Consider the following 72,089-nt stretch of genomic DNA (forward strand, 5'->3'; position numbering starts at 1 on the left):
ATTTGATTTCTGTGTATCACATGTGAGTCACGTAAGGAACACATGCACACTAATAAGTATGCTTACAATTTTAAGTGCAATTTGATGCATAACATCCTGCTAAATGAAAGGATAAATAGAGCTGAAGCAAAACAAACAGATCTTATGCTTAATTTGATAATAAAGGTTTTATCTGGAGCTGGCAGGAACTGGATCTTCAGCTAGCTTATGTTTTCCAGTTTCCAAGAATCCTTTCAGTAGGAAGCAGCACCTTTTTAAAGGCCAGGGGCAATTAATGCTCCTGAATTCTTGCAGGGAAGCTGTTTATGGAGGCAGTGGGAGAGAGCGCAGCAGGGAGCAGCGCTGGAACCCAAGTGTTTATGTGGGAATTTCATAGGGAAGGGTGTGAACCTGTGATAGCCGTTTGCACCCAGAAGCTGTTGGACTCATCCCCTCACGCCCAGCTGACCTCCAGACCAGGGCTACGCTGCACACCGAGCAGGAGACACCTCACCAGTGTTGGCTCCTGGGGAGGGACACTCCTCTGCAACCTGGCGCCGTCTTACGACAACCAGGCTTTCTACGACTACCCATAAAAAGCCCAGCCAGCCTGCCTGTAACCTGTAAATTTAATTTCAGAAACCAGGCACGCTAAGCTTCCTGTTCTACGCGTGTGTCCGACTGTGTGTGTATGCATACATATCTTGTTTGAATTTGAAAAATACTCCTACATTGCCTGTGCCCGTTTCTGGACACCCGTGCTACTCTATATTCCCACGTACTCGGCGCGGGGCCAGGCGGCGGCGGCCCCCCTCCCTTCGCCAGGCCTTCCCGGCGGTGTCCCGGGTGGGCTCCGTCCCCCGCAGCCCCCGGAGGCCGGGAGAGCTGGGGAGCCACGCCGGGATCTCCCTCTGCACCCCTCAGACAGCGGCACCCCTCAGCTCCCGGCCCTGCGGCGGCTCTGAGGGGAACCGCCCGGGAACCGGCGGCCGGAGGGGCCGGGGCGGCGGCGCCCCACAGCGGGAGCGGCGGGCGCAGCCAGCTCTCTCCGCCCCCGGCGGCCGGGGCGCTCCCTCCCTCCCTCCCCGTCCCGTCGGCGGCGGGGAAGGGCATGGAGTTGGCGGGAGTCTATAAAAAGCCGCCGTGAGACGAGGCCACCGTCCCGCCAGAGCCGCCGGGAGAGGCCGGGGCGCGGCAGCGACACCGACACCATGATCAAACCCAACTACTACCCCTGGGGCTACGACAGCGACAACGGTGAGTGGGGCCGCGGGGCTCCCCGGCGGGCAGCGGCTCGGGGAGCAAAACCCGGGGAGAAGGGGAGGCCCCACATCCCGAGTGTGGGTAAGGAGCAGGAAAGTGGGCTCCCGGCGGGCCGGGGTCTCTGCAGTCACTCGCAGGTGTGAAAGAGGCTTCAGGCTTCGCCTTGATGCAGGAGGAGCAGTGCAGCCACGGTCCCTCCTGCCCAGAGATTGGGAACCTGCGTGGCCTGTTCCTGTGCTCTCCTTGGCTGCAGGAAGAACAGCACGGCCTTGGCTGAGCTTTTTCCACATGAAGTTTGTGATGAAACCATGCCGATAATTAAATCCATGTTTCAAATTCCTATCTTCTTCAGATATCTGTGGCTTTTTCTCTCTCCAGGTGGGTACATGGTGCCATAGTTGAATAATTTGGGTATATCCCATCATATTTCTATCCATTGCTGGACTTGGAGTACACTCCTCTAGTTTCCTCCCTTGGCGTATTGTCAGTCCCCTAATAAGTAAAGTTCTGAGGTTGCTATGAGAGTTTAGGTTCAGTTGAGTGACCTGCATTATCCAGTATTCCAGCTAGAATAATCTAATTGCTTTCTGTACAGTGAAACTCTTGACAGGGCATGACTAGCAACCAGGCAATTAGTAACCTACTCATTAAAGCCTTTAACTGATGTTCTCTAGCTAAGCAAAGCCAAGCTTGTGTTTATTGTAACACAGGTGTAATTCATACCTAGCTGGAAAAGGTTTTCACAATATTTCTCTATTTTTTTTCTAGGACCAGATCAGTGGCACAAAAACTACCCAATTGCCAAAGGACACCATCAGTCACCTATTGAAATCAATAACAAAGAAGTGCATTACGACAGCTCCCTACTACCATGGTTTGCTAGCTATGATCCTGGTGCAGCTAAGACTATCCTCAATAATGGGAAAACCTGCAGAGTTGTATTTGATGATTCTTTCGATAGATCAGGTTAGTTTTGTTTTCATCTCAAGCTGTCATTATGTATCAGTGACTATTTCTCAAGTTGCTTGGAAGACAGCGTGTGCTCTGAATGCTGATGGCTGTCAGAAGGTCTCTGTGTACTGCCTGTGTGTGACGTACATGTTTCTGTGACTCCAGTGCCCTGCACAACCGGTGGGAAAGGCCTGGGACTACTTCTAAAGTCCATAGGTAAAATCCTAGGGAATGGAGAGAGCTGCAAAAACCTTGGTGCAGCATGACTTATGGTGTAAGGTAAATTTCGTCGCTTGTGTTCCAGGAGCAAGGAGTCCAGGCTTTATCTATGAGGACTGAACTCCATTCAAGCTATTTGAGATGCTGAGCAGAACATCTTTAACTGTGTATGTGGCTGAAGTTACAGTATTTGAAAACTGTACCCATGTAATTTCTGATAAATGAAGTAATGAACCAGATGTTGCCACAAAGTCACGGTATTTAATAAGTTAAAACTCTGTTTGGCATTCATGAGATTTTGTCGTAATGAGGATTATAGGGCTGAGATATTCCAGTGTTCCAGCTTTAATGTCCAAAATCTTTTATCCACTCATAGCTATGACTACATACAATGTGCTGCATATATAGTGCATAGCTTTTAAGAGTCAGTGGGTTATATATTTTGAAGAGATATGTCTGTTCTGTTTAACAGGTGCTAGAAATACTTAGTTTATGTTGGCAGAACCACTGACATTTCATTTTAATACTGTTGGCTATATTTCAAAGGAAAAAACATTACTGAAAGGAGTATGAAATTGCATTAGTACTGTGATGAAAAGGAAAAATCAAATGCACACCTGACTCTTTATTCTTGTATCAAGGTCAACAGAATTGTGTTATTATTTATAGTACACGGGTTGGTAAGAAAAGGAAAAAGAAATGTCAATTTCAGTAAAATATTGGAAAGTCTGTCTTCCACAGTGTACAGACTTATTTCTTAACTGCTTTAAAAGTTCCATTTCCTATTACAGTATAGTTAGGATTGACAGCTATAATTACTAGGAGGAATTTTACTAATAGGTTGGTTGATCTTAAATACCTATAGGCATGGATTTAATTTAATGGATATTTAATGAATTATTTGGGTTTCATGAAAACTGAGGATCAAAATGTGTGTAAACTGGACTAGTTAATACACTGTCAAAACTCACAAATGAATATGCAGTTGAGAGTTTGATTACTTCTCTAGTAAAGTGGGATTCTTAATATTAGTTGAATAAATATATTATTAATGTCAGATAAGACGATACATCAGTAAGGAGATGTAGCTGTGGCATATGAGAAGACCTCCATGACCATTACTTACCATTTTTTACCATCTCTTGTATTTGTTGGAACAGCATAGATATATCAATGGTTGCAGCTTCTGCATAAATGTCAAAGTAATTATTGTTATAATTACTCAGAATTTGCACAGGCACAGCAATCTACAGCATGGATGCAACGCTGGCCACAAAGAGCAGAAAGTTTTGGAAAGTTCTGAATTATTGCTGAGATGAACTGCTCAGTAACTGTTTTGTTTTGATCTCAGAAATAAAAAGTGACTCACTGGAAAAAAAGTAGGTGTATTTCTCAACACTTTGAAGGCAAGAAACATTCAGTGTTTATTGTTATGTCTCCTTTGTTATACTATTGCCTGCAGAGTCTGTGGGTAGTGTTCCTTCTCTAATATAATGCTAATTGCAGGACGAATTCCAGTGTGCATACTCCTACTGACTTGAGCGTGTTTTAAGTATTGTGGGATATATACAGTGATTTATTTTTTTGTGTAAAGGAACCACCAGCTGCATAATACATATATATGTAATAGCAATCATACAGGAAAGTAGATTTTATTCCTTTGGAAAAAATTATTTCTTTCCTCCTTTCGTTCCGTCTTTCCTCCTTTCGTTCCTTCTTTCTTTCCTCCATCTGAACTATTTCTGAGTTAACCAGAAAACTAAGGGCTTCCTGTATTTTCCTGACTCTCTCAGTTAGAGTGGTCATACGCATATCTGTAGCTCTATGTAGATTTTCATTAGTGGTAGATGAAATAGATTGGTGAATAAATTGCAAACGTGAGTGATAAAACAAATTACTTCGGTTGTCTCCAAGTTTTACTTCCATTGTGTCTTCTCTGCCAGAAATACTTTGAATATTCACCACTGAGACAGTTTCTTAAATGATTAAAGAGAAGCTTTCCGGGGAAAGTGCTATCCAATGTAATTCCCATATTATGTTGATAAAAGCCTTACTACTCTTATCTTTGGAATTAGTCTAGTGGAAGTAATTGGAGAATTTATCTCTAGCTGTTTGTAAGTCTGGTTGACTTTAAGAATCTGCTACGCAATTGAAAGGTTTGATGACAGATATTTGCTTTCGGAGCTGTGTCATGCCTTTGCTGCCTGTTGTACAAGTTAATGGATTGTTGTGGGCTCAGTTGCCTGTCTTATCCTACCTAGGTGGAAGAAGGACCTTAGGCACTGTAAAATCATTGCAGGTGGAGGCCGGAGTATCAAAATCCAGGAAAGAACTGGAGCTGAATTCGAAACCACTTGGGTGTCTGTACCCAGTAAAGCCCCTACCAGAACCCCAGTACTTGGGTGCTTTGGCAGCCGACTACTGCTATGTTTTCTGGCCTGAATGGCAACTCAGATACTCTTAGATCCAGCAGTGACTCTGGTTTTGTTTTGAATTAGGGCTGCAACCTTATTTCTACTAGCAGAGTCCATTTGCTTTTAAAATTCCAAAAATACTCATGCCAGAGAAGTGCCCTGAGAGCACCTAACTGGTGGGACCATTGTCATGATGCTGTGTGAGATATATAGCTTGTAGCTTCCTCACAACTGATGACTCTTTGGCTTTCTTTGTAGCACCTTGGTTAGATGGTTAGATCAAGGTGTTCAATTGTTTAATAAACAGTAAAGGTCTGTTTAATAAACAGATAAGTCTTGTAATGGAACCCAGACAGAGCAACTGGGGAGAGATACACTAAAGCTATGTCAAATGGATGCCTTCTTTCATCTTCTCACTTTGTCTGTTGTTTTTGTTGGCACTTTTAATGGAAGTTCACCAGCCAAACAGATTCCTAGTTCTCCTTTTACTGACCTTCTGATGGATGACATTCAAGGGCTTGGAGTACCTCAGTACAAGCACATTTTCTTACAAGATTACCGTAATACTGTTTGCAGAATCTTTCATTTTCTTATCAAAGGAATGTGTGCCTTTGGAAATAGATGATGCAATAAAACTCTAAAGAGGCAGTTACTGTAAGTAGTGAGAGCTTGTTGCTTGTCGGTCTCTTCTAGCATGGCTAGTGCTTGTAGACAGCATTTCCTAGGGTACCACTTTGTGGGAAATCTCTTATCTTCGCAAATGAGATTTTGATTATCAGCTTCTGCTGAATAAACATTTATTTTGTGACTGATTGTAAAACAATGAGGACAAAACCCAGTAACTTTAATTAAAACTGCGGGAAGCCTGTCCATAGACACTCAAGTTTTGGCTTACTTCTGCAAAAAGTTGCTTAACATTTTGTGTACTGAACTTATGCTGCAACAAGCCACTAGCCATTGCAGGAATAGCACAGCTAAATCCCAGTGCTTATGTAGCTGCGGTGCATACCACTCGATGGCTATACCGTGAAAGGCAGCAAAGTTAAATCCTTCCTTCAGTGTTTAACGCATCTGACATTTGTAGTCTCTTCATGAAGGTACTGAGCGTTAATATGAGCACTGCAGAGCTTGGGTGCAGGGAATTTAGGAGCTGAGTTTCCGTTAATTTTGAACTTCCATTGTTAGAGGTAAAAATGCTTGAAGAGTCGAGGGCCTGCGTGAGGCCTCAGTTACACAGTGGCCTGTCAGTTTTCTGCCCCTGGAGATGGGGATTGCAGCCCAACCATAGGTGGCAAACAAAGATGATTTGGGAGCTCGCTGGTGAACAGGCTGTGATCAAGAGGCACAAAACTGGAAAAGGTGTGTTGCAGTGCAGGTGAGGGTAGGTGGCATGGTGACAGAATTCTGTCAGCCTCTTTCCCAGTCTGTCCCTCTAAGGGTAGGAAGTTCAAATACAAACAAAAGTAATTCTTCTGCATACCTGTTCAGTGCATGCTTAAAGAAAATTCGAGTGAGAATTGGAATTTCAGTTCCAAAAGCTTTTAGGAAACACATTTTATCCCTGCAGTTAGCCAGACTGTTTCAGTACAGAAATCTTTTGAGCAGAGTCTTTTTTATAACATGTAAAAAGTGGCCCTGACATTAAAAAGCTGTATATTTTTATACTGCACTGTTAGATTCTGTTATAAAGCAGCATAACAAAGGTAATGTGTCAAACAGGGAAGGCATTTGTGTAGGCGTAACTTTGACAATTTTACTTTAGTGAGGATAGATGACGACATTAGCGCAGATTAACCACCAGACCCCTGCCTAAGCTGCTCAGCAACTGGATGTACTTATTTCAAAACCTTCTTGCCACATTTCTGTTCTTAAGGACACCCTGCTAACTAACGTAGAGTGAGTGGATCGGCCATCTGCACTCAAACTGCATCACACCTTCATTTTGTGGTATAAACACACAGAGTGAGATACTGAGCTTTTTCTCACGTTAGTTACATCCTTTTGTGCAACACTTGCCCTCTCTGGGGCAAACATCTGCCTTAGTGATTACACTGAGAGTGGAAAAAAAACCCCATACTTTCATTAGCCAGCTCTGTCTCATGCTGCTCAGTTTATGACAGATCAAATAAAAGGTGAGCTTTTCCTGGAACTGACATCCATGCGTGTCCATGTAGGACTGCTCTGTGATAGGCTGTTCTTCCGTGCGGATGGGGGCTCACGCAGAATTTGAGCACATGCTTCAGACTGACATGACATTTTTATGTCTGGTATCAGGCACTGGTGGAGGGTGATGTGCAAACCTATATAAAAAGAATCAGTCACTGAGCAACGGGATGAGACTTTGCAATGATAAGGCATCAGAAAAGAGTGAATACTTTTCTCCTTTGTCTTCCTGGGCTGGTTTGTATATTCCTGCAGCTGGACCATGTTACTTTAATGGCAGCTTGTTTGAGGGAGTAACAATTAGGTAAGTCTGCTGTGGCCACCCTGTTACTTCCTGTAGAGCAGAAACGGGAATAAAAATGCCACGTTTCCAATATTCAGAAGTTCAGCCATCCAGCTAGCCATGTGAAAAGGATTACGCAGTATTTCAGAGGACTAACAGAAAAGCTTGCTGCCCATATATCAGGGAGTGAGCCTGCAGGCACCTTTTTTGAAGTTCTTGCTTCTCATTTCATGCAGTGTCATAGGCAGAAGCTCAGAGTGAGTCACGGGCCAGTGTTTTGTGGTAGGAAAACAGCTATCACATCCTTAAAACTGTGAGCCTCAGATATTTAAGGTGAACGTTTCCTGTATAATAATTGTTAGAATAATTCCCTGTTACATGTAAATGTGTAAGTATATAAAAATAAAGCTCTATTTTAACACCACTGAAAAACAATTTAAAGTTGTTTCTTTTATAAACTTTTACCTCATATTCTTTTTTCTAACTGTTATATGGGTGTGTATTTATTTGCGTTAGCATTTTCTGAAAACAGAAACCCAAGAGGATAAAGATACCTTTAGGATTTATGTTCCAAGCCATATGTTTGAAAAAAATAAATATTTCTTTTACTAACTTTGAGCTATGCAGACATAGTTCAGGAATTTTATGTTTTAGATATTGGAGAACTTTGTTCTTCTAAGTGTTTTGTTTTCTTTACCTTTTTTTAAAGCATAGGGAAATTTCATTTACTTACATTGTCATTTCATGTATTTCTGTGCTTTTTACTACACACTTGCAATTAGAAGAAAGAAAACACCTTTTTGTCCTTCAGGAGATGTTGTTTTACAGGCATCTTAGTCTTTGAATCGTTCTGTATGCTTAAAGTGTGCTAAGTAAAAGCTACTGTCTATTTATAGACGAGTGAAGCAGGAATGTGTTGGCACAAGGTGATGCAGAGCTTCACCTAACGCCCAGTCGAAAATGTCTGCTGATGGCCCATCAGTGGAAATAATGACACGTTTTTACCCTAAACTGGATTATTTGGTCTTACAGATCTATTTTAATGGAGAATTGATGGCCTTGTCAGCTACTACTGTTACTGTGTCTGCATCGGCCACAGTACTGAAAGTCTGGGGGAGCAAGTAAAGGGAGTTTGTTGAGAATAACAGCTTGCTTTAATATTCAGCAAAGAATACTCCTAGTGCTTTATTTCTTGAGATGATCATGGATTTAATTTCTTTTCAGATTTAAGGATATTTTTCTCTAGCATATAAAGACCTGTTCTTGAAAACTGCTGAATGGTTTGCAGGAATGCTATAACTTATATCTCCAAATAAAGTGAGTGAGAATTGAATATTAATTAGTATTAGTATTTGGTGAACGTGGAGAAGTTCTTCCCCTTTTATTGTGAGATCCTTTCACATACATCACCTTCATTTGGTATACAATGTAAAAATGTGAAGATTATTTAGTATTGTTCATCACAGGCTGAACTTTTCTTTATGAAAACAGCTTACATTATCAGTGGTTGCTTTTCTGGCTCATTTGCTGTTTTCTTTCTCCTATTCCACAGCCGGAGGGAGCTGCCATTATAGCAGAAGCAACATCGTAATTTCATAGCTTTTAAACAAATAAGTCATAGCCTGCAGTAAGAGACGCAATTTGTAGTGTTTTGTGGGAATTTGTTTATCATCTAGCACGTTAGTAGTTGATCTTAATCATGGCTATTCTTGTGTGCTTTGATATAGGTAATATTAGATGAAATTCAGGCGGAGATTAAGACATCTAAATTTAGGTGTCTTATGTGGGCTTTTAAAAGTAGGTGGGTTATGTCTCTAAACTCCCATTCCAGTCAACAGAGATGGAGTCACACTTAATCAATGGAGTCCAGAGACGAATTCAGGTCACCATCTGTCGAGTAGCTACCTTGAGGCAAGCAGAATTACTCTAGAGGCTTGACCGTTCTGATTAGGGGCTTACTTCAGTTACCCAAACATAGGCATCTCATGCCATTTTTGATAACCTAATGTAAAAGTACAGTTCTTCTACAGATTTTGTACCACATCTTCCAGTCCCGTCCAGGTGTCTTTGGAATATCCCAGGAAGTACTAGATGCACATTATGCAGCTGAATTAAAACAATGATCTCTGACTATAATGGAAGCCTAGACACCAATAACTTTCCTCTGCCTGTAAGTGCATACAGCTGGAGATGGTTGCCTGAAGTGCTGCTAAAATCAGTGCAGGTTTCCAAGAGGTACTCAGTACTCTCAGAACGGAGACCATCTCTACAGTAAATATGTATGTAAAAATTTTAAATACATATAAATGTCTTTTAAAATAATTGGAAGATACTTGAGTCTAATGCTGCTGCAGATTATCAATTGCAGTGCTGAGAGGTGGGCCACTTCCAGGAGTCTACAGGCTGCGTCAGCTTCACTTTCACTGGGGTTCCTCTGATGACCATGGCTCTGAGCATGTTGTGAATGGAGTGAGATATGCAGGAGAGGTAAGACTCACCACTTTTTACTTTAAAATAGGGTGTAAAATAATATTTGTCATTATCATTCAGGTTGGACAAAATTTGACATTTGTCTGTGTTTCAAGGAGTTATTTCTATTTATCTGTGGCATTTTATTCTTATGCTCATCAATTTTTATAAATGTGAATCAGGTTGTAGTAATTCTCACTGTGTAAGAAAAGAAAAATACTATGTGAAACAGAAGTTTCCATGTTCTCAGATCAGCATGGCTTGAAACATAGGACAGCAGGGCAAATTACTGAGAAGCAACACAAGCTTACTAAAGCAGTATTCTGAAAGTATAGTATTATAGCAGAAGTACAACATTGTTGTGACAGAAAGGGGGAAGAATGTGTTACCTGGATTTTCTACCACTTTAGGATTGTAAGGGAAGATTAGAACTGTAGGCTAATAATATTCAGATCTTACATTCATATGGAATTTGTGCTAGAATTCCTGTAATTTGAAAGCCAAAAGGAAATAAATCGCTTATCAGTAGATGACTTCTGAACTGCGTGTTCTACTTGCTTACATAAGCATCTTTTCTGTGTTCTTCAGCTTTAAGATGAGATTTCTGATCTATTTTGCAATTTCTCTGTTAAGACGTTTATAGTTTCTTTTGAAGCAAATAGTAGTCTAAATGGTAATATATAGCTGGTATAAATGAATTGCTGTCTCTCTCTCTTTTTTTTTTTTTTTGGAAGGCTTAATCCTCATTCTTTGTTGCCCTGAACACTCTCATGTACATGAAGAACTCTAAATTCAGCCTCTGCTGCTCTAGTATTCAATAACGGGTTTTTCACATGGTTTTCTTTGTTTCCAGCTACATTTGTTACACTGGAATCCCAAATACAGTAATTACCTTGATGCTGTGAGAAGAACTGATGGAATAGCTGTTTTGGCCATATTTTTGCAAGTAAGTAGGAGCATGCAACCCTTATTTGTATGCGTACTATAGAGTTTTCTGTTCTTGCAGGGTTAAAAAACCAAAACCCTCTGAATATATTTTCTAGGTGTCGCACAACAGTGAAGGGCTTGTCTTTCAATAATGCATGCTTTTCAAGTTACAGAGCATGAGTCATGTTATTTCAAATGGTACCCAATACTACACACGCTTGTCCCAGCAGCTACTGTGTCACTATGTGGCTGGTGGAAGCTGTAAATCCAGATGTATTTGCCCCTGCTTTGGGGACATGATGTCAGCAGTGGCCCTCTGACCAACAGCAGTCAACTGTCTTCTGTGCTAATCAGGGACTGATTTCAAGGACAGATATTGACCCTAGGCTTTTAATGAACTTTTGTCCCAGGCAAAGCTAACTCACAGACAACACGTGTAACTCATCATTTTTTAAAATCCTTTTTGGGGCATGCAGTCTTAGTCTTAAATATTGGCCTCTGCTCTCTCTTGTTTAATTAATATTCATTAGAGATAGAAAGATGGACATCTGTGTTGAGACCAACAACTGCAAACAGTAGATCTGACCATGAAATATGGTTCTTAAACTAGAATGAAACTTTTTCTGAATTCTGTACTTGAGTCTGAAGAGTTGTTTGTCTTTGTTAGGCTAAAATTCAATGTCAACAGGAATAGCTGTATTGTGAAATTACCTGTGATGCTGAGTTTCTGTACTGATATAATTTCCTCATATGGATCATAATATCTGTTGGGCTACAGACAGAGAGTACAGACAGAAGACATAACTTACTAAGCTGGTAGGGGTGACAGGTTGGGTTAATGCATTGTAATTTTATAGTTGATATATGCTTAGATGCACATATTTAAAAAATAGGACAAAGAAGAAAACTGATCGAGCAGAACTCTTTGGTTAGCTCATGCTTCCTTTACAGGTTGGGAAAACTCCCAAACCGGAGATGAAGAGAATTCTTGAAGAAATAAATGCTATCAAAACGAAGGTAACAATGTTGGGCTTTTCATTATAGGAAGATGGCTGCAAATTCTCAGGACAAAACAAAAAGTCAAAAGGCATGACTTTCTAGTTTTCAAATTCTGCTCTGCAACATTGCCAGAATATAATTGTGGGGAAAAAACCCAACCATGGGTAGCTTTTCCTTAATAAGAAATTCCTTTCTTTCATTTACATGAGCTTTCCTTGGCTTTAGTGAGCCTTTTAATTTTGTGAAAGTGGGAGTCATCTCACCAAACTTTACTCACCTTAAAACTAGGCATGGAGTCTTATTCCCTCAGGGGTCAGTGACAAAAGAAAGGCACCTTTGGAAATCAGTCCATTTGGTCTTGAAGTAGGCCGCCTAATGGGCCTCTGGAAATGCCACTGACCAGACATCTGTGTCTCCGATAACATTACGTGATAGGAATCTCACATTTCATAGGCTGTCTTGTTTGTTATTAGCACAGATATTGTAAATCTAGAGTACCTGTCTCACTTCATTATATGGTGACCTAATCCAATATTCGATACATAGGCAGAATTTCCATAAGAAAGGAGGCCAGAAGGAAGAGTATTTCTGCACAGAAATGAGTGAAGCACGGTGGTACTGGACGCCGCCTCACTTGAGTTAACTCGGGTACAAGAAGTAGCATCATGGAGTTGTATGTTGTGTCATGCTTCTCTGGGCCCATCTCTGAGGGTCATTCAGCCCACTTATCCTTACACTGCCTCAAATTATGTCTTGTGTGCTTAGTTTCCTTAGTTCGTACCTCTGAATTATGTGAGTCACTCTCTGTTTCTTAGAATACCAGAGCTACACCTTACTTTGTCTTGACTAGACCTGTTGAAGAGTTTTCTGTTTGGTTTTGTTGTGTTTTTTTAAAGGGGAAAGAAGTTGCTTTTCGAAACTTCGATCCTTCAATTCTTTTCCCTAAATCTCACGACTACTGGACATACCATGGGTCTTTCACTACTCCACCTTGTGAAGAGTGCATCACCTGGATTATTCTTAGGGAGCCTATCATAGTCAGCTCAGACCAGGTAAACTTCAAATAGATAGTATTTTACTCACTTCTTTTTAGTTACATGCCATAACCTGATCTTATTCTTTTGACAAGGAAAATGCTGATTGGATTCTGTGAGAAACTGCATGACTAGAAGTACAGTGGATAACTGAATGTGTTAGAAACTACCTTGGGACTCTATAGGGAACCTGTAAAAATCTTCAAAGGACTGTAGTCTACAACCTAATATGTGCAGTCAACCTATTAGACACATCTCTCTATCTGTCTCTGTATGACTCCTACATTAACTAATTGAATAGAGATTATGACCTTCTCTACTTGGAACAGTTAATTGATTCCTAGCCTGCATCAGACATCATGGTGGTTCAGATCCACAGACATCAGAGGGTTTTATAAATCAGTAAAATCATAACACAGCGTAGGTGGTGAGTTTACAGCAGTTTGGAGTGTGACTGACGGCAAGCAGTAGTTACTGTACATGAGAGTTCTTGCTCCCGTGGGCAAGAGACCTCTTGCGGCATCAACTAAAGAAAAGAGGAGTTCTTTTTTTGTTTCCCAGTCCCTGTGTTCCCACAACATGAACTCTTGCTAGTAGGAAAGGATGGAGCTGGATTTGGCTCCTGCCTTTTATTTTACACAGAGCTCAAACCACTGCATTACACCAAGAGCCAGCGTAGGAATGCTCAAGCCATTAACTTGCATTCTCCTGCAACCATTTAAATCAGAACATTGACACATTTAGCTGAAGCTCACGTCAGGTTTGCACCAAAAATTTTGATTATGCAGGATTTTTTCAATCGTTTATATTGTCTTAGCTTCCTCACGTAAAGTGTTCGGTGCTTGTCATGATATATGTTTGAGGGTGGTCACTGGACAAATTATGAAATGAAAATGTGGCCATCTGCAATGAAATGCAGTGGGGCAGTCAGGTACCCTAGCTACATTGCACACTGGGTGAAACAGGAATCCAGTGTCCTCACCTAATGCAGCTGAGCATTTCCAACTTTTTAAACATTCCACTTTGCAGATGTGTCTCTTACAGCATGCTTTCAAAACCATCTTTTGTCAGAATACAAATTTAATGGGACTGGTGATTCTCTCTACCTCGTATTCTAGATGGCATCGTGTAACCAAGAAAACTACGGAAGTGTTGTATCAGGTGCTTGATACCCATCCTTCTGGAAGGTATACCAGCTAAATTTTCACAATGAGGAGCAGCATCAGATAACTATAATTTCTTGTTAATTTGAAAGCCTTCTCTGTAATCCTCATTCCCCCTCAGTCCCATTTATAGAAATCTGAATGCCCTCTTTCATCACATTTTAGCCTATGACTCTACTCGTACCACACAAGTCAGTTTTCTCACCTGAGATTATTCCTCTATTGAGCAGACTATAATGAAATGATATCACAAACTTCAAGACTCCAGGGGAGTGAGAACATGAACATTAATCAAGTGACTGACATATTATGAAGATATTCTATGTAGATACATAACTTTCCATTTTAGGTTCTCAAGGTGATAAGGTGTTTCATTGATTGATGTGCATGTATCACAAAAAAACCCACCCTGTTTTCTAGTACTTTGTATTTATCTGGCTCTTCATCTTTTAAAGAATAGAACTCAGGTATGATGGGAACTTTAGCTGGCAAGAGATGAAATATGGTAATGTATTCATATAATTTACAGCTTAATTTTCACAGCTTATTGAAGTGATCTGCCTCCTGTTTCCCTGCCCATCCAAAAATTAAAATATGTGGGCTATTTTGAAGCTGCTACTTGTGTGAAAAATATAAATATGGTCTGACTGGTTTCCACAAAATAAATCTGCTTAGAGATTTATATTACAGATGATCAGCTACAGATATTGTTGGGAAAAGTGTAGTCATTACTGAGCATCTAGATTTGAAATGCATTTTTAAAGGAATAACTAATCACATCATTGATCCAGATTCATGAAAAGACTTATTGATCAGTGCTGTATTTGGGTCATGGCCTGTTTTTTCAGCTTATCTAAAGGTAGTGAGTTTTGGAAAACATACAGACTGTTTCTAACTGGCCCTGCTGTAGAAAAAATGGAGCATTTTTTTGACTACATATAGATGGGACATTGGCTCTTATCCTGAGATAACCACTTTTCCGGCAGCATCTGCAAGGTACTGTAGACAAATACAGTAGAAGGACTTCCCTCATGCCGGAGTGCCTGCAGTCTAAATAACAGACTTATAACAGAGGATTGAGTTACCAATTATTTCTAATCCTAGAAAGTGTACTACTATGGCAGCCTCATTAATAGTAATTATTTTAAGTGCATGTGCATTTACAGTGGATCACTTGGATGCTTTTGCAGCCAGATGGTAATAGTGTATTGGCCACAAGGATCAGCGCAGTCACTGCGGATCAGTACTCTGCAGGAAGAATCAATTCACCAGAAATCCCTGTGAGGTGTAGAGTGGGTGGCCTAGCTGCTCAGGTTACTTCTGATGAAAGGATAAGAATTTAACTGTGGAATAACTCTATCCAATTGCAGACTAATTTTTCACCTTTATGTAGCTATAGCCTGAATACATACTTTTTGTTTTTTACTGAGTAGGGCAGATCTTCCACAAATAATAATAAAGCCCATTAATCTCTCCTCCTGTAGTACTTTATCAGTATTAACAAAACTGATGAACAATTTTCATCTTCTGCTGTTCCCATACGAATTATTCTTCATCTAAAATCTGAAATTTAATTTCAGACGAACAATCCAGCTGATACATACCACGCTGGTTATAAATGTGACCTCATAATTGTTCAAGCAAACTGAGATAGCTGGCTTTTCTAAGCCATGTAGTAAAGAGCAATGTTGAGATGCCTGAGCTAGCTCAGCCCATAAACTGGAATTAGTATAGTCACGGTGAACCTGGCTTTTAAAGCCCAGACAGAAGTTCTGCTTCTATTGGACTTGAGCTCTGTACTGTAAAAGGTAGATATATCAGCATATTGAAGCTAGTTGCAAACAAAGTTGACGCTTGCCATGCATGGGGTTACCTTTTCAACTGTACACATGGGAAAATGTATGCATCTTTTTCATGGTAAGCCGTTCGAATGAGGAAGCGTCGCGTGCCTGTATCGCAGTTGATGGGCTTTCTGTCTGATACCGTGCATGGCAGTGACCACAAAGGTACATAGTGTGTCTGTAAGTGGGTATATGTGTTGCATCCTTTGAAAATCAGAAAGCAGTAGAGGAAGAGCTTTATATGGTTTTGAAGAGTATGGGCAGAACTCTTCTTACAGCATCCCTCAGAAAAAACATACCTTGGATATTAAAAAAAAAAAATGGCCAAGGAGGGTCAAGCTGCAGACCCTGTTTACAAACCATCTGAAACCTTGACCAAGTCATTATCCAGATTTGCATTCCTGTTATTATTAATGGACTTTTTTTTTGTGTGTGTCACTGCAGCAGAATACATCCTCTGCTACGGACCCACCACAGAAATGAACGATTATTTTATAATTTAGCCTTAAGACCTTGCAATTCTAGAGGCTTCTTAACAATCAGACACTAAGGCAGGGTTACAGTAGGAGAGGTTTATTAGGGCATAGGCTGTTCTGTTCACATTTTCTGAGGACTTCCTACATGTTCTGTGGCTGTCCACAGTTCTGTAGGCAGTACATAAATGACAGTACTTTTCACAATCCTGTTCAGATAGGACCCATTATTTCTGTCTGGACTATTTTTAAGAATGTTACTGCTAGGAAAAGAACATGAGTACAGTTCTTGTGGTGATGGAGAGAAGGACATCTTTACAACTTTGAAGGGAACTGGATAGTTGGGCTGTGGATTTGATCCCAACGGATTTCCGTCAGGCCACTTCCATTTTTATTCTCCTGCAGATGGCGAAGCTCCGCAGCCTGTCCAAGAACGCGGAGAATGAACCTGAACTTCCCCTGGTTGATAACTGGCGCCCGACTCAGCCTCGGTATTTCAGGATGGTGAGCGCATCATTCCTCTAGGACCTGGCTCAGGTTGGGTGCCCTGAGTGAGGCAACCTCTAGGAGATGGTTTTGGTTCGTGTCCTCTGTTGCATTTAGGCAGAACTCCAGCTGTAGGTCCACAGGCTGAAACTTGAGTCACGAAATGTGAAAATCACTTTCAGAGGGTAACATTTACTTAGGCAATCCTGTCATTAAAATGGAAGTCGAGAACCTGGTCGGCTCTTCGTAACTGCTTTAACATTAGCTTTTGTTAATAGTACAAAGGGAGAAAGAAGATGCTACTAACCACTACAAAACCATTTCCTGTTGCCCACATGTCCCTTGATGCTTGCATTATTCCATGCTGAAGAGGTTGCAGTTAAGAGAAGTAATTGTTTTCAGTATAAAAACGTTGTTTTCGGTAGTTGTTTTCAGCATTATCCATATCCTGCTCTGAGCTGCACCAGTTAATGCGCAAGGCATTCTTGGAAACAGAGAGCACTCTCTTGGCATTAGATACTCACATAAAATATGAAAGGATAGAAAATTGCTTCGTAACCATTGATAAAGAGCTAAGCCTTAAACCAAGGGACAGGTGAAACAGAGGTCTGTTCTGCAAATTGTATTCACCAAGTTATACATAATTAAAACTGTGGAGTGGGGGAAGAGGTGTTTTTGTGTCACAACTGGTTGTCCATATTAAAAGACTAATTTGCATTTTAATATTGTAGCAATTAGTGACATGGATTTCAAGAATTTGGTTGTCGTATCCTGAATATGTATTTTCTCCATGTATGCAAGTGGCTTTTCTGTGTAAAAGGATGTTAAGATAGCAAGGGTTCTTAATTGTTTTAGTGGGGTTTTTTGAGGCAGTTTCTCACTTCCTGTGCAAATAGAATTGATCCTGCTGTCAATGAGACTTGTGCATAAATATCTGAAACCACAGTTTGACTCTCCTGATCAAAATGCAGTTGACCAAGGTGTTCTTGTCTTGTTTTGGCATAAAGAACAATGAAACATGATTATAAGCCTATACTTGAAATAACAGTATTTCTGCATTAAAAAATCCAACAGTAATAAACACATTTACTTAAGAATTCTTCTTCTGTATGTTTTTTTCCAATTTTAGAAACATGTAAAAGTAACAGAATTTTAAAGAAAGACTTGTCAGTGTCCTCTCTAATGCACCTTATGGAAACGGGTGATGGATGGTATCTTTTTCAGATGTTTGTTTGAACTACAAGAGTGCTGATAATATTTCACGTGTCTGCAAGCAAGGAAATAGCATCTTAAATATGCTACATCATTGAGACATCCACATCTACTCTTTTAGTGAGATCACCCTGTTCTGTCAATGGCTTTCTTGTAATGTCACGTGAGTCAACTCCTTTGCAAGCTGATGGCACAGTGCAAAAGTTGAGTCTTTATGTAAAACCATTAATCTGAATGGTAATTTACACTGAGCTCTAGAAATACAAAGCAGCTGCTGCTCTGGCGGTGGCTGGACTCCCAGCTGCTGTGTTCTAGGGCAGGAGGGTGTTGCTGAGCTTGGTGATGAGACAGGGGTTGTGCTCCCTGTCTCCAGGTTCCCCATTGTGAAAGTTTCTGGACCGTGTCCTCACTTTGCTTTCTTCCTTCAAATAGGTAGTGTTTTGGCTGGGAAATTTCAGTTAGTCATTGTTAGCATTTCCCAACTCATTTCCCTGATCGATTGCATTGTGCTGTTCGCGTTGCACTTTTCATTTGCAGCCACGTTGTGAAGTGTCTCAGATGAGTTAACATCTGTTTACGTTGCACGCACATATTGCAGACTTTGACACAGGTTGTCCTATGTATACATACGTCCACTTACTCAGATGACTTGCACCAATAAAGCCTATGCAGGTCCCTGTGTTTGAAAACATACTTTTTAAAAAAAACACTTGATTAAATGTAATCCATTCCCCATTGGGTTGTTTCAGGACAGTTCAAAGCACAGCTTTGTGTTTGGCCACCAGTACCCGACACAATGTTAGCTGCAGGGATAAGAACATGCTGCTGGGCTGTGCTTTATACTTCAGAGGCAGGTTTAATCCATAAAGATTCCTTTTTCTCATAAACTTCTAAGTAAATATCCAACACAACATCAGGCAGTATTCTGTACGTGATAACTGATGTTCTGAACAGGAATGCAAGTCACGGAGCATCACTGAGCATGCAGGGCAGGGTTCCGATAGAATACCCAGTGATTCCTGCCTCCCCATGAAAATGGCAATTTCCTCATGCGTGAAAACAGGAGAAAGCAATATTAAAAACACCTTTCTATTTTCTACTTGTTTTTCTCCAGTCAGTTCTGCAGTATATATCTGTTTGCTTATCTGTTGCTTCACTAGAAAAAGGAATTTTGAGGCAAAAAAATATTTTTCTAAAATGCATAATTTGCTGTGAATTACAGTATAAGTTATTTTATAATGTGCTTTATTAAACTAAGTGACATATCTTATAGCAGGCTTCATCTACCTTGCAATTTATGATATTGCAAATCTGGAACATCTAAACTCAGTGGATTTTTAATGATATGGTGGTTTCCCAGTCACACTTTGCAAAGGAGCTGTCTGGGTTCTGTAAATGAAGCTGAGGTAAGCCTTATCCTCCAGAGCCATGTTTATTAACTTTTAAACCTTAAGTCACAGTAATCCCTCTAAAGAAAGTGTCATTTGACTTTTTCATGCAGTTGGTTTCACAGTATCTGTATTTATAATTAGTAAAAGGCAGGCTAAACTGTGACTCAGTTGCAGATAGGAGGAAGTGTGTGAATATGGGGTTCAGCGGTTGTTTTACAGGCCCCCTTCCAGTGTCAAAGGGACTGTCTGAAGTAACGATGTCGGATAGAGAAAACAGTGATTCAGCAGCCATCGGCAAAAAATGGCAAGTGTAGGAGTAAAAGGAAAACAAAAGGTCAGGGAATGGGGCGGGGCACTTCAGGGACACTGAATTGCACTGAAAGCTGAAGGTATGAGGAGATTAAGGAGGGTTTTGAAAGCAGCAAGGGGCGAAATGTGGGGTGCTGTGAGTCACCACTTAGAATGTGCTCGTGTCTGATGCAGTTTTCTTTCCTCTCTGGCTGTGTTCATCGTTATTTTACAGAGGTTCCCACTTGCTTTTAGCTTGCAGCTTTCAGTAAATACGAGAAAAATTAATCACTGGTATGACTGAATTCAGGTCGCCGCAGGTCACTGCAGTAATAACATCCCACACACCTCACTTCTGCCTGCACGTTTCCTCCGCGTGGCGTAGTTCTGTGCACAGCAAGAGCAGGGAGCCCTGGGTTCAGAAGTATCTGGTAAAAAGGGAAGACATCAAATTTTTATCTGGGTGGGGTCGAAAACAATGAGTTACTACTATATTTGGCTTTACATACTGCATATACCTGACTCTTGGTGGTATCCGTGCTGATCAGGAGCAGTCCCTCTGAAACAGAAGCGCAGACATGAGACGTGCTGCTGCGTTGCACAGCTCGTTGGCAGCTTCTTCCTCAGGTTACTTTTCATCTGCTACAGAAGTCAAAAATAATTCACCTCGGCCTAGCTCTGTGGTGCTGTGTGAGCCTTCCTGAAACGTGAAACACTTTAAAGGGACGGCTGTACCTGCGTCTGTGTTGCTGGCAGGCTTGAACATGAGTGGGAAGGTGCGTGTGGAATGAAATCACAGCTGATGTAGCACCAGAGACACAATTATGCTCATCAACAATGAAGATAATTACCATCCATTTCAGGTAAGATCTGCCTGTCTAAACTTGGTCAGACTAAAAGATATCCACGGTAGACATGTGGAAGTCCGTTTTCTCATGTTGCTCCTTGGAACCTCTTCTGCCCCAGCATCACGCTGATCGGTGGAGCTATCCTTAGGTTACCTGTATGCAGCTGGGCAGCAAACAATCAACTAGCAGTCTCACTTTACGGAGGCAGGCACTTTACTCTGAGGCAGGCAAGAGGAGATTGACATAAATATCAATCTAAAATTTTATATAAAAATAGACATGGATTTCAGTGGGGAAGAAAAGTTAAAATCCTTCAGGTGGTGGATATTTTGAAGAATTTATACCCATCAAATTTGCTTCAGATCAGTACTACGTTTGATTAAATGTGATTTATTCTATATCCAAATTCATGCCTTGGAAATTTCATTAGAGTCATCTATAAAAAATTGGACAGATCTTTAGATGGCTTCTTTTATATTAAACGAGACAGTATTTTGCAATCTATGTGCATGGCTATTAAGACCATGAGAAGAATTCTGAATTATTTTGTCCAAGTTTCAGATTTAATTGAAAAAAGAAAAAAAGTTCCAATTTCTCCTCACAGTGAAGGAATCTTGAAAATTTAAACAAACACAACTCTACAGTGATGTCTGAAGCAATGCTGCAAAATATGACTTGCTAACTTCATTCCCAAAATTCTGATTTTTATGTTGTTTTACTGAATGAAAAAGGAGAGGTTTTCTATAACATCGTTTCATCGGAAACATAGCCCTTACAGCTAGAATGAGGCTGCCATGCATTTTTCTGCTCCTTGTGATAAGGCATCCCGTGGGGAATATTTGGGATCACAAGAAATGATTGGCACAGACGTTCTGTCCTGTCCGCTGGCCGTGTGGCAGCAGTGATGGCGCAGCGGGGCTGAACTCTCTGGTCTGTCAGTGGGGGAAAGCCATCTCTCCAGGACACACAGCTAATCCCTAGCCATGGTCATTAGAGGACTCATCACGCCTCTGACGGAACGTGCTGAAGTCTGGCTTGTTTTGGATAATGTTTCACTCCCAGTGAACAGACCTATGCCTCTGTGTTTTTATAGCTTACTGTCTGTCTGTATATATATAGTTGTATGTCAATATATACACAAAACACATGTGCTATGTAAATACACATCCTGTGACTGTTTTTTGTTAATGTGGGATAGCATTTTGACGGAAACTACAACTAACTACAGACTCACAGGAGAAAAAGCATCCTTCTAGTGAAGTTAGTCTGGCTTTTACCAAACCTGCCCCTGGTTGGCTGCCTGCCACACCTGCCTGCCTTCCAGAACAAAGTAGCTGAGGAAATAGCTCCCTTTTCCAAGACCAAAAGAAACTCATCAGCTTGGAGCAGCTTTGCTTCTCTCTGAGATCACTGGGACCATTAATTACCTTTTCCACTCTCCATCCTACAAACTGCAGTGTTAACTCTGAAGGAGCAAAAGATGATGTCTGATCAGGCTAAAGAGGGAGAAGTAGATCGTGCTGCTCATGTGGGAAGGAGAGTGATGAACGGCATGGGTGGAAGGTCTCAGGGAAGAGCTGGTGAAGACTGGGCAGTTAGCAAACAGGTACGGGAGATCACAGTGAGATGTGCAGAACTGATCTAAAGGTGGAATTCACTGCTGGTTTGTGAAAGTGGTGAGGACTCCTGAACCATGAAAGGTTCAAATTCCAGCTCTTGAAAACCAGGAGTGTGCCTCACTGGTAAGCAGTGTTGTGGCCATACCAAAGGCACGGGACCAGTTAAAGACCACCTGAGCAAATCAACTCCTTTGTCTCACTATAGCACATAAAGAATGAAAGCCACAGCCTTCGCTCTTCTCAGAGACTTAGTGATCCCGCATGAAGGCACAGGGCAGCTGGGCTTAACACTCACACTTAGGCATGTAGATGAGATGGTCCCCTAGTTGCACAGTGCATTGGCTGTCTGAAACACACAGGTTTTACAATGAGGCAGAGTCGTGTTTCTTGGATGGTTAATTAGACCTCTTGCCTTGTGTTCCTGTGGGAAAAGGTGTATGTAGACAGTGGGTGTTTTTTTCTGGTTTACTTCTCTTAATGGCAGTGTACCTGTTCTACTCTTCAGCAGTGGGGCTGAGTATTGTCTAGAGTTTGTGATTCTCAATGTGAAGATGCAGAGAATGGCAGCAGAGATCTGTGGAACCATGACAGTGAGTCTCCACTGGAAACACTCAGAAAGCTCTAGCTGCAGGATTTTCTGCACTGGACAACATTTTCTGCATTCCAAGGTTTATGGCATACGGCAGGGAGTCTTGCAATTATTGAAGTTCACAGTGAATGGTTAGATCAGTTTTGTGGCTTTCCACAAATAATGCATTTACTTTCACAATGGGTGATCATTGGGAGTGTCAGTATGCTGAAGGAATATCAACATGAATACATCCAGTAAACTAGGACATGGACTAGGAAGTAGACAAAAACGTTTTTTGGGAAGTGTTGATTTTCTGGTTACCATTGACCTATGAAATTGTTTTACTTGAGGGAAGAGGCAAACAACTTTATTGGCCTTAGGAACCATGGTATATATGTAACACTGGAGAATAAGAGGAGAATGGATATATCAGACTCAGCAGAGCCTTCTGCTTTACTTCTTTCCACAGACAAGGCTCTAGATTATCTAGCAGCACCTATATAAAGTGTTGAACCTTAGCATGGAGGCTTTGCGGAAAAACCAAATGTTGCTCAACAGCCTGTGAACTGTCACTGATACAAAGACACAATGTTTTCATCAATGACTTTAAGTTAAACATTTGTTTTCAGAAAGGGATTAAGCTCTTTTCTCCCTCCCTCACACCATAAACTTGACATGTAAATTCAGGAGAGCATTTAACTCCATTTCACAGGAAGTTTTACAGTAAGTTTTGTACTTCTCATGTATCATGTATCATGTATGATGTCATGTACCTGACATGGACTTTAGAACTTCAAAAAGACAGCTTTTCACCTCTGACTGAAGAACAGCTCTGATCATGCATGCCTGAATTGGAGCCGGTTCTGTTCAATATCTTTATCAATGATCTGTATGAGGGGATTGAGTGCACCTTCAGTAAGTTTGCAGATGACACCAAGTTGGGCAGGAGTGTTGATCTGCTCAGGAGTAGGAAGGCTCTACAGAGGGACCTGGACAGGGTGGATTAATGGGACAAGGTCAATTGTATGAGGTTCAACAAGGCCAAGTGCCAGGTCCTGCACTTGGGTCACAACAACCCCATGCAACGCTACAGGCTTGGGGAAGAGTGGCCAGAAAGCTGTCTGGCGGAAAAGGACCTGGGGGTGTTGATTGACAGCCGCCTGAATGTAAGCCAGCAGTGTGCCCAGGTGGCCAAGGCATCCAACAGCATCCTGGCTTGTATCAGGAATAGTGTGGCCAGCAGGAGCAGGGAAGTGATTGTGTCCCTGTACTCGGCACTGGTGAGGCCTCACCTCAAATATTGTGTTCAGTTTTGGGCCCCTCACTACAAGAAGGACATTGAGGTGCTGGAGCGTGTCCAGAGAAGAGCAGTGAAGCTGGTAAAGCACAAGTCTTATAAGAAGCAGCCAAAGTAACTGGGGCTGTTTAGCCTGGAGACGAGGAGGCTGAGGGGAGACCTTATCGCTCTCTACAACTGAAAGGAGGTTGTAGCAAGGTGGGGGTTGGTCTCTTCTCCCAAGTGACAAGTGATAAAACAAGAGGAAATGGCCTCAAGTTTCGTCAGGGGAGGTTTAGATTGGATATTAGGAAAAAATTCTTCACTGAAAGGTTTGCCAGGCATTGGAACAGGCTGCCCCAGGAAGTGGTGGAGTCTCCACCCCTGGAGGTATTTAGAAGACATGTAGGTGTGTGTGGTGCTTAGGAATATGGTTTAGTGGTGTACTGGCAGAGTTAGGTTGGACTTAATGATCTTAAAGGTCTTTTCCAACCTATACAGTTCTGTGTGTTCTGTGTATTCTGAACACAGGATGCTAAGAGTTTTTTCACCAAGATGGAAATTCACGGCCTCAAGTCCTAAGACACAGAAGTGGCATTGCAACAAATGGTGCATATCCCAAAATGAAATTAAAACTTGTTTCTTCCTTTCTCCAAGAAGTGATTCTCAAGGGCTGTCCAGCTAATTTGTATAAATAGGGTATGAGCAGCTGCCGATAGTGTCCAGTGTGGACCAGTGTGGTAGCAAAGGAAAGCACATAGTTATGGCCCAAAAAACAATGCCATATTTGGTCAGATTTTCTATCCACCCCATCAATAGCAGGAGTGCTATTCCAGGTATCCAAACATCCAAGGAGATCTATATCTCTAAATAACAGGGTGTGGACTGAAATATTAGTCTCTGTAACCGAAGAGTCAGCTGTATAACAATCATATTGTAATTGCTGAGAACACTGTATGGAAGAAAGAAGGACCAGGTTGTCAGCCCATCTACTCAGAGACCTTTATGATTCTGTAAGTTTACATTTCTATTTTTGCCGTCAACTTTGCTATTGTGAAGTGTTGCTGCTGGCTTTCAGATAATGGTCTGCAGGATTTTCTGATAAAATACGTGAAGAGGATTCCTTTTATTTATTTTAGTAAAGGCTGCTGAAAAACAATTTGTTGTTAAGAGAAGCAGGGAGGATTAAAATAGTCCCCCTTAGGGCACTTAGTAATCACAGCTTCAAAAGCATTGACAAAAGCCCTGAACGTCAGGGAGTAAGACCATTTTGCACTTCTGATATGCCACAGATTTATGCTGTTGTCATAGGGAAGCACTCCTCCCTTAGTTAGAACTAGGGATCCTCGGAGATGCCTGATGCTGACTGGGGTAACGATCCCACTTGGGACCTCTGTAGGTTGGGTAGAGTTTTCTGTTACGACAGCTGACACGAGCCTAGAAGTGCTCAAGTCACCTTCCAAACACGAGCACCAGACTCACAGTCATTTTCACCCATTGGGATTTGACATTATTACAAAAAGACCTACTGCAAAGAACATAATGATACTTCTATTCATTAAAACTCTATTCATTTATTTTGTATTCCGGTTATGTGCTGGTTTATGGTTCCCTAAAGCCCGCTAGTGAAGGAGCCCTGAGACATGATTCAAATAAGAAGATGCTGATACTGTAGAAAAACATGAAAATATGAGGACTGCAGGTAGTCATCAAATAATCCAGACATTAGAACAATGTTTGTGTAGGAGTAGAATATGCTTCCAGTAGTTTATTCAGAAATATTTCACTGTAGAATTAATAAGTAGTGTAGCTTCTGCTATCTTTCCAAAATTCCCCATTTATTCACTGCATTATTTAGCAACACAAATTGATATGTGGAAGAATAATCGCCCCAAAAGAATAGAGCCTCATGACTGAGCAGTCGACTTTCTAGATGTATAGATAGTGCCATACTTTTTTTCCTTTTCCTGTGACGTTAAGGATGTGTCTACCTTCAGATAAGGAATCTAATATTTAAATGGATCTCCATGCCATTCCCATTTACTGTGCTTTGGCTGCGACTGTGGAGCAGTTTTAGGTGAAAGTGAACTGGAAGTGAACCTGCCCTCCAGAAGGGCACCTACTGGACTCATGAAATGTTTATAGCATGAATGCCAGTCCCCAGCAACAACCATTCTGCTGGCAATATCAGATCCTACTGGTTCACACTACTTGCTAATCTAGACATAGCATAAAACTACAGTCACGGACCAAAATGCTGTTGTATTAAACTACGTAGAAACACAGTGAAAAAGATAATTCCTTATCTTAAAAAAGAAAAAATCAAATCATGGTACGTTTAAAATGAGAGACAACAAAGACATGAAGGAAGACAATGGACAGTGTTAGCCATCAGGGTAGGCTGTGGAATCAGAAAATAGAAATTTATCTGGCTTCAGTTTTGAAGGCATCATGGAAAAGGACAGTTTTAAGGAGTTTTATGAGTTGGTTTTGTAGACCTTCTCCCAGGCATGAAGGGGTGCCTAAATTCACGCTTGCTTGAAAACATAAATGGACACTTGTTGATCAGAGACAAGAGCTGGCATTTTGATTCCCGGTTTCGGCTAATAGGTCAGGAGAAAGAAGTCTGTGAAGGACCTTGAAAGTCAAAGCAAGTTGTGTGTGTTTAACGTGACAAAGAAGACATTTGGGACTCAGAGAGGTGATGACACGATCTAAGGGACAGAACAAGAAAATGATCTTAGCAAACAGCGGGAAGGTTGTGTTTGCCGGTGCTGGAGGAAAGGTTACTGCAGCAGTGAGGCTGTGAGACACTGACACCCTCAGTTCATTGTTAGCTGGTTGGGTGAATAGACTGTGCACCCTAGTATCTTAACAGAAGGAACTGGAAAGATGTACATGTAGCTTGGATCATAGGCCTGAATTGTTATTGGTAACTGGTGTTAGTCCTCTTGCCCAAGCACAGAAGGGTGCTAAAAGACCATTTTTTCCCATGGTGACCTTGAAGTTAATAGTCAGAAATCTGGCAACAGGCCAAGATTTTTGTTTCTCCGGAAGACATATCTGCATGAAGATTATCCACCTGAATGGATATTTAGAGATAATATTGGATGTGCATATATGAGAGATATACAAGGGAGAAGGAAAGGGAAAAAGGCTAGACAGTTTCAAGAAGCCCTTACAGAATCTGGAGGAGATAGAGAGCATCTCCCAAGAAAAAGTCATAGAATATCTCTTACTGAGGATCAATACTCACAAGTTAAATCCTGTGGTTTTCTGTGGAGTCCTATTTTTTATTTATTTATTTGGCAGTTTTGCAATGAAAAAGATATGTTGGTCTGTTTTTTATTCATCTGAATAACTCCTTTGGGAAGTACAGATGGTTTGTACTTCAAAAACCTATACCCGTACCTCTTCTGAGTATCCAGCAGTACTTGACAATGACACATCCAAGAAATGCTAGGTAGGAAGTAAGGAAAATGTGTTCAATGTATTTACGAAAAAGAGCCATGATATATGTAGAAAAGCTTTTAGAACTATACATACCTTATTTACGCTCAGAGTATGCCAACAGAAAAAAATCTAATTCTTAAAAATTCTTAGATCAGCCATGTTGCACAGAAAGGACAGTTTAACTTATCTTTCTTCTTTTTAGATGTCCAAAATTGTCTGGTTATTGTATACAATTCTCCAGAAATAATAAAAATTTGATGATCTTATACATTATCTGTCTTTTCTGATACTAATTCATGGTCTATTATGTGTGTCTGATGGCTGTAGTTTTGGAAGGGTATGCATCTACCCTTGTTCCCTGATAACTGTTGGTTTATGCTTATTAATTCCTAATCATCTTTTTACCACCAGAGAAGGCATTTCTGAGCTATGATCTTCTGTGTATACTTGGAGAAATTGGTACAATAGTTGTGGTAGCTTCCATTAGGATCAAGGGAGAAAGATTTTGTTTTCTAATACCTAGCCTGAACATCCTTCCGTTTACTCAGAACAAGTCTGCTTGACCTAACTTTTAATCTGAATGTGGGTATGTGAGATAGATGGGAACAAGAACAGTGACTTCTTAGCATTTTTTTCCTCCTGTTATGATAATTTTCCTGTCAGTCAAAAATAACAGTGTTTTATTTGATTTTTATTTCGAGAACAAATGCTTATTTACAGGGTATGAAACCAAGGGATATTCTTTGTATCCATACAGTTAACGGTAGAGCACACAGAGAGACATAAGGGGGTAGTTTCTGGTGGGAGCCTGTGAAATGGTCAGATGGTGTGAAATACATGACAGAGATGCTCCACGAGAGGCCAAGCGTCTCTCTGTTTATTCCTGACAGTATATGAGTATTTCAAATAGGGGGCATTATCAGTAGTGCCTCTCCTGCAGCGTTGAAGCTTTCTGGATTTTGCAAGACGGGTCATACATGGAAGTGGATAAGGACAAAATTTCACACAGATGCATGGATAGCATCAGTCGCCTTGTTCAGGAGTGGGTGTCACAGGAAGTGTGTGTCCCTGACCATCTTTCTTGGAGATGGATTATCTTCCCAGGCAAATATAAAGGAGAATATCCTGTAGAATACGACCATAAGGAGTACTGTTTCTCTTGCCAACATAATATTTATTGGTTTTGAAGAGGAAACACAGCACGTAACTTCTAAAAACCTTAGCTAAGGCAGTATTCACTGCTGTGCATTATCCCATATTTATCTTATCTTTGTCTTTATCTCATGAGAGTTATTTCCTCATCTGTGAATGTGCTGCCAGGTTGAGAGTTTTCTATTGTCACATTGATATTGTTAATACTGTCTTCTGACAGCAGGTCTGGTTCTCTAGATTATTGGCTTTTCTTATCACAACATTTCTTTGTTTATATTAGAACTAACTTCAGGTGCTTGAATACTCTTCTATTCTGGGCCCAGCGTTAAATGTCAGCTCTAGGCTTCCAAGGCCAAGATCAAACATATCTCAGGAGAGAAAAAATGTCCATCTGATGAAAGCTCACAATAGATGTATCCAGAGTTTTTATAACCAAATAGTTCAGGTAAAATTTCCATTCTTTTTTGTTTTTTTTTTCCCCAGTTATTCTGTGCCTGAATGTTTAAAAAGAGATACAGATTCAGATTCCCTTTCCTGGGTGAGGATTTGAATTTCAGTGCAAATGAATTACTTTAATAAAACTGTAATAGTCTTGGAGTTTGACATTAAATGTCGTCATGTCTTGTGTGTATGTAATGGTCGTACTGCAGAAGTCCTATAATGTGCTGAACTGATTCATTTTACTGGTGAATACGGACCAGCACTGGCACCGTGTTTGTTCTATTATTACATTAACAGATTTTCTCTGCCAGTACGGGTGTTTCACTCACCAGGGTACATCTGGCTCATGACAACATAGTGCTGAGCATGAGTTTTCACTTGCCTAAATGAACTGAGAATAGTCTCATGAATGACCACATATATTAATGTACAGCATCCATACTAAGAGCATCTTTTAGATCTTGATAGGCCTATAATATTGAGGCCTATTCCAGAGCTTTTGGGCATTAGGGTACCTCTCACCATGCCACAGAAAGGAGAAAAAAGCAAGGAAAAATGCAGTCAGAGGAGCAATTTTTGCTCTGGCAGGTATTCCAGAAAGTATTTGTTGCTGAGGTCTGTGATATTTTCAATAGTTTGGCACACATCTGAGTTTTTCACTATAACCCGATACCTTGGCAATGGCATTTCACAGTCGGAAACTGTCATCCAAAAAGCGGATTCGTCACCTGGTGTGCAACGAGTCAATAATCACACACTCAGGAGAGACATTTCTTATTTCAGGGTTGCGCAAGCCTGGGTGCTTGGTGGTTTTCCAAATCAAACACTAATCAAGCACACCAAAGCCAGCTCCTTCATTATATTTATACAATAAAATCATACATAGTCTGCCTATATAATACATATTCATTCTAATCTACATAGGCTGCATAATGGCATGAAGTCACTCCGCTCCGCTTCAGATCCTTCTGCACATGTCTTCCTCTCTTCAGGGGTCCCTGGTGGTCTGTGGTGGTCTTCACGGATGAAGTACCTTAATCCTTTTTATCCATATATATGGTCACATGTCACCTAAGAACAACTTAAGGCTATTTCCTCTTGCCAATCCTCTTTTATTTTCTTCCAAAAGTAATGTTTGTCCTTGATAACGCTGGCGGCCAAGATATCCTGTCTCTAAGCTTAGGTTAAATATTTAAACATCAAACACTACATAAGCAATGCTTGATCAAAAAGGAGTTTAAATTCAGGCTCATTAAACATAGACAATACCTCTTCCTTCCACGGGGGGGTTGTTCCCTTGCAGCACAGTGTGACATACCTCTTTTGTACTCATATACACACTAGGTGTCTTAAACAACAAAATGCTGTAGCTTTTCTCATACTTACAGTAGTAATTTTCCATTGTCTCATATTGTTTTCTAGGCCAGGACGTTTAAATAAAATTCACAAGTCCATATCTTCCGCGTCTTAGTCAAGTGAGAAGCCCCATTATCTTTGGCGGGCTAATGACATTTAGATACTATGATGTGAGAAGGTGCTATGCCCCATTAATACTGAGAATACTGCCTATGGTTTTGCCTGTGTTATATCCCATTAGAACATTACCTGGCCTTTAGAGATAAACAGATCAGATGAGGCAGGACATTATCTTCTTATGTCTGAACAGATACAGAGAAATGCCATCAAGATCAGTGTAAGACTTGAAGAGATGAGCCAACCAAGCATCTGAGGAGGATGCTATGTTTGCTCAACACAACCGTAGAAACACTTCTTAGTTCTGTTCTTTGTAAGCTAATGTCAGGCAGGAATACTCACAGAAGTAGAGTGTGGTGAGCAACTCTCAACTCTGGCTAAACGGTTTCCTTTTTAGGGTCACAGAAATTGTGTATATGGTTATCCAACATATGGATGACTGCTTTGTGTTGCAGATAAGCACAAAAGCTATTTCAAGCACTTAACGTGCCTGACGTTTCCAGCCTCTTCATTACCTTGCATGTGCAGAAAGGAGGTGAAGATCTCCAAATGTAATTTCTTCAAAAATAAGATATCACATTAGCAATAAATCAACTAATTTTCCATGTCATTTATATTTACAATACTTTGACATAAATCTGTAAGCCAAAAAAAAAAGACTTCTCAAATCCTGTTTTATGTTATATCATCAAAATCTTTACTTTATCATAATTATGGAAATACAGTTTATGGGAAGTAAAACTCCATATTTAACCTTTATTGAGTCTAGCCTGGTTGTGATCAACTGACAATTATGATGGGTTTTTATTTTGAAAACAACAGCAGAAAAGCAGTATCAAAATGTCCAGTATTTTCATATCTAAACACCAATGCTGCTGCTGAAATGTGTTTTATTCTTTGCTCCTTTTAATTTCATAACTGCCCTTCTTTTCTTTTTTTTTTTTTTTTCAGTTTTCGATTCTTTTCTAGCAGTCCCAACCTGTTACCACTTGGCATTATTGTACGGGATCATGTTCTTAGGCACCATCTTCTGTTCAAGGCAGAAATCCTTACTCTTCCTTTCTTTCCTGTTCCACTGACTTCTTTTGTATCCCCACGCAAATCACATCTAAGAGGGATATTCAAAAATCACAAGTTCATTAGGCAGTTTTGCAAATCTCGCCTCCCATTCAAATGCTGAGAAGGACATAGAAATATTGTTAGTTGAGAAGGGGCTACTTTCTTTAATGACTGTGATGTTTCTGGACCTGAAATACTGGGAGGCAAGTCAGTTACTTAGTTGAAAATTCATAAACGTTTCAGCAGTTGTCCTGTTCCTGCTTGAAATGCTCTGACCTTTGCCATCCTGTTTTGTCTGGAAGTTGCCTTATTAGATAACTTCCTGCTTTAAATCTTAGATGAATGTAATGAAACAAGCTGCAAAGGGCTGCAAAGTAACTGTGAGCCCTTGACCTATCTAGATTCTACTTAAATTGACCAGTTTGGTCACTCAGCTATGATAGCTCCTGCAATAAGTTGGCATGCATGTTGGTATTCCTAATAGTCTTCACTAAAAGTGGGTAAAGTAGGTCTTAGTTCAAAAATAATTTAAAATAATCTTCAGAAAGAGAATCTGATGAGATACTTGCAGAGACATCCTAGGAAAAATATTGTAGGTACCTGAATATACAGTTAAAAGTGCCATGTCTTTATTTTGCCCATAAAGGCAAAAACAGAGAGACAGACAGATAAACGCTCTGTCAGTGCTGCCCCATGGTGACCAACTAACCTTTACATGCTTCCTTACTGATTTGATATTGATTAATATTTTGTACATCTCAGGTGAAAGACAGCACTGTCTGTGGATAATTAATTTTGCAGTGAATCAGGGTAAAATCCACTATGCACAAATCTTAGAAGCCTCTGTGACCTGTGAGGATTGTCAGTGGAAATGATTGCTCTGGCCCGTCTTTGGAACAAATGATGCAGCAGCAAAACCTCTGAAGCGTTGTGTCCTCCACAGCTGCGCCTGGAGATGCAGTCCCTAGGTGGATTCCCTGAACTCCAAGAAAGGTTGTAGCCCTTCCCCAGAGGGGGCATGCATGGGTCTCTTCCCTTCTTCTTGACTGCTCCATGCAACCTGCAGGAAATAAAACCTTTGCCACAACTTCTTCCTTTATCAAATTTGGCCAAAAGATTCAAACATGTCTAGGAGGGGCCGACTGCCAGATACACGCACATATGGATACACACAAGAACATTTTGTTTTGGTAAGCAAAATGACTTGTCAGGCCTTAAAGATCAAGATGGCCATTACAAAGAACAGAAGTTTCATGATGGCAAAATGTTTCTGTCACTTATAAGGTGATAAAGACACTGTTTCTGAGGGATTACTGTTTTGCTAGAATTTATGAATTCAAATTTTAATCATGTAACTTCTGTAGATATGAGCTGAAGACAAAGCATGAGATAATGTGTTTAACTGATGGCGTGTAAAAAAAGTGATCTTGTTTTAGTTAGTGATTCTTGTTTGAAACTGGTATGTTCCTGTTTTTTGTTATTGAGATTTTTAAATCACTTTCATTTTCCCTCTGCCTGGTGCTCTTGTAAGGAAATAAAATTAATGAGATTCTTCAGAAGAGACTTTGATAATAGGCAGATCTTTCTAGATCAGTGTTTCAGGAGCTGACACTTCCCAATATGTATTTTTTTCGTAATGAAAAATAATAAAATCAGGGCAAATTCTTAGCTGTGGCACATGCTCCAGCAATATGAAAGGAAAGTGTGATGGAAATCATTCATTTCTTGTGAAGGTCACCTATTTTTTCCTTTCTCATAATATTTTTTCTCCTACTTGTTTCTGTGTAAGCCCATTAAGAAAGAGTTAAATCACTCTTACTTGTGTAGTAAGTACTAGTAAGTACTTGTGTACTTACTACACAGTAGTCACATTCTTCCCTATTACAAGCACTTACAAGCTGCTATTTGACCCTCCAATCTGGCAGACCAGCTCTTTTATAGCTTTTTACTCATTACATTGGTGTGGGAGTTTTCTGAGGCCAGAGCCAAATGTGTCTGAGCAGCTGTTCTGCTAGGATCACTGATGATCTTTGTGTGAAAAAGGTGCTCCACTAGAAGATTAAGTGTTTGTTTGCTCTACATACAAGCTACATAACTGACATATATTCCTTTGTTTACTCTGGCAGACCTACAAAAAGGTACAGATGGGTTTCACCTCAGATACTTTAGTGGCTCCCGGTGTCTTGCTCTGTCCAGCCAGGCCAGGATGTTTCCCACCGTGTCTGTACAGAGCGTAACATAGTCCTCAGACTTACATTGATATTAGCCTTGCATTGCAAAATTATTCAGCCTATAAGTGGAGCCCAATGGCTCAAGCCACTATGGTACTTCATGGTCTTTGGCAGGTTGTTCTTTTCATCTAGAAGCTGGAATACAGAAACTTGTCCTGGGAGAAGGCATGTAGAGCCATGCCAGTGCTTGGCCCAAGGAATGACTTATATGGTAAGCAGTCACTGAGCATAATGAACAAAGCACCTCTGGGAACTGCAGCATGGGTCTTCTCATATCTATGTGAAATTCCCAACTGTCCTGGCAAGGGAGTTGAGCTTCCTTCTTTCCCCCCTCTCTCGATATCTGAATACTTCAATTTTTTTTTTCAGGAACTCTGCAGCTTCAATTCTTGGAGGACAAAGAATCTCCAAGGGCCTAGTTATTAGCATATTAATCCTGGCTGGCAAAAGTTTTAAGTCTGAATGCCCTCAGGCTGGACAGCTGCAAGGTCTCATACACGCACAGTATCCCAGCAATCCTTTCAAAGAACAGTGGAAAAATCTACATTTGGAGAAGGTTTTGTTCTGCACTTTGTATTAGGTTTGCTGAAAAAATGCTTACTGTGTGGCAGTTTCTTGGGTCTAGCAAGAAATATGGCAAAATTCTGAGCTTAGGGTATGTATATTCATTTGTACACTGTTTAAATTTTAGGTGCTGGGGTAACTGTCAGTCCAGATATGAAGGCCTCTAGTTGATCTGCAGAATTCTCATTTAAATTTTGTGCTTGGCCTCCTATATTTGGCTAAGTTTTGTTTGTTGTTTAGGTATAAACAAAAATACATGAGAAGAAAATTTATCTTTGATCTGATAGTAAATTATCTCTCGTTACACACTGGAATTGCAATTGTATTTGTTTCAAGCTACTACAAGCTCGTAATTAATGGAGCTTATGTTCTATATGTCTAGGTGAGATGTGCATTTATAACTGTTTGCATCATGAATAAAATCTAGCTATTAGCAGCCAGTTGCTTAGTGGACCATAACCCCTGTTTCTTGAGCACAGTCCAAGTGAAAGCCTTTAAGCAGAATAGCTGTTTCAGGGTATCTAGGAATGTTCTCCTCCTCCACGCTCCAGTGCTAAGCTCTGAATGTGCAATGAATTTCAAGCATATCCACCCTGTGATCACTTGTCTAAAATGCCTTCTCTGTAACAATAACACCCAGAGTGGATAGTTTCACCTCTAGAAATGCTGGTTTTTAGCTGCTATGTTCTTAGGTTTTTCAGGGGTGCACAACTTTGAGAGGTAGCAAGTAGGGAACGTGGATTCACTTTCTCATTACCAGCTATGCTAGCACTGTTTCAGGTCTGATATACTTCAGCGTTCTGCCTTCAAAAAGGTTAGGAAGACACAGGAATTGGCACACTCTTCTGAAAAAGGTTACTTTTATGTTTGCATGTAAACTCTATGTGCCTCCTAACAGATGTTGCACTGAAGAGTACCAGATTACCAGATACACTCCCTCTGATACAAAATATGGATACCGGCAAGTTAGAAATAGGTTAAAATTGGTGATCATTTAGATCATTAGGTTTAGAAAAGGTTATTTTTCTGTTAGTCTTAGTAAGCATCATGGTCTTAAGCCTGTTTAGATGAATCGGTTGGTGCTAAGGATTGTGAAGGAGTGATAGCCTTGCTTGCACTCCTAGCCTTGAAGTTTCATCCCAGTTCTTTGCATCCTCCATTTTCTATTTTCTTCCTTTGAGCTGTTCCAGTGTGACTCTGTGTACCCTCCAGACTACAACTGAAGGTCAATATCTGTCAAACTTAAGCTTTGCCTTGGGAGAGGAGAGTGACCAATACACTGGAATTTCACAGTGAGTGAGTCTGGTGTTGATAAAAACAAACAAGCTTAGGCGGAACTTTCATTCCTGGATTACTCCAAGCAGGCTGTGCCAGAACACATTTGTGCACACAGCTCAGATCAGATTTTCATTCTTGACTGGAGCCTTGAGTTTCAGCAAGCACACCATTCAAGTGAGTACATATGACAGCATGGCAATAATCAATTTAGGAAAGAAAGAGTATGCACTGTGCATGAGCTCTCCATGCTTTTGTTTTAAAGGAAGCAATTACCAATTAAGCACAACACTGTTTTTATAGAAAGGTTGGGGATCACTGACACACTATCTAATCTTTCTTTTTCCTCAACATCTAGAAACATTTCTTAGGTTTTATAAGTGTATATTAATCATTTCATAAAGTGTACCTTTGAGGAAATGTTTTGCTCAGTTTGCATTCTTTGCTTTCCTGCTAAAGCACCCCAGAGAGACTCATGCGTGGACAGAAGCTATAGATGAAGTAAAACAATGGAGGAACATCCATAGGTACCTCAGGGCTCTTCAGTACTTGGGCTTCCACTGCTGTGAGCTGCACACAATCACCTCCTCACTAGACTGTGTTTATCTCTAAATCACTCCACTCTGTATTGTTCTTACATGTTTCTGCTCCACATGAACCATTTCACTTCTTCTCCTGTTAGTGTTCTCTTTTAGAAAACGCTGACTGGTGCAATCTGCAAAACATGAGAAAGCCAATCTGCACTGCTGGGAGAAAGTGAATTTTCAGATAATCAGAAATTCTTAATCTTAATCAGATAAGGGATTCCTAGGCAAAAATTGAGGACATGGGATTAGACAGTTACTGTAATATTCAGTACCTAAAAATGGTTAACTCTCTTTATGGAATACTTATATATCTCCCTGGCTAAGCAATTTATAAGCTTTCAGAAAGTAATGTAGAGAAGCTAGATACATGTTCTTAAATATGTGTAGGGATTTGCATATATTCGGTGTTACTACGGGTGGACCAGAAACACAGGGTGCAAAGGTTCACCAAGAGGCAGAATACAAGGGTAAGTGCTCCAGAGAATAGGGCTACAGATAACAAATGCATGGTGCTGATTATATATTGCTTGCATTCATTAACAAAAATAAAAAGTAGAAAAGCATTTATGTGATCACTAGATGGAAAAGAATGAGATCAAATAAATGTTTAACTATAATTCAGTCTTTTTTTATTAACCTGGTACTGACACATACAGTGATTTATGTACTGCATGGCACAACAAACCCCAGACATAAATTTTCTTCTCAGACACTTATCAACATAGCAATGAGAGATCATGTTATTGCCAGAATTACCGCATTGGTATAACCACATTTATCATCTCGCTTCATGTGGGTCACATGGATTGCAATTTAAGAAGTTAATACATATATATATAAACACAAACATGCATATTAAAGCACACAGGTATTCTCACTGAAATTCTTGATTTTTTAAGATAAGTCTCTAGTATCTTTTGTAATACTTGTATTTACTTATTTAAAGTCACAGATATACAGCAAACTATTGTGCAACAGCTACACCTGTCTTCCTTTCTAATTTATAGAGAAGGAGGAAGCGATGGAGGGAGACAGGGAGATTCAAACTCAGATAATTATAACAACATGTAAGTTGCAGGACTGAATTCCCTTGGATGACCACCAGGGATCTGGTGTAGCTGGATCAGAATATGGAGTAGGAGAAAGAAGGGGTAATAGTTCGCATTTGCCTACTGCATTCAAAACTCCTAAGTAAAAGCCAGCAGAGAGGTACAGCAGTCTCAACTCTCTGAGCTGGCTGGCTGGACAGGTGTGCAGATAGGATCCAGTGTGCCTTCTTTACATACAGAGACAGAGGAAATCACTGGGTGTACCCTGATGCTGCCTCTGCTAGTCTGAAAACTGTTGCTTGGCAGCTCCCAATGGTGTATAAGTAAGTGGTGTGTTGCACAGACAACTGGACAGCACTGCTCAGCCATAGCTAAAACATCCCTGTGTCATCAACACTGTATTGGTCACATGTCCAAAACATAACACCATACCAGCTACTATGAAGAAATTAACTCCATCACAGCCAAAACCAACAGACTATCTGGATTCTACACTTCACAACGCTTAGATTCAGAGTTTAGATCTGCAGGGTCAGAGTGTCTGAAGTCAGATTCAAATATCTCCAGAGTGTAGTACCAATGAATGGTTTAAACTTGCAAAAGGGTGCTGCTGTACAAGAGAAGGAAGAGAGCACACACAGCCCCAGTGCCAGCGCTCACCCAAAGCACACGACCCTTTCCTCTTCCTTCTCTGTGGGGTGTTGGGCACACCAGCAGCTCTTGGGTTAGGAGGCTGAGGACATGAAACAATGGGCCAGCCACAAACAGATGCACTGTCACTTTCTTTTGTGTGTAAGGCCTAAGGGGCACTTCACCAGGGCATTAATTAGCTCAGACAGTTCACTGGAGAGCGTGGAGTGAGTGAAACTGGTATATCAGTATTTCTGCCTCGCCATCACCATGGATTGCCCTGGCTGAAACACTGACAGGGGCATGTTGTGCTCAGTGTGGGCTCTCGCACATGAATGAAGCAGTACTCCCCAGCCAGCTTGCTAGTGATTTTCCCCAGCTTTCCTCAATTTTCCCAGGTCTGCACAAGTTTGAGAGTTGTGCCACTGGGTATTGGACAAAGGGGATAAAACGTGACTGTTGAATACTGCTTTGGTCACTGAGTACAAGCAGTTTTGCCCTTGTGCTCATTAAGGCTGGGGAAGAAACTCAGTGTGTGATTACATCGTTACTTGAAGGACTGTAGTCCAGCCTCTCAGATGCAAAGTACAAAGCTTTTAATGTACAGGCAAACTTACTTTTGACACCACATACTAGTGAGCACTTTACCTTGCAGCCTCACCACTTGGAGGCATTAATGGAATCTTATTAAACGTGAAAAAGTGTTGGCACCTGGGGATAGATAGCTCAGCATATATTAATGAAAGCAAGTGAATAAGGAGCAATATCAGTAAGAGTAATACTCTTCAGCACATTGCCCTTCTCCTATCTGGGGTTTAGGGGATCATTACGTACGCTGTGATTGCAGCTGTGTACTTAATTGCGAGATTTTACTAGTAATTGATAACAGGATTCTCTTCCACAATAAAAAATGCATCTGATGGATCTGTAAGATTCATGGAGACTGAAAAGCTTAAAACAGAACAGAAGTCATCTTGAACTGATACAAAAGTCCCAGGACAACAGAACAAGCCATGGTGAGTGAAACTTCAACCTACTCTCTCTCATTACATTTTTCAAACACACAAAAATGAATACTGTATATTCTATGATAATAATTTACTTTTAGAGATACCTAACAGTAACCGATTGGCCAGAAGCACTGCAATGTACTGATAATGAGTTATCTTTATCAACACTTTGCATCCCAATGATGCCAATGTGCTTTGTTGGTTAAATACTTGGCTGTTGTAGCTCCATTTCAGTTTGAGTCATTTCAGAGGATCTACGCTTACGTATAGGAGTGAAGGATGCAATGATATTTTTTTCATGGACATGGACATTCAATCATAGATGAACAGCTACATATTAGCTCACAACACTGCTTCATGTGAGTTCAGATAGTATTTATCTGATTGAAACCTGGAGGAAAATGAGGTAGACCTGAATCATGAACTGAGAGGTTTGAGCATGTATGAAGCTGCCTGGGATCAATTAGTAGCGCTATCACTGATTCACATACTGGAGCACATAAGACAATTATTTACCTCTTGATTTTTCCTCATTAAATCTGTCCAAGACCAGACTTTTTTGTGCACAGATGTGTTGTTGCACCACTTTGACCCCTAATCATTACCAGTCCCAGCACCAAACACTTCAGGGTGGCAGTGAGATATCCCCCATGTAGTTTCTTTGCCTATCACAGTCCTGATATCCCTCCCATGTGTGGTGGAAATCTCTCAAGAGGTCAGGTAAAAGGAAAAAAAAGTGATTCAGAAACTTGTGATTAATCTTCAAGCATTTTATCTAGGATGGGACAGCTAGCTTGAGTCAGTTCTTAGTTACGCACATCTGTTTTGGCAGTAGGTAGGCCTGCCAGAGCTCTCCAACGCTTGGATCCAGAAGGCAACTTTCATGGGTGCCTGGTTCCAGTGTTTTGGTTGGGTTTGTGCTACCTCTTGTTTCTCTGAGAGAAAGTTGTTGCATTTCAAAACAGAAAACTTCATCTGCTGTATGGGAAACTTAATTGTAGCTAACGTCAACATTGTTTCTCTTGTCGATCCTCAGGGAGGGGACTGCCATTCAACAGGTACTGCCACAGACCCATAAAGATCCAGATAGGCTGTTTGTTTCTTTCTGGAGCGTTGCCACTAAAACGTAGCAGCAACAGAACAAAAGCAGATGGTCTTGCCATGAGCTCCATGAAGGTGGAGTTGTTTCCATGCAAGCAGCCTACTGGGACCTATGTTGCCTCAGGGGTACGTGGCCAGGCAGGTCCATGGAGTGGATCCCATTGACTTCTGGACCAGGCCCAAGAGCTGTGCACAACCTCCCTGATGATCCCAGTTTTCCACAGCGCTCAGCACAGCCGCAGTGCTCCCACAGATCTGCCAGTGGGTTCACAATATGCAGCAGGCTCCTGCAAGCCCCCAGGCAGAGGTTGGGCTCTTTTCTGCAGGAAGGCATGGGACCCCCAAACAGTGGCTGGAGGGGACAAAGAGACCACTTCAGGGCAACGTAAGACTGTCTAAGTGATGAAACTGCAAAAGCTTAGAGATTTGCACTTCGAATAGCCAATTCCCCAGCGTGCATACTTTGGTGACTCATTTGTAGCAACTGCTCATTAATTTGTCTAAATATTTTCCATTCTGTGCACTCCCAGCCTCTCTGACTCCTCTCACTCGCATACATCTACCCAGACTCATTCCCGCAGAGGCAAGCATGTGGCTGCTGCGAGCTGGGGAGGCTCGCGGTGAGGAGAAGGTGGCCGTGACCATGTGGCAGAGTGGGACAACCTCTGCCCTGCCCTGGGCAGGCAGTGGTGTCTGGCACAGGGGACCAAGGAGCTGGGTAGAGGTAACATACTGGGATTACCTGGGACATCAGCAGTGTGCTGGGGCACTAGGAAAAAAAAATGTAATATTGTGGGGGGTAGTATTCCCTCAATAAACCTATTAAAAAAAAAAAAAAGAAAAAAACCCTGAACAGTTCATTACTACATACTACAGAACTGCAGAAAGACCCCACAGGAGTAACTCCAGCTGAAACTACGGACACCAGCAACTCTAGCGGAGAACTGGGAAAAAGACCTTATGGAAACATATGATGAAGACAGAATCTGACAGCTTATTATTTTGGTCTGTGGTTTTGGGAAACCCACCCAATGTGCCTGACATTTGGAACATAAAAACCTTCAGAGTTTTCAGATAAAACAGCAAAATGGTATCAGTGCGCGTTATCCATTTGTCAAAATGTCAAAGCAGCTTTTAAATGAATTCTTCAACACTGCAGCATTTTTATGGCCCTTACATAGGCCTAATATTTATACCTGGTGTTTTTCTTCTAGTATATATCAGAGAAGGGATGAGGAAAACTGTACTTTTGTCACTGGGCTCACAAGTTTTTGAATGTTGTGATCCCAAGTCAAAAAGCATTAATCACCACACAAACATTTAGAAGTAGATTTCAGAAAAAAAAATACTGCCCTTCTACAAGAACAGCATTTCCAAACCGTTTTTAGACACAGGATCCATGCTGGCCAATCAGACCGTGTTTGGTAATTTGGAGAAAAAAACTGTTTTGTGATCCTTTAGAATAAATATACACAGACAAATGAGCTACACTCTCACATCTGCTCTCATGTCAAGCTGTCAGCCAAAGTGCTACAGTAGCAGTAAAACAAACACCAGATTTCCTCTTTTGTCTGACTTTAACAAAAATATACTAAGAGCCCTAAATAAGTCCTCATCATGTTACTTTTATTAAAATAAGATTAGTGAGAAAACAGTTTAGTATATGAAAAATTCTTTTTCCATCAGAGTAGTTGGCAGGTCCTGATAAAGAGGATGGAGACGTTCCTCTTCTCTTATGGAAAATCTTTCTTCATTAGTATTCTTATTACAAATTTTAGTTGTTCATATTTTCTCTTTTTTATGTTGAAAAATGCTGGTGGGTAAAGGAATCATACAATCTTTGGTAGGACGTTATTAACCTAGAATTTGGGAAGCTGCAGTTTGGTTGTGGAGCGGTCTCTCATCAGCTCATGGAGCTGATGAACCAGCCAGCAAAGCCTCCTGCCGGGGGTGGGATGTCTCTTGCACCCGCTCCACTCCCAGCACAAGGCAGAGGACAGGCACTGCAGGCCACAGCGCTGCCCTCTCACCTGTGTTGTCAAATGAGGGACATTTCCCTTTTACACGTGGTGGGTCGGGAACCAGTGTGGGGAGTGCTCATTCCCAGCAGCCGGCGGGCAGGAACCCCACAGTATCCTTTTTCATTCCAGTTCAGTCTTGTACAAATGAAATTTGCTGGCAAGAGCAGCAGGGCACAGACACTTCACCTTGCCTTTCCTCTGCCAAAAAGCTGCTGGGGCCTTATCATGCCCCTAGTAGCCCAGGAGTCATGGCTTAGCTGGGAAATCCAGCCATTAAAAATAAATCAGCACGTACAGTGATAAGAATCAGAAATCATTGACAAAACCATAAAGGCAGGAACAAGCATGAATTGTTGCCCTTTCAATTTTAATTGCTGATCCCTCAAAGCTCTTTTTATCCCTTTCTCCTCTTCTTTCCTGGTTTGCTTTCTCTCCCCTCTTCCCAGCCCTGTGATTCTTCTGAGCTTGCCAGGGTGTCTGCTTACCCTTGTACAAACAGAGCTTCAACAAGTACAAAATTAAAACTGCAAAATTTGGAGTGGAGTTTTTCTCCTGACATACATTTTCTCCCAAATGCAGGGGCAAGCTTCCTTCCTGGGGCCATCTCGGTGCATCACAGAAATAATTCATATACTTAGAGCAGCGTTCAAAGGGTTGAGAGATGGACAAGCAGAGTCTGTTACATGCCTGGGTTTCTTGCTTTTCCCAGCCATCTTGGATTTTTTCAGTTGCTCTCTTTCTCCTCCTCTTTCCTGGTTTACTTTCACTCCCCTCTTCACAGCTCTGTTTTCTCTTTCTTTTTCTGTGCTTTTCATCTTCCTGGGAAGAGCCTGCAGACCTTTGCATCCAACAGTACTGTTAGATAGATAAAGCCACGGTCAACTTGAATCAATTCTTATTTTAATCAAAGCTTTTTGATTTTACCTTCTTTCCACAGATAAGGTCTTCATTCATTCAAGGCACATGAGGGACTCTGCCACACTTTCTGCGGTGACTGGAGGCAAAGCTGTAGTCACCTAAAATGAAAATGTAGAAGTTAACAGGGGGGAAGGGCCTCCCTGGAGTAAGGAGCTACTGCTTACCAAACTTCTACTTATCTTTTCGAGGCATTGTAAGTGGAGAAAACGAGAATTTGAAAATTGGACCAAGTTGGTGTCCCAGGGCTGTGGTATTTCCGACTTTGAGAGGGACATGACCAGTAACAACTGGATAGAGCTTTATAGAGGGATTCCCCACAGAAAGCTCATCACTGCACTACAACCGAGAGCTAATGTCTCCCGGCAGAGAAATTCTTAGTGAGGTGTAGACAAGACAATCAATTAAAATCTTGTCGGCACTGCCAGGCGGAAGTTGAATCCTGCACACATATCATTGGATACTGCCCAGCAGTACAAGAGGCTCAAATTAAGAGACATAATCATTTATGTGAAATGCTAAGTGTGGAGGCAAAGAAGAAAGATTGGGTAGTATTCCAAAAGCAACTGCTAAAAGACAAACAAATACCAGACTTGGTATTAGTGAAAGATACCCAAGCCCTAGTTGTGGATGTCACCATACAATATGAAGGCAAACCAACATCTTTGCCCGATGCAGTGATGGAAAAAGTGAGGAAGTATCAACATCTACAACAGCAAGTGCAGGAGTTAACAAATGCTAATACTATTAAATTCATAGGAGTTCCATTTGGAGCACAAGGAAAATGGCATCTGGGCAATTATGAACTATTAAAAGAATTTGGGCTCTCTAACTCCTGATAAGAGAAGCTAACTCGGCAGTTATCAAATCGGGCTTTATTTTCTTCTGTAGACTTTGCACATATGTTTGTTTGTAAAGTAAGAACTGTTGTAAAATTATAATGTTTGAATGTAACTATCATTAATTTGTAATAAACTGATCTCACCTTCTTTTCCATCTCAGGGGAATAAAACTAACCTTGTCTCACGATGATCGGGCAGGGTGAGAGTAAATGGGGATCATAGTGGACTTGTACTCATGATGTGTCACCCTTCCACCACACAAATTTGACAATCATTAGTGGACTTTTCCAAGGTGGATGGGCCACCTATAGTTAACCTGGAAAAGGAACATGTATACAATTATATACGTTCGACAAATAGCTCTTAAAAGCAGATCACTTGGATTGGTTTGCATTATCCCCATTTCACACAGTCCCCCACCCCAAAATAGACTTCCTCAAGCTCTGATGAAGCAGGATGTCAGCTCAACTTTTCTGAAGTGGAAAGCTTCTAACAGGATGGTTCAGCTGAGCAAATTCTAATGGGCTCGTGGCACAAAGTGCAAGGGCAAACCTCCACCAGCCCTACTGTTAACTTTTGCAGAGCTGCAGACTGATGACCTTGCTTGCCCTTTCATCACAGGATTTTAGCCCACACCAAGAAAGAAGTCCTTTCATGAAAAACGTAAATGTAACACGTAAAACGTAAAAGGACCTTCTCTGAAGAGGATAATCTGTTTCTTGCTTCTGTTACTTCCCAGACCACACTTGTCTGCTTTGTTTCTGTCCCAGAGGCACAAGTTCAGGGCATTCAGCCCCTCCTTTCATCACTGCCCTGTAAATGCTCGTTTTCTGCCTCAGTTTGCATGGCATTAGCCACAACAGGCACCTCCTCCTTCTGGAAGGGGCATCACTTCAGAAATGTGACCAGACCTTGAAAAAAGGTCAACATCTCTTGTGTAGTATGTGAAGAAAGCCCAGCTCGGTGTCATTAATGGGTTTGCGATATGGAATACTCATGAGTTTCTACCCTTCTGCGCTCCCTCTTTGCCCCTGAATTCTCACGGGCTGTCGTGCCCTCTAATGACGGCCATGTTGTCTAACCGCGTCTCCCTCCCTCTCTGCCACGGGAGTGACACTGGCTCTGGCTCCGAGCAGAGGCAAGATGGGGGAAACCTGAGGACACCTCACAGCAGAGCCCAGGGCACACAGCCAGCTGCTGGGAATCATCACCTGCATGCCTGGGATGGTAAGAGCCTGGAGACAGACCAAGGAGACAAGCAGATTTGGAGGAGGAGGCTGTCAGAAGCGTGGTTTAGGGCGAGGTGTACGTTTGAAAGAGGGACAAAGGGTAGAGCTGCCATTGGAGGGGGCTGACAATGGAAGGAAAAGGCTGCAGCTTTAGACTTAGTGTGTTTCTTAACATTAGACTTTTGCCACAGCTGAGCTTTGACCCAGACTGCTGAAGATGGCCCTCTGAAAAAGTAACCCAGGAAGAAATCTTTTTGTAGCCTATCATCGCCTTTATTGGCAGCTCCTTTGCAGCCCCACTCCAAGGTCAGCTCCATGCTTTCTTTCTCCCTGCCCCAGCTCTAACCCTAACCCTAGACCTGGGTCTCATCTGAGCCTTTAGACCAAGACACTGAGACACAGACTAGGAGGAAAAGTTCTCCAGGGAGAAATATTTTGTGGCTTGCCTCTTCCATTGGCAGCCCCTTTGCAGTCTCTCTCCAACAGCTGCTCTATACTTTGTTTCTGTCCCAAACTTAACCCTAGACTTTGTCCTTGACTGAGCCTGCAACCAAAACTCCATTAAACACAGTCCAGGTGAAAAGGTTCACTGGGAAGATAAACTTTGGCAGCCTACCTCTTCCATCGGTAGCTTCTTTGCAGCCCTACTGCAATGACAGCTCTGTGCTTTGTCTCTCTCCCAGCCTTTACCTTAACCCTTACCAGGAACCTCTAACCTGGCACTGTTGAAAAAGTTCACAGGGAGAAGTATTTTTGTGTCTTTTGTGCTAAGCCACTGTTCTTAGCTGTAGAACAGATTCTCTCTCATGAACTTTAGCGTACGGACTTTAGCTGGAGATCTTACAGCTTCTACGTCTATGCTTAGGAGAGAGATAAAGTGTAGAAATGTCATTGGCCAGGGGCTGCAAAGAAGCTGCCAGTGGAAGAAGTAGGCTGCAATAAGAGTTTTCTATCCGTTATTTTTTCACCTGGACTAATGTTGGGTTACCTAGTAAGGCTCAACCAGCCCAGGGTCTAGTTTTAATGTTAGAGTTAGGGTTTACATTAGGGTTGATCGGAGGCCTGGGACAGAGAGTCAAAGCCTATATCACTTGTTGAAGTGGGAGCTCTCTCTGTATTGCAGAAGCATCTTCTGTATGTGGAGAGGCTGAGAGAGCTGGGACTCTTCAACCTAGATAAGAGAAAGCTCAGGGGGATCTCATCAATATATATAAGTACCTGAAGGGAGAGTGTAAAGAGGACAGAACCAGGCTATTTTCACTGGTGTCAAATGACAGGATGAGAGGCAACAGGCACAACCTGAAATTCGGGAGGTTCCCTCTCAATATCAGGAAACACTTTTCATTCTGCGGATGACCAAGCACTGCCACAGATTGCCTAGGGAAGATGTGGAGTCTCCTTTCTTGGAGATACTCAAAGCCATCTGGACATGGTCCTGGACAACTGGTTCTAGGGGGCCCTGCTTGAGAAGAGGGGTTGGACCAGATGACCTCCAGAGGTCCCTTCCAGCCTTCAGACAGGAAATAAAAATATAAGCCCTGTCAGAGTCAGGAGAAAGACTCACTGTTTTTAGGTGGCAGGAGTTAAAATATAAACCCTTGATCAGCAGGAGGGCTACCAAGCCTTTTCTGCTACAGGTTGAAGGGCCAGAAATTCATGGACTTGCAGTGGTTCTGAAACTCATGCCGCAGGTCCAGCAGGGCCAGGCATCCAGAGGTCTGGTGTGGCGTGTTCTGCTGCGTTTCAGGGAATAAACAAGAGGTGGTTCTATCTGTCACTTTTATCCAAATCCTTTCATCTAAGGAAGGAAAAGGGAATCAAGATGTATCCCCAAATGGTGGGTGAATGACTTCTATTGCATAGGTAATATTTTCTATAGCTTCAGGAATAATTCTGAGTCAACCCCTCCATTGCACAATATAGATTGAATTAACCTTGATCTAAACTGAGGAGTGCCCCTGGTAAAGCTGTAGGAAGAGTTTCCCTGCAGTTGCTCCCTGGCAGACTCCAGCACCAGTGGCAGGTGATTACAGAAGCCGTCCTCATGGGACCTTTGCAGAGCCAAGGGAGCACTGTTCAACCGTGCCTCCATCTGCGAGGACTCCCAGGGTGGGCAGAAGGAAACCCAGCGAGCGCCGGACTGCACCCAGGGCTGGCCAAGGCACTGCTTTTTACTGTCATCAAAAGCAAATATTAACATGACGTAAAGCTTCAGCCAGGGCTGCCTGTGCCTGGGGGGAGGCGCCGCCGGGCCCAACGGTCCGACTCGGCGGGACGGCGGCGAGGCGCCGCAAGCAGCCAGCCCAGCCCAGACGAGCCCAGCCCAGAGGAGCCCGGCCCAGCCGAGCCCAGCGCAGCCCAGCCCGGACTAGGAGAGGGCGGCAGCGGCCGTGGCCGCTGGGCCGCTGCTGCCCCTTAGCGGGCGCTGTGCGGCGCTGCCGGGGGCCGGCGGCCTGGGCCCTCCCGCTGCGGGGCCGCCGGCAAACGGGCGCGGTCTCCTGCCCGCCCGGCCCCATGCCCAGGCCCGGCCCGGAGCCCTGCGGCACCGCCGTCCAAGCCGGGCGTGACAGGGAAGGCCCCTCAGTTTCGTCCCTCTCTGCGCGAAGCGCGGCTGCCCAGCGCCCAGTCGTGGGCAACTCTGCGCTGGGCTGCGTCTGTAGCCAATTCCGCCTCTCGCAGACGCCTGCGGGAGGAACAGCCAGGCCGGCGGTTCTGAAATACGAAGCGTCAGCACAGAAGCAAGTAGCAACGCGTTGTTGTGAACGACTTTGTGAGCAAAAGGACTTGCCCAAAGCTGCCCCGGCCGCCTGTGTGGGACAGGCCGCCATTTCCCGCCAGAGAGGGGCGACGCTCGCTGAAAGAATACCAGGCTTTTTTACCCGGTCGACGTACCTGCATTTACCAGAATAACACAATCTTCACAATCACTCCATCGGTTGGATCCAGGAGACTCTCCGCTGCTCTTGCTTGGAGAGAGATGGCAGATGGAGGTGAAAAGGGGAATTTCATGTATAAATCCCACCCTTCCACCCTGCCGTGAGGTAGATGCTCCTGGCAGTGCTGGAAGCTCACGGACAGTCCCGGGAAACATGCTCTTACCCTCCAACGGGGTGTAAAAGGCTCAGGGCGAGAGACACAATTTCACCACGAGAAACAGAGCCACAGCATGCAAATGTAGGGTTCAGAATCTAACAGTAGAGGTTATGTTCTGGTGAAGAGTCCCATCCAAAGTACTATAATGCTGGTGTGAAGACGGTGTCTTCTCGTTGTTCCTGCTCCGATTGTTCCTGGAGCATCTGTTGCACAGCCTTGAAAATCTGCCCCAGTGTCCCAGCCCTACAAAAAGCATCACATTGTTTCAATGCCTAAAGCAAAGTCCTGAGCACTTAAAATCTTACCAGAAAGTCTGCTATTAAAAAACATCCGGGGCCTGGCATGAGATAGTAAGTGCTTTGAGGGTGAGGACCATATATTTATTTCATGCGTATACAGTACCGAAGGACGTACTAGAGCTGGGTTATGCTTTGTGATTCAAGGTGTTGCCTCCATACATGTAGATGAGTATATGAATGACGGATAACTCTCTCTGAAACACTGAATCCCAATATATGTGGGAGGCAATGCCAGCTCATCATTATTAAATGGCAAAATCCTAGAAATAAAGAAAAACTGCCAAATAAGCAATGCAATGAGAAATTGCTTATTTATAATTTTCCTGAGAAGATTCAAATTAATAGGTTTGAATTGCCTTTGGCTAATACCATTTCTGAGGTCTTGTATACCTACATGCTCTATTTTGATTGGGATAACTGGCCTTTCCAGACCAGGCTTGGAAGATTATTTGTCATGTGGGTTTTACACTTAAGCAAATAGCAGATACATTAGTTTTGAGTATAGCAACTTGAGCTCAAATCTTCCCAAGGCAATTTGGAGAAGAAAATGATTCCTTTACTGCCTGGTTCAAATATATTGATCCTTTTCAAGAATTTCAGTTCCTGAGTTGTCATTAATCACTGGCTAATGAAAAAGGTTTTAGTTAATTAAAACCTACCTTTGCACCTTGGTAAAGTTTCTTTGCTCTTCCTCCAGTCCAATCATGCTCATCTATTCAAATCCCCTCTGCGTGGCTCAGAACTGGAACACAAACTTGGCTTATTCACCTCTCAGGGAAGAGGCCTCATCAGCAGTTGAGACAGTCAGGAAACAGGTTGCTCTTAATTTCTTCATTTGGAAGTCTTCCCTGTGGATACACTCACTTAAACATTAATTGTCCCCAGAGAAAAAAATAGGGAGAGGGTGACTTCTACTGGATGGAAGTGGGAAAGTTTCTGGTCTGATGGGTATATAATGATATGCAAAACAGAGCAGTTTTTTTACAGGCAACAGAAACCATTCTGAGGCACCTCAGGTGCAACAATTCAGCTTTCCACCAGTTTCTCACTGGAGATGTTTTCCCTATTGAAAAAACTGGACGATGCAGATGCAGCATTAATAGTGTGCTCCCTGGCTTTTTGTACAGGACTAAGCATATTCCGAGCTTGGCATGCAAGCCACAGAAGAGGACAATATCCCATCTTTTTAGACACTGTCTAGTCATACATAGAGGGCTCTGCTTCATAGATAACAATGGAAATGGGAGATAACTGATGGATAAGAGAAAACACATCAGTGAACTCCAGCTGATGCAAATTTTCCATGGAGCACTTTTTCACAATGAAAAATGCATGGAAAGACTGATTTGGAAAATTTTTATTTTTAATTTATCAGGTTGGGTTGGCCTCCCAAGAACTGAAACAGAACTTCAAAACAGGTTAAAAAGTTTCAATTTGACATTTTAAAATTTTTTCCAGTTGTTTTGTTCCAAAATATTTTGTTTTAAAATTTTTTTCTTAGAATTGGGTAGGCACCAAGATAATTTCAGGAAACGTAGGCCCCTATTATCCCTGTCCTCCTGAAACAACCTGAAAAGTCTTTTTCAGACAGAAACTGAATTTTGTTTTGGCTTCAGTGAGAAAACTTAAAAAGCTTTGGCTTCAGTTAACTTTTTTTATTATTATTTAAGTTCAGCTACGGAACTGAAAACTGAATTGCTTACAGAGCTACAAATTAAGATGACAGTGCTTTAGTACTCCACAAATCAGGAGGAGCAGCCCATCAGTCTTGATGGCTTTGTAGGTATCACAGAAGAAATTAGCTTTCAGGAGAGCTTAGGAGGAGAGCAGCGTAGTGACTACCTGGAATTCGGCAAGGGAAAGCATGAAGGACCTCGATGGGGGGTTGATGGAGGACAGAATCATCAGGAAAGCAGAGAAAAGGCTGATTCTTTTCACTCTAAAGAAGGGGATTGCATGAAGCTGAACTGCCTCAGTCTTCCCAAAGCATATCCCGTGGTCAGTGGGTTGATGACAATCTCCCCTCAGATTCAACAGGAAAATAGGGCCAAGGGTAAAGCAGCAAAGGTTTGCAAGTTCAGTTTATATAAGCAACTGGAAGACCAGAAACTATCCCAACTAACTGAGACTGCAAAGCTGAACTAGAAGTTACCCCAGAGCAACCTTTTTTGTGAGCTTCCCAGTGCTTTTCCTAGGTCATGGAGCCATCTCTCAGCTCTGCCAACTGGTGGGCATGGAGCTGATGAACCATCCAGCAAAGCCTTCTGCCAGAGATGGGATGCCCCTTGTATCCTCTGCACCTCCAGTACAAGGTGGAGGACAGGCAGGACAAGCCTCAGTGCTGCCCTCACACCTGCGGTGTCATCTGAAGGGACTTTTTTCCCTTTTGCACAGGGCAGGGGGGTAGGTCTGAGGGAGGTGTGGGGCTGCCCCGGAGTGGTAGGAGTGCTCAGCCCTGGTGCCTAGTGGGCAGGTGCCCCACATTTTCCTTTTTTGTTCTGGCTCAGTTGTGCGTGATTTAAATCTGCTGGCAGGAGCAGCAGGGCATGGGCACCTCTCTCCTTGCCTCTGACAAGAAGGTGCTGGGGCCGCATCATGCCCCTGGTAGCTCAGGAGTCACAGCTCAGCTGGGAAATCCATCCAATAAAAATAAATTGGCACCTACAACGATAGATTCAGAAAGTACTGATAGAACCATAAAGGCAGGAATAGGCATGATTTAGTTCCTCTTTGTTTGGGAAATAAAATTCAAAAGGAATTGGTTATAGCACAGACGAGAGAACTCTTACCAGCAGTGACTACAGTATTGCTTGGCCTCTTCTAACCATGTGTAATAACATCAGAGAACTAAGTTTATACAGATTTACAGGGCCCCTTTGCCATGTAGCTGGGCTTGACAGAAAGCCCCTGGGTAGGTGTGATGTAGTCCTTTCCAAAGCCTGAGCAGCATAATCCCTCGCTGTCCCTTGCTACCAACCCAGGTTTACAGGCCACACACACTCCCTTGAGCAGAGCCACTGAGCTGGCTGGGACTGCGCTGCTTTCAGGACTTAAGCCCCTCTTTCTGCAGAACACCCCGCTGAGCTGTCTGATTTAATCAGTTTGTACTCAGCCATCCTGGACTGCCTTGCTCTCTAGTGGACAGTGCAGAAAGAAATACAAAGGTCCCAGAGTAGATCCCTTCTGTATAGAGCCTAGGTAGTTTTGTCTTTTTAAATTTTTTTTTTCTAAATTATCTCAGGTGAAATATGACCTAAGAAGCACCAGTATGGTCCAAAGCTACTTGGAACAAATTCTTGCTGCTTATTTGGGATTCAGACAATACAAGCCAGCATTAGGACTGCCAACTGACATGAACCAAAAAGTGGGACTTTGCCTTTTTATATATAGCAGGTCAAATAGCTAAAAATAATGCTGCTTCTGAGCTTGCCAGGGTGTCTGCTTACCCTTGTACAAACAGAGCTTCAACAAGTACAAAATTAAAACTGCAAAATTTGGAGTGGAGTTTTTCTCCTGACATACATTTTCTCCCAAATGCAGGGGCAAGCTTCCTTCCTGGGGCCATCTCGGTGCATCACAGAAATAATTCATATACTTAGAGCAGCGTTCAAAGGGTTGAGAGATGGACAAGCAGAGTCTGTTACATGCCTGGGTTTCTTGCTTTTCCCAGCCATCTTGGATTTTTTCAGTTGTTCTCTTTCTCCTCCTCTTTCCTGGTTTACTTTCACTCCCCTCTTCACAGCTCTGTTTTCTCTTTCTTTTTCTGTGCTTTTCATCTTCCTGGGAAGAGCCTGCAGACCTTTGCATTCAACAGTATTGTTAGATAGATAAAGCCACAGTCAACTTGAATCAATTCTTATTTTAATCAAAGCTTTTTGATTTTACCTTCTTTCCACAGATAAGGTCTTCATTCATTCAAGGCACATGAGGGACTCTGCCACACTTTCTGCGGTGACTGGAGGCAAAGCTGTAGTCACCTAAAATGAAAATGTAGAAGTTAACAGGGGGGAAGGGCCTCCCTGGAGTAGGAAGCTACTGCTTACCAAACTTCTGTCTGAAGGATGTCCAAGCCCTGGTCGTTGACATCACAGGAAGATATCAAGGTAAATCAACATCTTTGGCAGATGCAGTGATAGAAAAGGTTAGGAAATATCAACATCTAGAACATCAGGTGCGGGAACTGACCAATGCTAATATCATTACATTTATAGGATTTCCGCTAGGTGCACGTGGAAAAATGGTATCAGGGCAATTAAGAATTACTAAAGGAACTTGGACTCTCTAGCTCCTGACAGGAAAAGTTAGCTTGTCAGCTATCAAACCGAGCTTTGTTTTCTTCAATGGACATTGCACACATGTTTACTAGCAAAACAAGAACCGTTGTAAAATCTTAATATTTGATTGTAAATGTGTTATCTGATGATTTGTAAATAAACTAACACTTCCTTTCCATCTGTCTCGGGCAAGAGCTGGACCCCCTATAGCTATTGGCAACAAAAACTTGTGTGAGTGAGGGTGAGAGTAAGTAGGGACCAATGTTAGCTCGATATCATGACATGTCATAATTTTTGCCACAATTGACAATTACCACTGGACTTTTCCAAGGTGGATGGGCCACCTATACTTAACCCAGTAACGGAACATGTGTATAATTATATATGTTTGATAAACAGCTCTGGCAAAGAAAGCCCCTCTCTAGCAAGACCCCAACTGCCCCTGTGCCTCTGCAGTAGCTGAGGTCCCTCACAGTGCAATGGGCCATCCTCCTGGTCTCACCTGCAGCAAAGGAAAACAAAGCAAGGAGCTATGCAGGAAAACCACCAGGCGAGTGCTCTTGGCCCCTCTCAGCACTGTCTGCTGGGAGTGAGTCATGTGCCCTGCGGGAAGGGCCACAGCAGCCCAACAGCAGCAGAAGTGTTCATTTGCAAGAGGAGGAAAGAAGGTCCTACCTGCCTTTCTTCTCAAGACTCACCTGCCAAGTGGCCCAGCCCACCATCATTGCCAGACAGGACGGGTGGAGGCCATTGCTTGGGTCCAGCCTGCAAGAAACACGCTGCAGTTACTGAGCAGCCCTGCAGCAGAAAGGGCCACCAGCAAGCTACATCAGCCACCTGGCAATATCTGAGTAGGAGGGATGGCAGAGGGGCTTTGCTGTAGTCAGCAACCCAGGATGTGCCCAGTGACCCATGATGCCCACACTTTTGGAGGCTGGGACACGGGACCCTCCAACAGAAGCTCACTGCACTTGCATGACACAGCAAGAAGTGGGTGAAGCTCACCATTGCTTGGTCCTTGACCAACATCTGCAGACTCCTGGCAACTAATGTCATTCCTAGGGAAGAGAAAAAAAGTGGAAGGTGAGAAATGAGGCATGTGATGCTCAGCTGGAGAACCAGCGACACTCAAAGGTGCTCTGGTGGCAGAGCTGAGACAAGAGGGACCCTCATGGCATTGCAGTGGCTCGGCTCCTTCACTAGGAGCTTAATGGAGGACACCTGGGTCACCCTCACTCCCTCTGCTCTTTCTGGTCATCTGTGCACTGGGAAGGGACAGAGAAAAAGCTGTTAGACTTAAAAGTGATCCTGAAATACCCAGATACCACCCAGTAGTCAAGCAGAGAGCAGAGCCAGTGGTGAGAACAAGGCTGGCGTGTGTTGACTGGACACACATGGCCGAGCAGCTCATCCAGCACTGCTCAAAAGCTGTCTGCAGCAGTAGGGGCACCTCTCCCCTCCTTGGGAGCTGTGTTTCTGCATATGGCTGCACGTGGAGCATCCCCCATGTGTAAGCATTTGCCTCAAAAATGCCAGGCAGGGCCTACCTAAGGAGCGTGTCCACCCACAGCTCTTTTACCACTCATGAACTGCAGAAAGAGAGGACAAAAAACCCATTAGGCTCTGCTGCTTCCAAGCCTCAGGGCAGACATAGGTGCCTGCACAGCTCTGCCCCATTGGGACAGCCACAGAAGCAGGACGAAGCCTCACGGGATAGGACAGAGGTGCTGCTAAAGCCCTGGCTCCCTCTTCCCTTTCAGAGATGCTGCTTTTGTCCTGCTGTTTGGGTGACAATAAGGCCAGGGGATGGAGAACATGGAATGTGCCCTCCTCCCTCTTGTTCCAGCTGCCTGCATGCCCACCCTGCAGCACCCATATGGCAAACCCAGCCTCACTCCCTCCTGGTATGCTGCCCACTCCCTGCCCAGGCACTGCACAGAGGGCAGAGGCAATTCAGAAGGTGTCAGAGGCATGTTCAGGAACCTCTCCTGCCACCCTCTGACCGGAGCTGCCAGACCCCAGAGAGGAGAGGAGGTGATCATCACAGTGTACCACTCAACCTTGCCATGCGACGTGGCACCAAGACTCACCAGGAAGTGGCAACAGAGGACCAGATGAGGACAAGAGCGTTGCTGTCCGCAGCACTGACTTACTCCTCCTCTTCATCCCTGGCTGCCTCCTTCCTGCAGCTCACCACCCACAGCTTGCCCAGGGCCAGGCGGAGCTCAGGTGCAAGGTGGTGCCAGGTTTGCACAGAGGAGCAGCAGGGAGTGACTTTGAGGTGGCCTCCTTGGGGGTCCCTGGGGAGTCCTGCCTGGCACAGGCCCCCAGGCTCTGGCAGCAACAACTGCCAATAGGCACTGCCCCTTGGGCAGACACTGGCTGCTAAAAGCCTGGTTGCTCACCTCTACCATATGTCTGCCATTGGCAGACATTGGTGCATCCAGGACCAAGGCCAGGATGCTCCCAGGGTGTCCCTGTCCTGGTGTCAGGGCTGTGGCTTGGGAAGAGGAAGCTGTGGCCTGAAAGTCTTTAACTTGGCAATGAGCAGAGACTCTCTGAAGAGGAGCAGGTGCCTGTCCCTCATCATGTGGTCCCGGGTTACCCACATGACCCCACTGACCCAGAGCCTCCCTGCAGAGCAGACCGCAGCAGGCATGAGAAACACTGCTGCTGTGAGGCCCAGCTGTGCTGGCGTGTCCTGGAGCCACAGCGGGACTCCACCTGGAGCTGCAGCAGTAGATCACCTGGCCCATCCTGCTCAGGCTAGGAGGCCCGTCCCATGGGACACAATTGCAGGGCTCAGGACAGTGCCCAGCTGGCCTGAGCAAGGCTGAGAAGTGGGGTGTTGGTGCCGGGCAGGGATGCTTGGTCAGAGCCTGCCTTTTCCCAGCACTGCTCCGTGCTGGCTTGGTGCCATCCCTGCAGGCACCGCAGTCATGGCTGGGGCCAGCGCTGGGTCAACACAGCATCCTTTCTAACCCCAGCGGTTGTGCTGAGGGTCCTATCTTCCACTGTTTAGCAGGGATGGTCTTCACTTTTCTGCCAGCAATTCAATGATGAAGCAGTGGCCTGGGTTTCACATCAGCAGGAATGTGGTGCTGCCATATGCTTAGCAAGGAGGTCCTAAGCCACTGCATTTTGTTCACGAGTATGTGTGGCTTTCCCTGAACTCTTCATGCCTGTACCTGTGCCACCCACAGTCAGTCCCACTCTCTTGCTGCAGGTCTCCCCGTGCCACTGCCATAAGGATCAGAAGTGCATGTTGTCTCTAGCCAAAGCAGTGGCCCAAATGGAAAGAAATCTCTTGTTATGGGACAGGGATGAACCGTGGCAATAGAATCCAGAGATGGAGTTTCCACAGAACTTCCTATGTATCTTTTTTTCTTAACTCCACTGTTTTAATGCCAACTCTGTACTTCTTCATATAATGTCCAGGTAGAAGGTTGTGGTAGGCACTCACATGAAAAACTAGAGAGGAGTTTGCCTTTGCTGGCTACAATAGAAACAGCAGCTGCCTCCTTTAGTGAGAAGCTGGCTGCAGAACCCCAGCATCTGAAACATGGGGTGGGGGAAAATAAGAAGCAGAGCAGGCTGAAATAGCGCAGCCCTGGGGGCTGCAGACATGTCCTGCCCACTTCCCACCCTTTCTGGGGTGCTTTGCGCAGTCGGCAGAGAGAACAAAGCAGTCCCTCTTCCTGCTCAAGACAGCCCTGCTGTCTCTTCAGCTCAGAATTTATTAAGCACAGTGAGAAGTCCATGTTGCACCATATACTTTGCCCTGAAACTATCCTGGAATGCAATTACTATGAAATTTGCCTGGAGGACACACTACCTGCTATGCTGTCTGATTGAATATGAATGTATAGATTCACATGCTTCTGTGATTTCAGTGTTTGATACCAATGCCTGTGTAAATGGCAGAGGGCAGGGGAAGAGTAGAGACATGTTACTCGTCAGCAATCAGGGCTGTACCAGTTAGCATGGCACAGCAGTGACTTGCTGATTTCTGTGACCTGAGACTCTGGGCCACTGTTTGCAAGGCTCTGCGCTGGTGAAATGCTTCTCCCTAGGAAGACTGCTGTGATTGCTCCAGGAAAATAACCGTGATGTCAGTTGCTGCTCTGACTGCAGATGTGGAACAACCTTTTGGCTGAAGCACAGGGCGCATCTCAGTGAGCTGCGGGGGGCAGCAGCAAGAAGGCAGCATGCAGGCTCCTCTAAAAGGAGATAAGCCATAACCTTTGCAGAGATGCTGTCCTCCATGATGCTTTGTCCTGTGTCTGTGACTTTACCCACATGGTGTGGGAGGGTTTAGAAGCCTGTGTCTGTCCCATAGGTTAGTAGTAGTGGGGTATGATGCTATTTCTCCTTTTCTTTGAGGCTGTGGGAGCGTGAAAGAGCTCTAGCTGAATGCAATTCTCAGGTAAGTCTGGGCAATTAAACCTGTGGTGCCAATGTTGGAGCCCTGTACTGCCTAATACGGCCAAAAGACACAGCAACTGGGCCAGTCTGAGACGAAGCACTTGCATCTGGTCCTCAGCTTTGCCCTGGTCACTTCTCCCCACCACATTTTGCAGCATGAGCTGCTCTCGCTGGGTAACTTCAGGAGAGGCGCTGACACTAGCATCCTGGGCTGGTCTTTGCTCAAGGATGGACTGAGTGTTTCCTGTTTCAAAACTCTGCTGTGTCCTGGATTTCAAGCAACTACATATTACGATGTGCAGTCAGTGTTTACTGACTCCCTCCAGGTCCAAATGAGGAAAAACTGTTAGTATCAGGTAGAGATGGCTACTTAAGAGGAACTGTGGTCATCAATTAAAAGTGGAGTCTAGGTCAGTGTCTAGAGCTCCCCTCCTGGGAGGCTGAACAGTGTGTCTGTGTAGATTTAAGTCATCAGGCTGCAGCTCTAGGATTATGGAGTACATGGATTTCATGTAGCATGAAGACAGAATGAGATTGCTCTCCAAGTGGTTTCGGTAGTGAGGGTACAATAACCTGTGTTTTTCCAGGCGTATGGAGTGCATTTTTCAGGTGGCTGCTGAGTCTTTCTTTTGGTTTGATACGGACTGCCACAAAGCATAAGTACAGGAGCATGGTTATCTGTGCGCTTCACTCACAGAAAGTGTGTTGGACCTGTGCTGCAGCAGAAAGCGATTTACCTCCAGAGATGGACCAAGGCTGTGCCAAAAGATGTGCTTGATATCTGTGGGATAAACCCACCCCTTCTCAAATCCTTGTGTCATTGCTGGCTATTGAGCAAAACTAGATACATAATTGTGACTAGACACTGACCTTCCATGAAAGTGAAGGAGGGGAATAGGAATCCAGCAACCCAGTTGCTGCCAGATGAGGTTAACTCTCCTCACTACCAAATGCCCAGTGTTTGAAGCACAGCGTCTGAGCAGTGCTTGGGTACTACACTACACATATTGTGCATCTACTATCCATACACATGCATGGAAGAATTCACAAAACAAAGCTTCATGCGAGGGACGATTAATTCGACTGTCCTTTAGGATACAGAGCAGACAAAGTTTCATTATAGGTTAATTCTAAGAGACACTATCTCTCTCCACAGGCATTGTAAGGATACAGAAATTGTTGACATTTTGTTAAATTAAACTTCTGGCAATTGTTTTTCTTACTCAGATAATCCTTGTCCACTGAAATTTGCACTATGTAAGTGCTCAAACTGTGAATACTCTGACACAGTGGGAATATGAAGTTCCATTTCCTTCAGGTAAAAGATGTTTTATATATTTTTGTACTGTCATATATAAATCTTCTTAGGTCTCATAAAGATTAACAGGTACTGTACAAATAAGCTAGGGTCAGCATTTTCGCCACTGCCTAAAAATCTTGGCTCACATTAGTATGCCATAGAAATATGTCTACTTGTTTTTTTTATGAAAAATGGATGACAACGATAATCACTTGAGTGCAAATATGATGTGAACCACAGTCTTTAGGGTAAAGTTAACACATGCTGTTGCACAGCTGTGTTAAAATATCAGTATTCACAGCTGTGTTAAAATATCAGTATTCATTTCAATGTAGATCTGCCTGGAAGGCATTTCTCCATTTCTTTTTTGTGGTATTGAAGTTATTCGATATTTTGAAACTTGTCTTTGCATGCAGGTGTGATCTCATCAGCTTCTGGGTGCAAAATACATATCTATTTAGAGCCTTATTTCTGACTCAGCTATCTATATTGCACAGCATCAGCTACAGATTTATCTGTGGCTCAGACAAAAGTAGTCATTACTGAGTCACTGTTGCCTCAGGGACAAAAATTTCAACATCCTGTCATCTTGCCCACCTTAGTATATTCATATTAGTATGAAATTATTTTAGAATACAATAGATTAGTGCTGACTCATTGGTCCAATTTTCTACGGCATGTTTTTGATCTCAGCTAGAATTCAGGCGGTACTCTTTTTTCAGTGTTATCATTAGTAGGCTTGAAAGAGGAACTGATCATTGCTCTGGGAGCTGGACAGAGCTGTGCAGAGCTTTCAGAAGAACACCTGGCCTGATTCAGAGAGGAAAATGAACACTTGATGGATATTTAATAAACGTAGCTGGCACTGCCACATTTGTTTGGGGTTTCATTATTTCAGAGAGAGTTATCCGTCATTCATATACTCATCTACATGTATGGAGGCAACACCTTGAATCACAAAGCATAACCCAGCTATAGTACGTCCTTCGGTACTGTATACGCATGAAATAAATATATGGTCCTCACCCTCAAAGCACTTACTATCTCATGCCAGGCCCCGGATGATTTTTAATAGCAGACTTTCTGGTAAGATTTTAAGTGCTCAGGACTTTGCTTTAGGCGTTGAAACAATGTGATGCTTTTTGTAGGGCTGGGACACTGGGGCAGATTTTCAAGGCTGTGCAACAGATGCTCCAGGAACAATCGGAGCAGGAACAACGAGAAGACACCGTCTTCACACCAGCATTATAGTACTTTGGATGGGACTCTTCACCAGAACATAACCTCTACTGTTAGATTCTGAACCCTACATTTGCATGCTGTGGCTCTGTTTCTCGTGGTGAAATTGTGTCTCTCGCCCTGAGCCTTTTACACCCCGTTGGAGGGTAAGAGCATGTTTCCCGGGACTGTCCGTGAGCTTCCAGCACTGCCAGGAGCATCTACCTCACGGCAGGGTGGAAGGGTGGGATTTATACATGAAATTCCCCTTTTCACCTCCATCTGCCATCTCTCTCCAAGCAAGAGCAGCGGAGAGTCTCCTGGATCCAACCGATGGAGTGATTGTGAAGATTGTGTTATTCTGGTAAGTGCAGGTACGTCGACCGGGTAAAAAAGCCTGGTATTCTTTCAGCGAGCGTCGCCCCTCTCTGGCGGGAAATGGCGGCCTGTCCCACACAGGCGGCCGGGGCAGCTTTGGGCAAGTCCTTTTGCTCACAAAGTCGTTCACAACAACGCGTTGCTACTTGCTTCTGTGCTGACGCTTCGTATTTCAGAACCGCCGGCCTGGCTGTTCCTCCCGCAGGCGTCTGCGAGAGGCGGAATTGGCTACAGACGCAGCCCAGCGCAGAGTTGCCCACGACTGGGCGCTGGGCAGCCGCGCTTCGCGCAGAGAGGGACGAAACTGAGGGGCCTTCCCTGTCACGGCCGGCTTGGACGGCGGTGCCGCAGGGCTCCGGGCCGGGCCTGGGCATGGGGCCGGGCGGGCAGGAGACCGCGCCCGTTTGCCGGCGGCCCCGCAGCGGGAGGGCCCAGGCCGCCGGCCCCCGGCAGCGCCGCACAGCGCCCGCTAAGGGGCAGCAGCGGCCCAGCGGCCACGGCCGCTGCCGCCCTCTCCTAGTCCGGGCTGGGCTGCGCTGGGCTCGGCTGGGCCGGGCTCCTCTGGGCTGGGCTCGTCTGGGCTGGGCTGGCTGCTTGCGGCGCCTCGCCGCCGTCCCGCCGAGTCGGACCGTTGGGCCCGGCGGCGCCTCCCCCCAGGCACAGGCAGCCCTGGCTGAGGCGTTACCGCAAACCCTGCGGTTAGTCTTGCCTTGCCTGTGACAGTGCTCCTGCCACTAACAGCACCAGTTGCCCGTTGTTATAGTATATTTCAATTTATACAGAGAAGGCAATGCAGTAATTGGTGTATTTAGGTGCAAGCACGCTCTCTATCCCACATTTTTACTAGTTCCCATTACATGGCTTGGGTTACCTGATGCCGAACTGTACCATTTCATCCCAGCTGCGGCAGTGAACCAGTCTAACCCCAGCCTCTGCTGCCTGCTGCCGGCCCAGTCTGGGAAGCGGGCAGCAGAGCGGGATCTGGCCGCACTGGACTGAGTATCAGCCATGGCACGGCCGAGTGTACAGGCTGAGAAACATGGGCCGCGGGGAGATGCAATTGGGTTGTGGGCTGAAAGCAGGGAGCAGATTAATGGGGATTTGAACTGTCTACGGAGGGAATTGCAGGGGATGTGTACAGGCTTTTGCAATGTTTTTACTGCAGGTTGGATTAATTGCACAAATGTAGTCCTTTGCCTTTACCTTTCAGAGACACTTCTCATCACTATAGAGGTGTCTCATCACATAGAGGTGACACTATAGAGAGTCACAAGACCTACTGCAGTAGAGCTGGAACATAAACCACGTTTATATGCACATCTTAATGACAGCAATAACGCAGGCAGCACAAAAGCGAATGCAGCTGAGTTTCTGCCTTCTGAATACGCTGTGGTTTTGAACTGCATTGTTATGGGGTCTTTTGGTGTCAGCCCAGTTGTGCATTTCCCTGTAGCCCTTCAGATGCTCATTCCTAATCTGTATGTCCTGTGCTATGCACACTGAATCCAAGTAATTAAATTTCCATTATGAAACCTTATCAGCTCTGTCAGAGTCAGGAGAAAGACTCACTGTTTTTAGGTGGCAGGAGTTAAAATATAAACCCTTGATCAGCAGGAGGGCTACCAAGCCTTTTCTGCTACAGGTTGAAGGGCCAGAAATTCATGGACTTGCAGTGGTTCTGAAACTCATGCCGCAGGTCCAGCAGGGCCAGGCATCCAGAGGTCTGGTGTGGCGTGTTCTGCTGCGTTTCAGGGAATAAACAAGAGGTGGTTCTATCTGTCACTTTTATCCAAATCCTTTCATCTAAGGAAGGAAAAGGGAATCAAGATGTATCCCCAAATGGTGGGTGAATGACTTCTATTGCGTAGGTAATATTTTCTATAGCTTCAGGAATAATTCTGAGTCAACCCCTCCATTGCACAATATAGATTGAATTAACCTTGATCTAAACTGAGGAGTGCCCCTGGTAAAGCTGTAGGAAGAGTTTCCCTGCAGTTGCTCCCTGGCAGACTCCAGCACCAGTGGCAGGTGATTACAGAAGCCGTCCTCATGGGACCTTTGCAGAGCCAAGGGAGCACTGTTCAACCGTGCCTCCATCTGCGAGGACTCCCAGGGTGGGCAGAAGGAAACCCAGCGAGCGCCGGACTGCACCCAGGGCTGGCCAAGGCACTGCTTTTTACTGTCATCAAAAGCAAATATTAACATGACGTAAAACTGAAGAGTTGGAGCTCTTTTCTAGAACTGTTGCATTTAATGCCTGTTTTCATATATGATTTATTGTATGCATTTTTAACCATACAATGTCTTCCCTATCTCCCCTAAATCCATGACTTTGTGTGTCAGTAAGGTTTTCATCACTGTTTCTCCTTTCCTTGTTTATGAGAAGACAAACTATGCTATGTTATTTTTAGGTTATCTATTTTGATGGGGTCTGGACACAAATAGTTAATGAGTGCACCCAAGATAGCCTCTACTATTCAATACTTGTTAAAGGTCAAGAAACAGAGACATGGAATGTAAGAGGTGTCACCACAAGGTGAAGTCTGTGAGTGACAGAATGCAAATACATGTGGATTTGTATTGATAATGGTCATTTGAGACATTATTTGATATGTATGTTGCTTAGTGTTCAAGTTATGTAGTGAGCCTGGAAAATGGAGTTGCTGTAACTGTGACTAGGTATTTCTTTCCATTCTTCGCATTTTATGGAAAAAATACTTTCTTGCTTTTTGTATCTGCATATTGGGGTTTGGTTTTCTTTTGTGTTTTTTTTTTTTTTTTTCCCCCCTGTTAGCATCAATTTGTGTCAAATTCTCTCAGAGACTTTGTGTAATGATGGTACCTCTAGATTTATATTCCAAGGCACTGATGTTTCCTTAACTTCTCCTGAAACCCTTATCCTTAAGTATCAATATTTATTTCTTTGTAAGCTTAAAACTATACAAGAAAACAAAAGATATTAAGCAAATAAGTATAGCAAGAGTAGCCAGTGAAATAATACAAGAAGAGCAGGACATACTAATAATTTCAAAAATGAAACAACTAACCCTAAGTTTGTGAAACTGAGGTTCCGCGAAGACTTGCAGGCAGCTTGCCGAATAGCAGTTATAGCAATAATCTGTTGCCGGTCTGCAGAGCCTTTCTTGGATTTTTGCCATTTGATTAAACGTTTAGGACACCTTGTATAGTGCAGCGGGGGCTTGGGCACATGAGCTCATTGCTTCCCAGTTTATACCTCTCTTCCCCAAATGCCTGGAATTTCTCGTTACCCAGCAACCCCAGGAGCATCCAAACCCTGCACTTTGCAATATGTGATAATGTCTGTATGGTCTGGAGTGGTCTCAGGGCTCAAAAGCCACAGTGCTTTGGCCTGCAAAAAGAAGAAGGAATGAAACCTGCAGACTGCAGTACTCAGATCTCATAAGGGTGGATCACAGGAGCATTTCAGCCATGGTGATTTATAAGTTTGGGACCACTTTATCAATACTATCTTTCTTCTACTCGTCTTGTCTTCCTGGACATTTTCCATGCAACCCAAGACTGTGATACCTGGTGACTGTAGGACTGAAAACTTTGACACATTAAACAGACCTACATGTCATGGTCTGAGCTTTACTGCACCCACTGGCTCTCACCAGTTTTAGAAAATTATTGCCTTCACTCACAGAGTGCTTATCCACGTCAAACTGCAACAGTGGTATTATAATGCAGGAAGGGCTTGGGTGCTGAAATTTTTTTCACTTTCACTTTCTGGTAGGAAAGCATGTAGCTTAGCAGGGATCAGCAGGGTAAGGAAAGGAAAGCAAGCACGGGAAGGTACTTACCTGTCTTTTCCTCTTAGCTAAAACTAAGTGTTCTGTATGGCAAACAATAACCTTCATGAAAACGGACATTAACTATGATCTCATCCCTTTTGTGTCAAAACTTTTTGTGCAGTAATAACAGACAGCTTTTGTGAAACCAGGAAGGTTGACTCCCTTAATGCTACAGCTTATTGAGCTTTCACTGTCTTGTGGTTCTTCCTCTCCCAGATCTCCTCTGATTCCAGTCCTCCACCCAAAATTGTAAGATGTCCAGTTTGGAGCAGAATGTTGGAAAAAAGTTAAGCATGTTGTTCCTGGTCAGATGTACTTTGATCTCACGTGACTGTAGTCTGCTGTTTGGAAACATCCTCTTCTTGTAAATCAGACTTTCCAGAGAACGATAGTGAGACAGTGAGAGAGTTTTGTGCTGCATGCACCGGATATGACCTTATTGAAAAGTTGTAGCAGGGCTCATGATGTGTGCAAGAGAAAAACATTTAACCGACGTCCTTAGCCTCACACTGCTGCATGTTGATCTGCTAATGCCATTGATAGAGCAACCTGTAGACACCCAGCTGCACCTGGTGTTGCAAGGTCACGGCACAATGATGCCTAGAGGTTCTGCTAATGTAATCCTTCCAGGGCTGGTCTTTCCATCTACCTACTAGAAATCTAGTATACTTCCAAGACAATGAGTTTCAGGTTGGGAGCCTTCCTTGATTTGAGAGGGCAATAACTAATATTAATGCAGAAAGTCTTTGAGGAAAAATGAAGATTAACTGCCAGTGTGTATGGTATGGCTTACAGGCTGCTATCAAGAGACATATAAAGGCTTTGAAATATTAGTTGTGGGAATGGAGTATAGATGTCACCTGCAATGTAGACAAGTCTTTTATTTGAAGAGTTTAGATGTCCTCTCAGAAGATTCAAAAGCTGCATGTGCACTGTGGAAAATGTAAGGGAGAAATGAGGTAATGTGAGAAATGCACATTTAGTTCTAAATGATCTCTCTGGGAAACAGCCAGGAAGATCAAAAGCCAAGCTAAAATGCTTGAAAAATAAGGCATGAACTGATATTATCAGAAAATCATCAAATCACAGTGAAGAACAGAGCAAGATGAACTGCTGAATGTTTGCAGAAAAACAAAGACAGAAAGGCTGGAAGATTTGGATGAATTAGCCACAGAAGGAGAGCCAAAGTGGGAAAGAGAGGCATTCTTAAGGGAAAGAGATAACAATGTAGTGGAGAATTTGGAAAAGGAAAATGTCTGCTCCAAAATTGGCCCTTCTAGATTGTAGCATGAGGATAAAACAGATCAGGAGTTCAGAAAGATTGAATCAAGGTGGGACCAAGAGAGAGACTGAGATGCTTCAGAAGAAATGTGGATATGTTCGGGGAAAATATGTTTACTGAAGTAGCTGTAATTTATAAATCAAAGAAAATTGGATTGAAGGACAATACTCACAGAAAACGTGAAATACTAATACCAGCATGTATTACGAGAAAGCTGGTAGTTCATGAATCCTGGAAATTAAAGTAGGAGCCAATTAGGAGAAAAGGCAATGTTATATTGTGTGTCTATGCTATTACCTTAATCATTCTGACTTTTATATTAATGACATTTAAGCTAAAAGCCCTGCTCATCCCCTGTATAAATATTAACATAAAATAGATTATGTCTCAGATCGATACCACATCCACAATCTATAACATGCCTTGTAAACAAAATATTTAGTTTCAGAGTCAAGTTTATTTAGCGTTTCATTAACACTAAAGTATACCCTATTGTCTCTTACCTGTCTTCTTCAGGAAAAAAAATTCCTTTTTAATTAGGTCATTGCAGTCACATGCTGCTGCCATTATGTAAACTCTTCCTGGTATGTAATGAAGGATAAATACAGCATTTCATTTATATAGGTTTGATGCTGGCATAACTATATTGATATACAGGCTGTAGAACAGGTAGAGCAAATAGACTTTGATGATACAAATTCCTTTCCTAAGTCCTCTCTCAGTTCTGACTAAACCTAAGGCTGGAAAGGTAATTAGGGTCACTTTTCCTAACTCTGCTATGTAAGAGGACACAAGTTTATATGAAATGCCTACACTCAAGTCGTTGAATAATACCTGCTTTACAGTGACGACTATTTTACTGAAGACCAAGATACGATTATTCTATATACCTAATTCTGAGCTATCCACACCTCATTCTTGCATAAGGTAGAGTCAAACACAGAAGCGGAGGAGATTTAAGGGTAACATTGGTTGTTGCTCTCTTGAAAAGAAGATGAGTAATTCTTCCAGAGAAAATTCAGTTCGGTTATCAGCTAAAAGAGTTTATTGGCAAAAACTATATAGATAATGCACAAAAATACATTCAAGCAAAAAGGTCAGAGGATGTTGAATTAAGCCTCATCTAAATTTAGGTTTATTCTGATAAAATTATTTTAAAGGGTAGTTTTAAAACACCTTGTATATTAGACTGTTTAGGCTTTGAAATGTCACTGTATGCTTTTGCCCTTAATACAGTATAGAGCGTATTTTCATTACATAATATACATATTAAAAAAATCCATGGATTCTGAACTTAGCATTATTGCAGTTCTTTGGTAAGCACAATTACAGATTCTTCTACAAATAATCATAAAGGCAGTTCACTATTTGTGTAGCTCTGATGCTGCCACTGGAATATTATTGTAGATGGGCAAATTATGGAGTTTGACAAAATAGTAATTTGTTAGTGAAGCACCATATAGTTATTGTTCAGAGTGTCTTTCAGTTCAGTAGAGCTTCGTGGGTCTAGAGTAGTTTAACTACGCAGGGGATCTTGGGTAACCTTTTCCCCAGAACCCTTGTTGCGGTGAAATGTCAGACTGTTGATGCTGCACATCACTTCTAAAGAATAATCATGAAGCAGAAAGGGTGACTTAACAAGGTCAGTGAGGTACAAATGACTGTGCAGGGTGCAATAGACAGCCAGTATTGCACAACTTTCAATGGTGTTCAGACCTCTTGTGTTTGCAGCTGTTGTTCTGCTGACGCTATTGATTAGTCCTTTGTCTTGTGTGCTTTCCACATCAAAAGCAAGCTGTTCCTCCTCAGAGGGGCTTTTGCCTCATCCTAGTCTCCATTACTCTGTGTGCAGCAAATAATTGTTATAAATTGATATTACCTGAACCTAGACAAATATGTCTTTTGGGGTAGAATGGCCATACTTTGGCATGTAAGTTCCTTGTAAACTGCAAGAAATTCAAGCACAGCTTCCATGCTGGGGTGGGGGTGTGTGCCATTTGACTGACAGTGAATCTACACTAGCATAAAATGTCATGAGTTGCCTCTAGCTGTGGGAAGAAGTGAGCTAGTACAAGCCGATGAATCCCGCTAGTCACAGCAGCCCTTGATGTGCATGCTGCACACACAGCCTGGCCCTGTCCAGAGTGAGAAGCTGCCGTCATGTGTGAACTATCCGCAGAATTCTTCCTTCCCTCAGTTTTAAAACGGATCTGGTACATGTCTCATGACCAGTCAAATGAAGCTTTGGGTTGTGGTTCACAGATTCTTGGAGCTCTTCCTTATCAGCTCCGGTCTTCTTCTCACATTCTTACTTTCCCTAACAGGACCTGCTTAGTCCTTCAAGCTTCCAAATGTGTTATGTGTTTTGCCTGTCATGGTGGAACTAACTATCAGCAATAATGTCCAGATGATAATGCAGTCAGTATGCTACCAGACTTCATCAGAGATCAGCTTGTTACATCGCCTTATAAATTATGCCATGCTGGTTGTGAAAAAAAGTTATCTTCTGTTAAAAAGCCAGGTTTCATACTTGTCTGGCAGAGAGGTAGGTACAATAGCCTGGTATAGCTTTAGTCTAGTAGAGTGCTTGATCCTGTGTTGACCACGTATTTGCTGCAAGAGTTTGTGAGAGCATCAGAAATGATGGTTCTTTCCTTTTGCAGGTGATTGCCTGTGTGTCCCTAATGGCATTCTCATTCAAGGTGCTTATAATTTAAGTGAACTCATAGTGACTTAAAATTCAGTTCTGTTGATGGATACAAAAAGAGGAATATACTCTTTTCCAAAACTTTCTGACAAATAATCTTAGTGATTTATTCACAGCTGTTCCAAAGTGAGTACAAGCATAAAATGTTGCTCTGAGTAGGCCATCAGTTAGGCAATCATTAGAATGAACAGTTTCTATTAATCTCTCCTACAAAACTGTATGAAAAAACCCCAAACTTTTGCAGTTTGAATTGAGTCTGAGCACCACTTTTGAAGGTTACAGATCACCATGCCCCATGTCCTAAGCAGGACATGCTCTAAGATGCATCCTCTTTTGACGTTCCTTATAAACAAGCTTTTTCAAAGTGCTTGAAAAAGCTTGACTGACCTTTACTCTGCCTTGCCTCACATCATGGAGATGTTTCAAAATTAATAGTTGCTCTTGGACAAGAGAGACTTTCCAAGATGCTTCAAGGTCTATGTTTCTGATTGCATCAGAGGTTTTAATAAGCTCATGAAGCTATGTAAAAGTCTAGGTTCTACTTATCCCTTTTCCTGCCTTTGTATAGTGATAAATGCTATGGAAATTGTTCCATTGTTTCCCTGAAAACTGCTTTTGGATTTCTTAGAGTAAGTACCGGCAGCATGAGAATGCAGCAACACTGGTGCTCTACCACAGAGATCTTGCATCTCATACAACTTGATCTGGATTCATTGACAAATTGTCTTTAATCCAGCCTGTCAGCAGGTACGTCTGACCCAGGTAAAGCAGTCTGAGGAGTGCTTCTTTCCTTTTCAAACAGAAGCTGACTGGCCTTATAACTGCCAGCAAATCAGCTTGGATGCTTCTACCACTTCATACTGTAAAGTCATCCCCTGCTAAATGACAATCCTTATCTGAGCACTTTCTTCAAATAAAGAATATCCTGTGTGACTGTGCACAGCCAAACTCACTGGCTATTTTTATTCAGTGCAGCAGCAATGTCAGCTGCCCTTCAGTCTTACTTTGTATTCTGGAAGGTGGTTTCATTATTTTCTCTTCTGTGTATAAAAATTTCAAATGGTAGCTGTAATTGACTGCCATAATGCTTGTTTTTGGCCACCCAAGGAAGAATTCAGCAGACGCAGCATGTGACATCTAGGAAAACAAGCCATTTTTATTCTTTCCCATTGCAGAAGGTTGCTCAGTAGTCCTAATTCACAATACAAAGTTACAAAACAGTGCTGTTGTCTTTTTATTAATTTTATTACAGCACCCTGTATTCTAGGCTGGCTGTGCACAGCTTTATCCTCACATTACCACTCTTCTGCCTTCATCCCTTTCTACAGGATTTCTTGCCAGCACTGGCAATTGCAACACATCACTGCCACTGAAAGAGCTATGATGGCTTATACAGCGCTATCATGGGCCTTTTTCTGGGTCAATACATCGTTGTGCTAAGTATCTCCACTGCTGTGAACTTACTATATAGGTTTTTTCACCATTTTCATAACCAACAATTTGCATGTTAAAATTAAACTTATTCAAAAAAATGTCAGCTGCACATTCTGACAAAGCCACATACATAGTTTAACTGGTCGGCCAAGCCTGTTTCCCAGAGAATTGCTAACAGACAAAGTCATGACTACCAGAAGTCATGTGCTTGATAATGGAATGAAATGTGGAAATCAGCTTTTGTAAGCAACAAGACCAAGAATATGAAGGTACAGTTGTTCTCAGTGCTGGTAATCTGTTCCTGAGAAACCTGTATGTTTTCCTTCAGGGGATCAGGACTACTTCTCCTCTGGCAAGGAAGAATTTATATTCTGCTGCCAGTCCAATTTGGAAAGATACTTAGAATTTAAAGTCAAATGTAGTTTATGTCATGTTTTGATATAAAATAGGTGGTAGCCGCTCATCATTTATCTGCAGTTGATACCGGCAGTAGCAGACATTTTTATACACAATGTACAGTTATTTGTACATTTTGAAAGGCTTTTTACAATGAGCTGCATTATCAAACCAGTTTCGTGTAGTATATCAATCCTGAAAGAATACTAATAAGGTCAGAATCCTTAAGAAGATTGAGTAATGCTTACTGAATAGAAATTTTGAGAGCTGTGTGTGAGAAATATAATCTAAAATGATGGAATATGGAAATAGTAGCTACATGACCGAACTTTGATTTCTGAGCTGAAAAGTCCATTTTGTGAGATATGTCATAAATCTAAACATGATAAATGAGAATTATTCAGATAACATTATAATTTTCAATTTTGATTAGTTTAGGTCAATCCAAATTCAAAACCTCTACTTTGTATTCATTCTTGTTGAAGACCAAGTCCTTGCATTCCACCTACAAATAGAGTATTCCACTGGCTGTAAACCAGAAATGAATCTTGTTATTCTTTTTCCTCCATTTTCTATTTCTGAAAAATAAAAATGTATGGCTTCTATAGATAGGAAGAACAAAAGGAACTTTGTAGAAGCAGTTCACACTCCCTGACTTTGTAGAGTGTCTGAAACTCTGATGAGTTTTAACATGAATCTTCATTATTTTTAATGGGTGTTAACTCACAAAGTAAACATCTTAAAATGCTAAAACCATGAAAAGCAATTAACAATTGTCCTTTTCTACATTTTCCTATGCTGTTTGAAAATGTTGTTGCCCCACTACTTGATTCTGGAGATAATCATTTTCCTGTGATAGCAGCAGGCATCACACTTCACTTTACCTAAAACCATCTTTTCCACAGAAAGGCTGTGGCAAAGCTAACCTCTGTCACTAGTGTGTTTTAATCATTTGCAGGGAGTGTTGCAGGGCGACACTAATATCTTTAGTTAGCCTGGCTGTTTGCAGTGTAGCTGCACAGTCATTTTCATCATAAGCAAGTAGAAGCGGTATCACTGTGAAACCTGCATCGCTGGTCTCCGGGATGGATAAGCATGTAGATTTTAATAGAAAGGAATAGAGCAGAGTGCAGACAATATATATTTCAACACAAAGCCTTAAACGTGGTTAGTTTAACCAGTGATATTATCCAGTCACAGGGACTGAATTTTTCAGTAACTTCCTGACAGCTGTTAAGAGAAATGTCTAAAAACTGGTTCAGCCAGCTTGAAACTGCTTTTCCTTTTCACACACACCCCTGGCCCCCAGTCTGCAGAGGACATTCTGGGGTCATGCGCTGAGCTGAGTAGGAGATGAAGCATTACTCCCAACTTAAATTGTTTGAGAGATATCATACCTGAAATAGTCATCCTGGTACGTTGTTTCAATGGCTGAGGAAGCCATCAGCAGCCCCACGGGTCAACATTCAGAAAACTGATGTGAAAACACCTTTGATTTACTTTTTCACAGTCCTTGCTGAAAACAGTTTAGCTAGACCTACAAGCCTGGTCTTACAGTTTGCTTTGATTCCACATGCCAGTGAAAAAGTTGAACTGAATTAATTGATCTTTGTGAGACAGATAGCAGCGGTTGTACTAAGCTATTTAAAACCACCAATTTAGGCTTAAACCGTGGCTGAGTAAATACAGAGCCTTAACCACACATAGTACCCATAATGAGTTTTCCTTTTTCAGTTTCAGTAGGTAGAATTTATTTTTTTAAAATCAACAGTATGAATTGTTGATTTTCCAATACCAAACTTTCTATTGCCGGATACTGAAGTATATTACCAAAAAAAGGGAACTAAAAATGGAGCAGGTTAGTTTATTTTCTGTTTTCATCAGTGAAGTCACTGTCCATCACTGCCAAATGCAGTGTAGCTCTCCGCTCCCTCAAACAGAGAAAAAAAAAAGCCCAACATTGGAATAATACAACAAGCTGAAAAGTTATGTCTCTCTGTGTGTGCATGTCTCATGCGTTTCTGGAATGAGAGAAAGGAAGATGAAGTGGATTAGAGGAAACGTAAACAAAACCAGCCTGTGTATGCGTGTACTTCCTGTTGGCTTGTGTAGTCTTCAAAATCCAAACATCAGTACATAAATATAAGAATAGGAAAAGTTCCAAAGCATTCTTTCTGAAGTCAGCAGGTTGCTTCCTTATCACTGAGGCATCTAATACTGACATAAGTAGGACAATAATGTCAATTTTTTACCCAGGAAGAAGAGAATGAGTGAGCAAGTAATAGTGTAGGGACAGAAAGATTAGTTCTGAGACACAAGCTTAAGGTTTAGTTCCTGTTACAATACAGACTTGTACTTAACCCTACAAAATCTGAAGGTCCTTTGCCCGATAACTCAGCATATCAGAGAATTTCTTGGGAAGGCAGAAGCTGCCATTTAGTGGCAGCTTGACATAGAACTATACAGCAAAACAGACTTCTCAGTATCTTACTGTAAGTTACTCCTAGACAGAAATTTAAACAAACCAACAAACATTTTGTCAAAACAAAGCTTAATTATTTTCCCAG

The 72,089-nt window shown here is 42.6% G+C and overlaps 1 protein-coding gene across 1 annotated transcript; it reads left to right on the forward strand.

Annotated features, from left to right (window-relative positions):
- The first annotated feature begins 967 nt into the window (after positions 1–967).
- Positions 968–17,761, forward strand: LOC142053540 (carbonic anhydrase 3-like). Its single transcript, XM_075085332.1, has 7 exons — positions 968–1,236; positions 2,011–2,208; positions 9,641–9,759; positions 10,595–10,687; positions 11,620–11,685; positions 12,564–12,719; positions 16,584–17,761. The coding sequence occupies exons 1-7, from the start codon at positions 1,191–1,193 to the stop codon at positions 16,701–16,703; spliced, it is 798 nt and encodes a 265-aa protein (XP_074941433.1). The 5' UTR covers positions 968–1,190; the 3' UTR covers positions 16,704–17,761.
- The last annotated feature ends 54,328 nt before the right edge of the window (positions 17,762–72,089 follow it).

This window comes from Phalacrocorax aristotelis, chromosome 2 (assembly GCF_949628215.1).
Source record: "Phalacrocorax aristotelis chromosome 2, bGulAri2.1, whole genome shotgun sequence".
NCBI classification, from domain to species: Eukaryota; Metazoa; Chordata; class Aves; order Suliformes; family Phalacrocoracidae; genus Phalacrocorax; species Phalacrocorax aristotelis.

Bases quoted from the DNA above. Each gene is read 5' to 3' on its own strand.
- LOC142053540 (XM_075085332.1), top strand. From the start codon at position 1,191: ATGATCAAACCCAACTACTACCCCTGGGGCTACGACAGCGACAACG. The intron at 2,209-9,640 runs GTTAGTTTTGTT...TATCAATTGCAG, and splicing joins TGATTCTTTCGATAGATCAG to TGCTGAGAGGTGGGCCACTT. The intron at 9,760-10,594 runs GTAAGACTCACC...CTTTGTTTCCAG, and splicing joins GAGTGAGATATGCAGGAGAG to CTACATTTGTTACACTGGAA.